The sequence below is a fragment of the Charadrius vociferus genome, unplaced genomic scaffold (genome assembly GCF_000708025.1).
Source record: "Charadrius vociferus isolate BGI_N301 unplaced genomic scaffold, ASM70802v2 scaffold82, whole genome shotgun sequence".
NCBI classification, from domain to species: Eukaryota; Metazoa; Chordata; class Aves; order Charadriiformes; family Charadriidae; genus Charadrius; species Charadrius vociferus.
Genome location: NW_009647401.1, coordinates 4,427,006 through 4,499,094, shown reverse-complemented (window position 1 = coordinate 4,499,094; position 72,089 = coordinate 4,427,006). Strand labels below are relative to the sequence as shown.

Sequence of the window (72,089 nt, the reverse complement as noted above, 5' to 3'; positions counted from 1 at the left end):
AGGTGGGAGTAGAAAGAAAAGGCCAGAAAAAATAGTGTCACTGCCAAGTACTTCTACGCTTTTCTGACATACCATGTCCACTTGATAGAAGTAGACAATAATTACTGTTATTTTACTTTCCCTGTATTCCACAATTCTTCCTTCCCCATAACATTGTGCAGGCAATACCAAATAAAATTGAGAGAACAAATTCATAACAGAAAGATATATGTTTTCAAAACAGTTATAGCTGACCTGTAATTTTGACTGCCAAGTTGAGTTTTGCGGGAAAGAGCGCGACAAGTTTCAGAAAACACTGGGGGTTTAGTTGATGAATAGTAATACCATCAATTCCACCAGTGCAGATAGTTAGTTATGCAGGTTGCCAGCCTGCTTTCTTAAACCAGTAGCAGCTGAAAGACTGGAAGAAACTTGTTCAAGATGGGGCACAGCCTCTTCATCTTTCCTGAAAGGTTTTTCTTTTTCCTTGAAATACCTGGTGCTGGACCCTGTCAGAGACAGGCTAGACCTGATGGATAGTTGGTCTAATCAGATCTGATAATGCTTTTCTTAAAACACATGGCACCTACCTAAGTTCTCCTGAGTAACTTTGGAAGAAAGACCGAAATGACTTCCACTTGTGAAAGCATCCAGAGAGCCTCGAAGCAGGAAAACCCCCGAGGTGGGACAAGCATTGAACAGTTGAGCCACAGTGGACTCCAATGAGCTGGCGAGGGAGCACACCTCGCCGTATTGCTGGCATGGGTTTTAAGCCACTGAACTGGCATTTCTCTCATCTCGTTGCTGGGCTTTGTCCCTCATTAGACATGGCTTTCTCAATGGACAATTGATGTGACGATTTCTGTGTTTTTAAGAGGAATAACAGAAAGAATCTTTTGCAGGGGAGATCACTTTATCTGAAGAAATGGCTGCAAGTAGGCAATTGGAGAGCAGCTGTTCCCACAACTACGGGTTTGGGACTGCTGATGGTGCTCCAACCATCTGCTTACATTCGTAAAAAACAAGGCAGTCTCCTTTTCTTTGGTCAGCCTTATTCCACTGAAGAAGCTGAAAATACATGACTGAACATGGCTTTTCCAAACCAGACATTAATGTTATATAGCAGTGTGCTGCTGTGAAAGGGAAGGTGTGTGATCAGCCATGGAAAGGTAAGCTGGACCATGAGAAAACCTTTGCATTGGGAAGTAATCTACACACTGAAAATACCTGAGGAACTTGGGATTAAGTACAAAGGTGGAAAAACAGGAAAGCAGCATATCAGCCATGATCATGTTACAGAGTCTGCGTGCTCTGTTATGCAGTTTGCTGTTTTTAACAAAGCAAATACCAACATATTTGTTTTGTTCCTGACTATTCTAATAAATCCCAGCAGTGTGACAAGTGCTCTGGCTTCTTCTATTCATTACGTTATCCTGAAATCCACAATGATAAAAGCTCTGAAAGCATTGCCTCTCCAGACAAAAAAGCATCATGGAGACTGATTGTCAATATACTACTGTGAAAGTCAAGAAAGAAAATTTAATGGCAAAAAAGTCCTCCAGTTACAGGGCTAGGAGTATAATGTGATGATTTATGATGACAAAATTCTTCTTGTAATACATCTCAATATTGAAATCAATGATTACCAGAGATAAAGAGGTTCACCCTCTTTTAATTCAGAAATATGCCAAAACAATGTCGTCCACTTCTTTGCACACCTCATCCTGTTAAACCCATTTAAAAGGAGCTATTGTCACAGGGTCCAGTGGCTGCTTTCTAAAGCCAGTTGGTTTGTTCTGTGGTGTTATTGTATCACCACAGAGATCGCTGCTATTGCATCACTACAGGTCACTATTACAGCGTCTTCATAGCTGAGACAAGATTCCTTTATTAACCCCAGCGGTCAGTTTGAGTGTCAGGTGTCTGTAGCTTTGCATACTTGAATGCAGGAGCTGCCAGCTCTGAGATCTACAGGTTCAAGAAAAGATACCAAGCTCAGCGCTACCAGTGGAGTTACAAGGAAGGTTGAAATTAGCCTTCAGCAAAGACAGCCAGCTGAAGTAAAGGGCCACGTGTTCTCCAGATGTTTTCTAGCATAAAACCACAGAGTAGAATCTGGTGGTGGTGGTTCAGCAAGAGGGGGGACAAGAGATGGCTACCAATTAAAGATACATGTGCTACCTACCTCTACGAAAGTGGTTGAATTACTAGATAGAAATTCAGTACCTCCTTCAGCAGTTCCTCTTAAAAAACCAGCATGTTTTCTTTATAGACCTACACCAATCTGTGTACATTGATCAGAATAGAAAATTTCAACGAGGATAAAAGAAGTCACAAAGAGCCTTGGCCAGAGAAGAATAGATATTTGATTTAGCAACAGGTAAGGGCAGAGAGATAAGGTTAGTCTGAGACGTGTGATTCATATCCTGCCATGCTGTGCCATGACCATGAATCACTTAGTGCCTTAGTTACCTGTGTGTAAGAACAAAATAACAGCACCTTTCCACTCAGTAGGAAAGCTGTGCCTCTCTCCCCGAAAGCTCTCTGCCTTAGGCTTGCTCAGTAGTAGATCACCACATCTCTTGGTGGAGAGTCCCATGAGGGGCTTCAGCTTGTTGGGAAACTGGAGGATTTCTTTTTAGGGTAATTTAATACGAATGGAATGAAAAGAAAGGAAAAATTCTGGTTGTTAAATACCAACCATTAAGATTCTACCTGCCTACTCTGACTGCTCTTTTCTATGGGATTTGTGAGAATAACCATGCTGGAACCCGGCAGTAAGTAAACATGCCAGGAGAAGGCTAAACTTGCTCATGCCATTAACGTCTCTGAGCAGACATCTGTGAACGTGGTGACGAGTGATGGTGTATTTCAGAGTGTGGGAACAAGTGACGTGTAAGAGTTAAACAAGGTATTTCTCTGGCAGAGCTACATCCAGAGTGCAGTGTGTTCAGCCCAGCCGCAGTGAGGTAGGAGCTCGCTTGTGAAACCACAGGTAAACCATCGGCTGGCAAGTGTCACCTGCCAAAGGGACTTTGCTGTTATTCGCTTCAATGGAAATGACTGAATCCTCCTGATTCTTCACTGAGAGGTGCACACCTAACCACTGAATTTACAAACTAGATTAGGACATTAAAAAACTTTCTTCTCAAGAAGAAACCATCATAAAACTGGAGGTTCCCATCACCTACATCACTGCCCAGGATGGGACAGGTTTCTGTCCTTTAAAGGAAGAATCTCAAGCAGCGTAGACACTTCTCACTTGGGGCAGTGATTCTATGTAGCACCGTGGACTTAGGTAACAAAATGGCTCACAGTGCACATGGAGCTGGGAACGACACGGCTGAATGCCAGAAAAAATGTGACAGGCCACCCATGTTCACTGCCCCTGCTTCAGTGGCAGCACTGGAGGCTGGCCTTCAAAATGAAGAGGGCATCACCAGCTGTGACCCAGGAGCCCAGCAAGACTCCAGGCTTTCTGCTTCCAGCTCTTTGAGGTGGGACCAGCATCGTGAAAAGGACCAGTGGCACAAAAGGGATCAGCAACACTTCTGTGGTGGGACCAGTGGCACAAATGGGATTTGCCTGAGCAGCACAAGGGTCCTGTAGCAGCGGTGCCCACCTGCCAGTGGGTTTCTCTTGCTCCATCCACACTGCCATGGACCTGGGAGCTGACTTTTTCCCTACGCGTGCCCCACTATCACGGCTGCCAGCAGCAAGGGGGGAGGCCGCTGCAATACATTATTTATGGTGAATTTGGGCACAGCATCTTGTGGGGAGATTGCTGCGTGATGAATGGACTGAGAAAGGCCAGGCAAACGGTATTATTATAACACTACATAAATATGTTTTTTTTCATTTAACATTAAAACACCTGATTTCCTTTAACATTGTAAACATGTCACTTTATTAGGTCTGGGAGAGCTGATGAATTTAAAGTCATTTTCAGCAAACAAGTGGCAGCCTTTCTGCTTTTTAGATGGAGGTGAGGGAAAGAAATCTTTGTCGTGAAAACTTATGGACGAATAGAGGGGACAGGAGAAAGCTGTCACTCGCTCTGAAGTTTCCTATAGAGACGGGAAGAGCCACCCAGGTGATATCAGTGGAAAACAGTTAAAAAATGGAGGAAATACAGTTTCTAATCTCCTTGAAACAATTGGCACAGTCTCTGTGTTTTGTAGCTAATAAATTTAGCTTTCAGGAGGAAATTAAAATAAGCTGCATTTACTAGTTTTTAAGAATGAAAATGAATGCATTAATTATGTGCAATGTTACCATCTGCTAAACAAGGCAATTTTGGCCAGGGCTTGGCAATTTATTCCTGGACATAGAGTTTAAAAACAAAGCTTTTCAACCATAAAATTACTGCCCTGTAAAAGGACAGATAAATGTCTAAACAAGCGCCTCATTACTGTCAGAGCAATGATTTGTTGTTTCATCTTACTGTTGTGTTTTTCAGGTTATTAGAGTGAAGGTTGAGTCAGCCTTTCCATTATAAATAAACTGCTTTTAAGGAACTGCAGTTTAACTGGAGAAGAAAACTCACTCTGAGCATTTAGGTAAAGTGAAAAAATAAAAACACTAACAAGTGCTTGGATACCCTTTGGGCTGATCAGTTCTTGACTTCTTGAAGGCCCAAACTAGGTGATATTTTTCCTCTGTGAATAGGTTCCTCCCAGCTAGGACCTCTGTTCCACTGAGAACCAACTTAGTCTAAGGGTATAAAAACAACTCAGAGATCATCAGTAAAGCACTGGGAGCTGCACTCCTTTATCCCTGGGGGCTGACCCCAGGGGCGATGCTGCCGGGGCCATTGCCCTCTTCCCAATGGGATGGTGGTAAGTGAGGGTACATACAGTGGGCAAAGCGAGGGGCCAAGTGATTGGAGTGGGCACCCACCTTGAGAAGGGACCTGAGCAGGTTCAGCTCTTTCCCCTCTCAACTGGCCGTGGGGGCCAGGTGGCTGTGCAGCCTCTGTTTTGGCCGCCAGGCACTTCAATGTTGAATATGAATATGTTCTTCATCAAGACTATTCAGGGCTCACGATAAAACTCTCATTTTAGCTCCCTGTGAGTAACAGGAGAAGTTGGGCTCTGCTAATTACCTTACCTCCATCAGCTGCTATGTGTCAGTGGCCTGTGGTGATTGCTGAGAAGAGGATTACATTTCATAAATCAGTGTGCATATGCTGTTTGAGCAGAGCAGCCCCCTGCACTTGGCTCCATTCTCTTCCCTCCCCCATTTTTTTTCCTCCTTGTTTTGTTTTGCTTTATGTATGAGTGATCATGAGGCATAGATGTCATTAAGGGTTTCTGGTAAATACCCCTCTGCATGGGCTGCAGCAGTGTAACACATGCTCCAGTCATGGTTTGTACCATAAAATCAAATGAAACTAAAAGCTTTCCATGTGAGAAAGATAGCATTTCAAACTGACGGACTCTTGTAAAGACAGCATTATAAGCTGCTCATGGGCTATGCTGGTGAGATACAGGCAGAAGCCTCCCATGGCACTGAACCTCCCCAGCACAGAGACATCCAGCCTTGCTTGGGCAGGAGAGGTGCTCCTGGACATGTTGGCAAGGGCACAGGGACAGCCTGTGAAGACTTTGCCCTCCCTGAACAGGGCTCCCAAATAAAGGGGATGGGATCAGGTACCATAGGGATACACTGAGCTACTCTAGCAGGTCCTACACCCTGTAGCTAAAACAGGAACAAAAAAAGGATTTAATTGCTGCTCTCTCGTTTCCTGCCAACAGGAAGGAGTTATGGACAGAGGGACGAAGCTGGCAGCTTGACAAACACCTCTGGTCGTGTCCAAAACCTTTCCTATGCAAAGCACCATCCCAGGGTGACAGGTCAGGACTGTCTGGAGGAGGTTGCAGAGAGAGAGCCATGCAGGACCAGAAGCAATCCTGCCACCAGAAGCAACAGCTTTTATGCTGAAGCAAGTTTCACAGAGCAATATGCATGCATTTGTCATCACTGGGACAGCACTCTGCATGGGTGAAAGAGAATATTCATGCATTGTTAAAAAACACACTCAGAAGTTATTCATTTCAGTTCCTGTTCACTGCTGCCCATTCCCACCAAATAAACTGTTTATTCCAGGAGAAAAATAATATATATATACACACAGATAACTAAATGAAAACCATCTTTTTAGCTCATTAGTGTGTTGCAATGGCAATGGATTAAATCAGCTGCAGCTGATTGTTACTAAGGTTTCACCATAACAGCTAACCATTTCCTGGAGAATTAATTTATTTAACTGTCTGCATGTGGCAGACATCGTGAGGCTGTGAATTGCCATGTCCTCATGGGTTGCTAAAGCAAACAGCCCAGTTGCCAAATGTCTGGGATGGCTCTTACACACTTGGGTGGCATTTTCACATGGCCTACTAGCTTCTCTGCTAAACATTCAGACCCTGATGCCCTGGAGGTGGTGCAGAGCATGAGGACTCTCTTGGGTACGTGGGCATTTTGATGAGACCTCAGACCTGTCTGGTGTTTTGGGGCAGGTGAGGTGCTCCTCTGCAAGCTGGCTGCGAAGAGACTGGGAGTGGGGCTGGAGATGGGATGGGGATGGAGCAAGTGGGCAGGAGGTAAAAAGGTACGGCCATGCCTGTCTCGGCCAGAGATCAGGAGTTAGACCTGCTGAGACCTAATCTGGCAGTTCTCCAGCAGCAGGTTTAAGATGTGCTGGGACACACAGGCTCTGGGTAATTTGGGCAGCAGAAGAAAACCCCATGCCTTTCTCTGCTCATCTACTTGCGGTTAGGTCCGTGTGTCTCCTCCTGCTAAGATTTGTACTCTTCTAGTGGGTTTTTACTGTTAATTAAAACCATGCAGAATTAGAGACTTGACATTGCGTCAGGGTTTTTGGAGATCCAACTCCCCTTCCACCCCATTTTGGGTGCAGGTGCCCAGGAGCTGGCAGCGGGGTGCTGCAGTGTGGCCTCTATGAGGAGTGGCTGGGGCTGCCCCATGCCACGCACAGACGGTTCCAGTCAGCTCCAGTGGAACCACAACAGGGCACAGCCCCGCAGCCAAGGTGGTGGTGCCTCTGGGAAAGCGTGTGCGAGAAAGGGCAGAACAAACCACACAGGCGGGGGAGGAAGGAACAAAAAGAGTGAGAAGCAGCAGAGGGAACACCAAGGCCAGATGAAGTGAGGAGGAGGAGGAGGTGGAGGAGCTCCCTGGCAGAGCAGATATCCCCACTGCAGCCTGTGGAGGACACTGACCTGGGGCAGGTGGACATTGCCTGAAGGAAATGTGGCCCATGGAGAGGAGCCCACACTGGAGCAGAGGAGGAACATGAGGAGAAAAGAGCAGCAGAGAGGAACTGCTGTGTACTTTCTGACTGTAGCTGCCATACTCCCCATCCTGCCTGAGCTGCTTTGGGGACATAAAGGAGTTGGGAGTGAAGGAGTGAAGCTGGGCATGGGAATGGGGGGAGGAAAGGTGCTCTTTTAATGTTTGCCTTTTTGTTTCCCACTACCCAATGCAGTGATTAAATATTTATTTCAATTGGCATTTTTGTCTGGGTGGAGTCTGTTTTCCCTGTGACAGTAATTGCTAAGCAATCTCCCTGTCTTCATCTCCACCCCTGAGCTTTCTCATTACCGTTCTTCCTATTTCCCCAGTCCCACTGAGGGGGAGGAGTGAGTGAGAGCTGGGTGGGAGTTTGGCTGCCAGCCAAGGTTAACCCAATATTCGCCCCCCCCTCCAAAAAAAAAAAACCAAACTGCAAAGAAGTCCTGCTGCTGAGTGCCAGGAGTTTACTCGGCTATTCCAGGAGGCTCACAGTACTAGACACGATCTCCTTACGCTAACCTGGCAAGCTGTACTCAATGCATCAGCCCTCAGCTCCACAAAGGGACACATCCATTCTGTGTGCTTCTTCCACAAACGCCTTGCGCTTATCTCTGTGCGCAAGACTTTGCTGCCAGTTTTCTGCTTCTCCTCCCACCCTGGGAGGACAACTCTGCTTGCCTTGCGTCCTGCTGCTCTGCAGAAGAGCATCTCCTGCCTGCCTGCTCTTACAAGAGCACCAGTTCCTCCCCTTCTTGCTGGCTGTAAGCAGTGGCAGAGGGAAGCGTTTGCAGCCCTGCCCACCAAAGGCAGAGTGGCGCATCGGACTGGAACGCTGCTTATGGCTGGTCCCATGTGTGCATCTCGTGCACCTTCATCCCCGGTATCCCCGGGGCTGCAGGGACTCGCTTGCCTTTGTGGCCGGTGTAGCATAAGACCGCTGGAGCACTCCTTCTTTTTCCTGCAAAAGCTGTAAGGAGCTGCTACACCTGAAAGGCTATTTGGGATCCTAGCAAATTCACAGACAGCAAAGGGCTGCAGCTGCAATGAGGTAACAGAAAGGTGTAAAACTAGAGAGAAACAAGGCAGCAAAGAGATCAGCCTGCAAAAACCCATGGACCAGAGTTGGTGGGACAGTTGGAGGGGATAGCTGTATGGGGTAGGAGTTGACAGCACAAAGGAGACGAATGGGGCTGTGCTGTAAAACAGGAGAGATACACACACACACACTGTCCAGGGAAAGTGCCCTTTCTGGTTGCTGTTTTTTTCCCATGTCTTGTCCGCCCCCCCTCACCCCGCAGCCAACTGACCAACTAACCACAGCCTCTCAATTGCTCAATCCTTTCCAGGAAGATTTCTTTTTCCAGACCCCTCACAACAGGCATAGTGGTTTTAGTGCTGGGTAAGGAGGGAGATTGGTTTTTGTTTTTGTTTTTGTTTTTGTTTTTCTTAATTTCTTCTTCCCTTCCCTTATCTTTCACTCTCTTTTTCTTTTTTTTTTTTTTTTTCTGATTTCAGAAACATTCCTCTTCACTAATGGACCAAACTAGGACCTTTTTGAGTCAGAAAGCTAGAAACCAAGATCCCAATCCAGAGAAGCTGAAAGTAGAGAACAGAGGCTTGATATGCCAGCTGAGAGCCGCAGTCGCCAGACTCCTGTAATGGCTCAGTCTTTTTTTCTGGCAGACCTGGTGGGCTCCTGATTCACTCTTTCTCTAAACAGGACTAGAAATGTTCCATTCATCGACATTGGGGTGTGCAGTCTCAAAGCACATTTTGGTTTCAATGAGTCAACAATTTCTAATATTTTCCAAATAGCTCCAGTTGTTTTTTTTCACGTAGAAAAAGTGTGTGCTTCCTGGTGAAGGGCACAGTAGGTTGTATAGTAGCCTAGGAAACAGGAATGACTTTCCATTTGCTGCTCCTCTGCAGCACTTCATTTTCCCAGACACTGAGAGCACAGCAAAAAAATCAAGTCTAATTAACCTCCATCCTCAGCCTGACTCGTTGATATGATACAGTTCATTTAGATCCTGTCCTTCACGCTCCTCTGCTCTCTTGCTTCATGTTTATTGAAGTGCATGCGTGAATTTCTAATAATCCATGTTTAGATGGATGTTTGATGAGTAATCCACCCAGCAAATTTGAGAAATGGTGCTTTATGCAACAGAGGATTTTCTTTGCTTGTCCACTTAAAAATCAATTTGTGAAGCTTTCTGGTGTTTTCTCCCTTTCTCCCTTTTCTTCCCAACCAGAGAAAAAAATAATCCTTCTTCATTTTTTATTAGTAGTTTCAAGTCAGACACTCAGTTCTTGGAAAATCAAGCCTTGAAATTGGTAAAGAAACTAACATGCAGAAACAAACTATTGACATGTTTTGACTTCCTCAGCATTCCTCCTACTGCCTGGGCTTTTGGCAATTGAAACATTTCCCCCAAATTTATAAACATTTGCAAAATGTTTCAGAATCTATTATTTGTTTGGAAAAAAAAAATGGATCAAATAAGTGAACACTAAAGGTGCATCCCCTAGAGATAATAATACATTGGCAAACAACAGAAGAGACGCTTAACAAGTAATTCCATTCTGAATTTCTGCTTGGTTTTCCTTGGGTATTCACTCTAGGTAATGAATACAGCTAATGAGAAAGAGGTATTTCTGCACCCAAATGAGGAACCCATGACTGCTCTCAACATAATGTTTTCACTTTAGTTCAATGCTGTGAAACTTCATGTGCAGCAATGAGAAATGAAGGTAAAGTCCCCAATATCTTGTTTTTATTCTGATGTTGAAAAGGGAAAAATTCTGAAATCTCCCATAGCTTTAATGGGGAGGAAAACAATTTTCTGAATATCTTTTATTTCACTCTCCTGAAGTGGTACTGAATATTGGCTTCCTTTCTCTGGAGTTACATGCAAACCCATCTGGGAGACACAATGTTAAAACTATTGTTAACTATGGGTCAGTCTGCTCAGTAAATGGGCCTGCTTTATATTTTGTCCACACTATTTTTGATACATCTTTCTTTTGTTCCTAGAACTGGAGTAGAAGGCATGTACCCACATGTGCATGTACCCACGTGTACATATACCCACAAACACTGCAGATTGCATTCCTATGTCCCCAGTAAACAAGGAGAAAGTCATTACAAATTCTTAGTACATTTGAAAAGATGTGCAATCTTAGAAGGTTTTAGCTTGCCAATATGTGCTTCCAGGATTGTGCAATATCCTGCGCAATGTCCAAATTGCCATAGTTATCTTTATGATGTTGCAAATGGGACATAAATTTTTGCCACATCAAATGATGGGCACTGGGACAGTGTAGCCATTGAAATTAAACATTGGAACAGCTTAGTAGAGAAAATGGTGTCTTTGTCATCATTTGGGAATCTCTACATAGAGAATAGTTATCTTTGCAACAGACAATGCTTTAATCTAACTGCTGGGGCAAAAAAACCTCTCTACTGTTTACAAGCTGTCTCTTGTGGTTACCAAGGCTCTGCCACTTGCTATGTTGTTCCCAAGATCATAATGCCACTGTCATGTGTGCTGATAGTCCTGCAGTCCCACTTTTGCCTTGCAGTCTGTGCAGACAGACTGTGAGGGTACTGCTTCCTTCAAACCAAGGTCAGCACCTCACTAAGACATGAAGCACTACTTCCAAAGACATTTACAAAGTTTCATGAGGCTCAGCTTCGATTGGAATGGTTCCTTCCCTTCAGTAGACCAGTTGGTCTCCTGAACAACCCATATCCCTAAGAAGGACATTAGCATAACTCCACTAAGTGAATTGGTAAGAGAATTTAAACGAATATACTATGTCTAGACCATCAAATTGGTTTGATCTGTATTTTGCCTCAAGGACAACCGCAGCAAAGGTGTTAGTTGTTGCTCAGGCTGCACCTGGAGCGAGGCACCTAGCATTCCTGGTGAGGAAAACTCCCTGCAGAGCAGAGGGAGGTTCTGCAAACAGTGTGCAGGTGAGCCAGTCTTTACCAGACCACACGGGCACAGTGTAGCTCCAGGCATGAACCACAAAGGCAGCGTGGACGTACTTAAAAAGAGTCCAAGGTCACACTCAGTTCCTGTAAGAGACATTGTGTACGGAGGGTTTCAACCACAAAGCAAGCGTCTTACACCACGGTATAGTGCAGAAAATGACATTTCCAAGTGTATTTATTGAGAAATAGTAAAGATGCACATAATTTTACAAGCTTTTAATTTTAATTTACATTTTCTTAAATTATGTAGGCCCTAATAAACTATAATCTGCTAATACATGACAGAGACCCTTGGCTTCAATTATATCTCCAAAATGCTGCTCTTGCTGGGATTTTGGCTCATGTCACTTCAGCTCCTCTTCAGAGATACTAAATACCATATTCATTTGGAGCATACGCTTGGTGTCAATCCTGTAACGCAGAGATGACTTTTGAACCGAAACCCTGGATCTGGATACAACCTCACAGCTACGATCTAGTCTTCCTATCGCGGGCCAAGTCCATATTCTCCATGAACTCTGCAATTCCAATTGGCAGCAGGATTTCATCTGCCCCAACATGAAGTGTTCTTGTATACAGAATTTTGATTTGGCCTCGTCTCCCTTGTCAGTGCTTGCACTGGAACATCCTCCACATCTGCTTTAGATGCAAACACTGCTGCTCACACCGGATTCGAATGAAAACAGATATGGGAGCTAGCTGCCACCTATATCTTTGTGCACAATCTCCGTAAGCATCTAAAAATAAGCCTCATTTTTACTTTTTCTTGTCCTCTTTTACTGATATGCTGAACTGCAGAGAGTTATATCTATTTAAGATACTATCTTGTGACTGCAATCACACCGTATTTGTATTCTGCAAGCTGACTACTCAAATTCCTAATGAATGTTCAAGTTCTGTACCGACTGAGAACTGCTAGAGTATCAGCAAAAGGCATTATATTCTATACTTCATTTGACCAAAATACTTGCAAACATTACATTGTGCTCAATCTTGGTTGTTGGGGAGAGGCTGAAGGGAAGGCAGTTTCTGATTAATATGCTGTTGAATTAAAATGCGTTCGATGTCAGAACGACCAGCCTTCAGTTTAATCTACTTAGGCCCATCTGGAACAGTCTGGCATGACTATGTCTCTGCCTTGGTAATTTTCTCCTCTGTATTGTTCATGCAGGAAAATGCATCAGAGTAGTTTCTCTCTACAAGGCAGGTGTGTGTACGATACACTTCCATTTAAAGATATATAACAATTTTAGTTTAGCAAGAGAGTATTTGTGCTCTGAAATTTTGGTTTAGAATTTCAGTATTGCGAAGGCTTTTAAGCTAAATCCTTGAATTGTCTTTGGATGGATTTTTTGTGGATTATTTATTTTTTACATTTAACTTCTGCTATGGTAGCACACAGAATCCAAGTTAAAACCAGAACTTTGTCATGCTCTGTAAAACTTCCCTCCTTTTGTCTCCATCTCCTCTCTAGAAGTCCAGTATATTAATTGAGCCATACCTGCCACAGAGAGCTAAGCACAACTCCAACGAAGGCACTGCAAACCTTTTATAAGAACCAACGGTTGTTGCTGGGCTATTTTTTGTTCTTACATCTGATTAGGAAAAGAACACTGAAAAAAAAGCTGAACAAATAACTTGAGAAACACTATTGCTTCATGCATTTAAATAACACTATGACTTGTCAAAAAAAAAAAAAAAGAAGAAAAATAAGCTAGTTCACCATACCAATTTTTTGTTTTATAAAGGCTTTTACGTTGAGATTCTCATGCAATGTTATGATGCTGGAACTTGAGGACGGCTTTGTTTGAACTTTTTTCCTATGCCAGTAGAAACAATTTTTTCCCACCTGAAAAACTACAAAAGCTGGTACTACGGCTTTTTATGAAAAAATGTACTTCCAAGCCAAATTTGACTAGACAGTTACTGTAAATATAAAGAAGGTACGCATCATTTTTACTTAGTCAACACACAAATCTATCACCCAAATAATGATTTTATATGTGGCAAGCCTCATGTGATGATGTCTGTAAACTGCCCAGTGATAACAAATTGCCATTAGTTTGTTGTGTGGTGACTTGTATATCCAATTCCAACACAGCAAAGAAATCCCATTTTTATGAATTTATAGAGGAGTTTTGCCTTGGACTTTTAGTGGCTCCAGGCTTTCACCTACCAACTAACTTTCATATAACCTACAAAGTTTAAATCAACTGGTACTACTACCTGGTAACTAGACACATGGTGGCTTCACAGCACACAGAGAGGGAAGATCTTCACCTCACTGTGCTTGTGTAGGCATCCTGGAGTTTGTGTTTAACATCTTCTGTTGCACACACCTCTTCACGCAGTCAGAGCACAGGCAACGTCTCCATGTACAGTGTTAAAAATCAAAAAGTAGTTTCCATCTTCTGCCATGAGAGACGGACTACTTGCTGTTGTTTCACAGTGCTCGAGCTCACGTGGAGCGCTAGGGACCCTGTGTGCAATATGGACTTTGCTCATTTTCCAAAGCTGAAGGGTAGCAAAAACTTGCAAGGTAATTATCACTGTATCGACTGCAATTTTTAATAGAAATGATGAAAATTAAGGTAATATTTTTTCTCACTATTTCTTCATACGGATCCCCTCCTTATCCTCTCCTCAGACGCCTGACATGCTACTGAAATTTCTGTTGCAAAAACATTCAGGGGTGCTCCTGTGTAATATTGTCGTGCAGTCAAAAATGGGTGAGGAAAATCATGTCAACCCAAAACAGAAGACACATAAACGTGGAACAGAATGGAAAAGCTACCAAAATGCTGTTATATTTACCAAAGTGAACTTTGCTCCTGAAATGGCCAATGTCATCATGCCAGCAATTTCAGCAGCTTGTGTTGATCCTGGATATACTAAATGTGGCATCATTTGTGCATCTGACCAGTAAGAAATTCTTTAGTAATTTTTCATTCCTAATGAACTTGTGTTCTATTCCCCATCTGGGCTTAACTCCACATTTTCACCTTCCAGTAATGCCACCTGCGCACTTTGTCTGCTGGGTGGGAACTTGTTCTTTTATACACAGCAGATGCACTCACTGTATGGCTTTCAGTGGACTAATTCATGAATATGGCTCTTAGTTCTCTTGTTGGAGAATCAAGAAATGATGCTGAAGGTGTTAAACCCTTTTTTTTAGCTTTCAAGGTAGCGGTCCCCAGTATCAACCTCCCAACATACTCTTACTTTCCTCAATCAGTGGAATTATTCAGAATCCAAATAAAAACACAAACTTTCCTTTATTATTTTTTCTTACTGCAACAAATGCTTAAATGCTTTGGTGCAGCCTTGCTCTTTGATTTCTTTGAATTTCAAATTTGGTCATGTCAAAAATTATCACAAAGGTTTTTTTGTTTATCTACATAGGTTTTAACCAAAATTACATTATAACACACGAACACAGTCTTCTCTTTAAGGCACAACACATCATTATGCACATTCTGTTTGCCAAACTTATAAAAGAGACAATATTATATAACCCTCTCCCTCCCCTGCCCCTCCCAAAGAAAGAAAAATTGCATCCACTTCCAAAATCAGCTGCTAATAAAGTCACAGTAAATTATTTTCATCAATAATTTACACAAATTACAGGTCTAGACAGGATTGTCATTATACAGTCTGAGTGCATTCCAATTCAGATTTTCTGGGTTAGGTAGGCTAAAGTCTGGTTCAAACCTCAGTGCTGAGAATATATCCCATTTTGAGGAATGTTGTTGAACACCACCTTGTCGGCTGGAAAACGCATGTTGGTGCTTTGCCAGTTCGAGTCCTTTGTTCACTCCTGTCAGGGCTCACTTGGTGTGTACCAGCAACCTCCACAGTTTTAATTCATTTAAAAACGTTGCATATATAAGACCATAGAGCTTCCTTACGTAGCACTAACTTTTTAACTCCATTCAGCAATCTGAATTCTTCAATTTGGAATTTTTAATTCCAAATATTTCTTCCCTTCTTAAGACAATTCATATGTGTAAAGCCAGAGGCATCGAATCACACATAAAAATTCAGTGTACTTGAAATATATATATATATAAAAAAAAAGGATCGCCAACTTTAGAACACAGTTACAAATACTCTAGTTCCAGTGCTTGATGGAGAGCCAAGAGGTCCGAATGACTGGATATCCTCCAGAAAGGCATGTTGTGCTGTGTTTGTTAGAGGGGGGAAATGGTCAGGAAAGGTGAACGCTGTGACACAGGGCGGTACATGACACGCGAGACTAGTCAGATTACCACCCCGTATTTTACACCACCGTGTTTCTGGATTGATTTTTGCTAGTAAAGTACTGACAAAAATCAGACCAAAATAGATCTGAGCTTAATAGTTCAACTGAAGGTAAAATACTTACATAGTCCTTTTTAACAGTTTCTTTGGAAACAGACGGTTATTTAGTAAGGGCTATTTGCCTACTGTTAGCATGCAAACTCGTACAAAGGAGCATTGATGGGAAATCCATTTTTGCTCCACTTACTACATTTTGCATGGGACCAAATGATCATTTCAAGGGCTGTAAAACTTTCATTAAAAGAGGCTTCACACACAACACTTTGAAACAGAGTTGAATTACATTTTTGGAAGAAGTGTGATATATATTTTTTTGCTGTTGGGGGGGGGGGGGGGGAAGAAATCTGGTTTGGGGAGAGAATAATGCAATTCTGGTTTAAAAAAGATAATCTATGTTGCAGAAAGCATCAGTGTCGGTGAGAGATGCAGATATATGCACTATTCTCCTTTCAGCAATTAATCAGAATAGGAAAAAAAAAATACTTTCATGTTCTGTTCAGATCTATTTGTAATGTACTGTATTGATTTCTCTCTCTGAATTCTGTATCTATTCATGCAATATAGCCAACGTTAAGAAAAAAGCATGCCAAACTGGGAAGTACACAATCCAACCACCTTTGTTTAGCACAAACTATAAAAGACCCATCACCAGTACTGTACCTATATTAAGGAACCATTTGGAATGAGCATTTCGGTTATTTTCATTTTGTTCCTGTTTCAGATACAACATTAAAAGGGCACTTTATTTTGCTACTCCTAGCACAACGATATTTATATCACAAATTTTTTCAGTTTCTGCACACTTCCAGGGTTATACTGGGAAGTATGGTGCAAATTACAAATGTCTGAACATTGAAAATTTATCTGGTGAAATTTAGACTTGAATTATTATCATAAGAAAATGGAATATTTCTAATGAAACAGTTCTTTTTTAGAAACAGAGATTTGGTGTGCAATCTCTATGTTGTGTTCGTGTTTCCTTTTGCAGATATGTCTTTATTGAAGCAAATTGTATGTTCATCATCTTTGCTCCAGTAAACTACAGATCTTCATTTATGTTAGTAAAAAATTTGCACAGTCCTTTAGATGTTTTTTCCACATTCTCTGTACCACTTGTCTTGAAACCTCCCTGATTTCACCATTTAAAGACAACCACCACCAAATCTTCATGTCATAGCACTTTCTCTCTCTTCTGTTTATCTTTAATTTGCTTGAAGCTAGTTAGACACTTCTGCTGCAATCATTTTTCATGTATTTTTAAAATAACTTTGCATTTTTTTTCTTTCCAAACTGAAGTGAAGCAAATGCTAGAATCCAAATGGTTCATTTGACTCTAAGTTTTGATCTCATCATGCTCTTATTGCCTTGCGTCTGTGGACTGAAATTATTTGTCATTCTGCCATTGTGCAACACTGACAGAAATGCAAACAGAAAGGCTTGCATTAGTAGCTACGTATCACACCAACATTTCAGGAGACAGGTTACCTTTTTTGCTGCCTGTTCTTCTTCTACACCATCCCCAATTACAACATATACTACTTTTCTGCCAAACCTTTGCATTATTCGTTCAAAGCAACTTTCTTTTCCTGGAAGATAAATGAGATAAGAGTTCAGAGTGAATTTACCTGATTAGCTGCATGTTCCTCATCTCGGCCATCTCCAATCACAACATAAGTTATGTTAGTGCCAAATCTGGACACTATACGCTCAAAACAGCTCTCTTTGCCTGAAAAACAATGCACTACTTATTCAAGCTATCAAGTGAGTTATGGTGAAGCCCTACAAAGGATTATTGCAGTGATAAGACATTGTTACTACTACTTTTTAAAAGTTCCCAGCCTTGGGATTTAGAGCCAAGACTGGTAAGAAACGATTAACTCCCTTAGTGATACTAAGCTGTTCCAGGTAAAACTAAATCTCTTAAGAGTTACAGGAAAGCCACTAAGACAAAGGAATTAGCCGCACTGCAAAAATTAATAGATCAGTGAATGAATAATTGCATTTAAGTACTTCCATATTACTGCAGTAATATTTTTTCAAGGAAAGCTGAAATTTTAATTCTAATGTATCTGCAACAATGAGTGACGTAGCAATGGAAAAAGTGTTCAAAGAACAATGGACAAGCAAAATAAAATTAGTGAAGCATTTGGCTCTTTTGGAGAAATGTGGAAGCAAGCAGGCTAAGCCAGTAACAACAATAAACAGGATGGAAAGGGACCAAGTAAAGTCATCTACCGATCTTCTCATTGTACTGCCGGTTCGGTTTTATCAACAAATGCTCATGCTATCGATCCTAGAACTGTCCTCATATGATGATTTCACTGTTTCCACAGGTGATCTCCATATTTAATGAATCCTTTCCATTAGGAAGTTTCTTTGACATGCGACCTACACGTGCCCTATTGCAAAGAAATCATCACCTATTGTCATACCTCCCATCAACGTAAAGATTATTTCTCTCTGCTCTGCAATTGTTTTTTACCTTGTTTGTTATTATGTCTATCCCCGCCCCAGGTTTTTCAATCTCCTCTCACAAGCTCATGATTTATAGATCTCCGATTCTTACTGCTCTCCTCTTGCTTTTTTTTTCAGCTGGCCCACAAAAAAGGGCTTATGATTAGGAAAAGCAGCACGTGTATTAACTGTTGAGTGAGGACCACATTTCAGTATGTGGCAAGCAACAGCTGCAAATATAGTCCTGTGCTCAGCACAGCACAGAGATCACTAAGACAAAAAGTACAGAGAGATTTTGTACCCCAGAATTTGCTGTGCTCCTGACAGGGGTGTAACAGCGGCCATACTGTTCCCAGAAGGAATTTCTGGTGCAGAATTACTTTGACAGAGCCTCCAGAGACTGTGCTCCGCTTCACCACCCTCTTCTGTGCTGTCGGCACTATTTCTTAATGCTCCTTCCTTTGGTCCGAGCGCAATCTCAGTGACTGAATCCAACATGTACAGGCTGTATGACAGATGACATCCATTCCAGAGGCTGCTCAGTACCATGTGGTATTCGGGATACTTCGTACCTTGTTTTAAGTTTTTCAAGTATTTGAGGTATTTCTGCCTAGAGGACAGCTACAGCTAATTAAAGGATGACTGAGGTAATATTTTTTCCTGACATTGTTAGAATATGCATTGTTTTTTCCCTTGTGACAATCATTTAGGAAACACATTGTAATGCTTTTGTCAATGAGGTGTCAGACTCCATGTTATATAAGGTGTCAGAGGTATAGAGATTAAGCATTCCTGAATTAATAATTGGTAAATCATGAACTCTGCCAAAATTATTAGTCATTGTAGGCTGTGTCACATTTCACATGAATGATAACTTTTCTTGGCTTACAAGAAAATTTTGGATGCAATTTCCAAAAACCTTGAATTTCCAAACTGTAATACACCAGAGGTACACAGTTATCAACAGAATAGGGAAGTGCCCTTGTGGCATCCATCAACGCAGCTTCTGTTGGTAACAGTTGTCATTACCATCACCGGTGTACTATGCTTCCAGAAAAAGCTCATGAAGCGGTGGCCGAGCTTACATAGGGCTGAAGGTCAGAGCAGAGACTGTCAACCAAAGTTCTGCTTCGATTTGCATTCTGCACCATACTTAGGAGGTTCTGAGGCTTTTAATCAGTACGGGGACCTTTATTCTTTCAGGCTCCATTGAAAATAATGGGAATTTGGAATTTATCAACATAAACACATCCAAACATACGCCGCAATGCCTATATCTTATAACTAACACTGTAAGTGTCAGGGAAGTGACTTGGAATCCATCCATTACTGGCAAAAAAATATTAGTGATGAAGTGCAGTCAGAATGGAGAGAGGAATAATTTTCTTACCTATTTTGGTTGCACTGTAAATATTTTCAATAGGAAAAGCTCCTCCTAAGCTGTATAGTAGAACTTTTGCAAGTGCTGGGATAAGCTGGGTTGTTGTTACCAACACGTTTACACAGTTACTCCTAAAATGAGAGACATAGTTTAAGTTTAAATAGTTTAAAACCATTACCCAAATGCTGATGAGGCGAACCAGCTGTGGAGAGCATATTCAGGATTCCTCAATATTTACTTTCACTCACACAGCAGTGTGCTCAGCACCATCACTTCCAGAAAAATGCACATAAAACTTTTGGCAAAATCCTTTAAAAAAATATGCAGGCCTGATTTGTAGGAAATATTCCACACTGGTTTATAAAAAACAGGTCCTTGAAGATGGGCCCACTAAAATACAGCCATGTAAGATCACCAAATACTTCTGAAAATAGGCATTTTAATTCTTTGAAAGCATCATTTGCAAGCTGGCAATTAATTGGCAGTAGCTACGAGCCAAATAAAAGAGTTAGAAGAATGCAAAACCATCATTTGTTACTCCTGCCTTGAGGGAAAATAAACAGACAATACACATTTCTGCACAATGACATCACTTTCTTCATGTCTCAAGAGTAAGAATATTTCTGAGAAGAGGGAGAGATAAGAATAATCACGTTAATAAGCTAGCATTGAATGCTGAGGATGAAAACTTGAATGAAGAAGTTGTGCTAGCAGCTACACAGCAGAAAAATCAGAGCTAAGCTGCTTTAGGCACTGACAGGCTGGACCATGAGTGTGACCGTTGTGTGAACATGGACCTGAGAGCAAATAGTTGTGATTTTTCCTCCTGGTTCTTCCACAAATTCCGAGCAAGGTCTTAGGCTTCTATTTCTGCCTTAATGTATCTCAATTTCCAGTCAGTAACATATAGGTAATGTTTAGCTGCCTCGTGGGTAGCTTCTGAAGATTTATAGCTGTACAGTTCTTTGAAGACAAGTCAAAAGACTATTATTTAACAGCCCTGAGTAACTGATAACGGTTTTCCAGACTCATCCACCTATGCTCAACTGGCCCTCGTTGCCAAATGTCTTTTTGAAGACTAGTAACTAGGAAAGAAACACAGAACTAAACGCAATGGCTTACTCAAATTTTTTAATTTTTTTCTCTTTAGGTGCTTAAGACACTGTTAAATAAACAACAATTAAGAGATAAAATATAGCAAAATTTGTTATGTTTAAAATAAGTTTTTCACATCTTTCCAAGTCTGTTCTTTCCACTTGACACTGTGTCTTTTCCCAGATATGTTCAGAAGGCAACATGGCTTAGCATTATTTGTTTTTATGGTTTAAAACCAGACTTTTTGAGGATTTCTGATGAGATACATATTGCATGGCTGAATAAGCAGCAGCAGTGTTCACAGTTTTATTATTTCAAAGGAACAATACATTTTATGTCTCATCACTGTGAACCCCGAGTTTTAACTCAGTTAAAACATATTTTTGCTCCTCTGAAAACTTAAGATATATGCTTAAGCATAATGATATGTCTGGAAGGACAGAAGGACATATTTTTTTTTGTGTTCTGGGATCTACAAAGTATTTAGGTAGCACTGTGAATAGGCACAAACATTGAAGTACAGAACAGAAAGACAAGGAGTTCAGAGGATGCTGCCCAGCAGATAATAAATTAAAGGCTGGCTCAGAATTCTATAATGCGCTTTCAGTGTACACAAGGACATTTATCACATTTTGAAAGACACTTCGTACTGTCTTTAATAAATGCTGGGATTGCTGAAAATGAAATAATTTTCCACGTAATTTTTCCTATGTCCTATTCAAGATTCATATTAGACCTCTTCTTCAAAGGCACAATTTATTGTAATGTAAAAAGTAAAAAATAGCCATTACAGTTCCAAACCGATAAATATTTTTACAGTACACTCAAATACGTACCTTGTGCTGATAATTGACAATGATTTAAGTGCATTTGTTAGCCAGGAGTCTGTCAGAGCTTCAATCTCTGCTCTTAATTGCAACCATGCATCTCTTTTAGCGGGACCCAGAAGTCCTTTTATGTAAAAAAACAAGAAAAGAAAAAAACCAAATTAAATAATATATGAACTGGAATGTATAGATTTTATGGTCATTGTTTCTATTTTAAATACCACTAGAACTTGACTAAACATCAAAGAGAAAATCCATTGTCTTCAAGGCTCAGTAAATTGGTCTCTGTTTTTATTTGCACTCCACTATAACAAGCAATGTCAGAGAGTATTGCAGATACTAATAATTAGTTTTCTGAGGTTTTTTTTTGTTTTTTTTGGTGTGTGTCTATTCAGGCTACTTTACTATGTTTCAAAGCATACCTTTCAGAAATACATATTTTTAAAACCGACTTCTCACAGGCATCTTACTCCCTCATTATCAGAGGCAGTGACAAGGAGATCCATGCCATTGGGATCATAGGCAGAGACACTCACAAAAGAAGAGTCTTTAGAATAAACTTGCCTTTGCAGTATCTGCATATGTTTAAAACTGCCCTGCTTCTGTTGCCTTTTAACAGCTGTTTTGAAATAAATAGATATGTATGTTATAAAAAGATTATTTAAAAAACTAAGAAGTAGAGGATGAATGCCCACTAAGGATGGAATATATTTCAGAAGCAGGATTTGTGGGAAAGAATATAAAAACCTTAATACAATGCACCACATATCTGCACTCTGCCTTTGCAATGATTGTTCCTCTTAGTGCGCTTCCCTATGCTATGCTCTTGGACTTAAGTTCTTACCAATGATGTCAAAGGTTTTATGAAATGCAACAGCTTTAGAATCTTTGACGCATTAGGAGATACAAGAAAACCCAGTAAACTTTTGGATAATACTGTTTCAAATATTCTTCATATATAAAAACTCTGGTCATGACACCAATGAAGGGCAAGGTAGAGCAAGCGAAAGCCAATCATTTACTATCACCCTTTGCTCCTATTGCCTCATCTTGCAGCAAGTAAAGACTCTAAACTTCTAAAAGAAAATATATATTTCAAGTTTACATATTTAGAAAATGGTAAAGGTAATGTCTAATTCACTGTCCATCTTAGCAGTACTGTTACCCATTTTTGAGACTGCAGGAAGTGAACATCAAATTGTCTGGTTTTGCTGGAGGTGAGCTTTACTTTGAGTTTCAAGTTCCTTTGAAATAAATTTCAGATGAGTTGAAAAAGCCCATGCTATAAAATGGGAGAGTGTTCAATTGGACTCCTTCCTGGTTGGCTTGGCCTCATCCTCAACTGTGGCTGTTGCAACGCTTGAAGACTTGCAAGTATTCCCTGTTCTCGCAGGATCTTGAGGGAGTCAGTTGACATATCCCCCTCCTCAGAAGAGGGCTCTCTGCCTCTGCAAGTCACACAGGACTCTCCAGAACAGATTCTTTTAGTTCTGCTGCTTGATTTCCTGCAAGCCTGCTGGCACGGACATAGTGAGTCCATGAACGAAAACAGTAACAGGAAAGCTCTCAGCCCAAATGAGACTTGAATTTCTTGCTAACACAATTAACTGTGTTAGCTACAGAGTCAACAAAAGGGACTAGTGGTACGGCAGTGCCAGGGTTCTCTTGCCTCCACTGGTGAAAACACACTAGTAGGTACCCAGCAGAGAATTCAGCAGACAGTGTGTTGTTACCAACTAGATCACGAAAATGTAGGATAGAATAGGCCAGCCACGACCAATTTGTGATGTGGAAACCATAAAAACTCTTTTCCAGAATAACAGTATATTTGAGATAGAATAAGTGGCTCAATCGATGAGTAAGGTACGTATAGCCGAGCTGGGTCTGAAGGAGAAAAATGGGCTTTGTGGCAGCTAAACGGGAGCCTGATCTGTTTCCCCACCTCTGGTTCTCCTGCACAACAGCACAATGTTGGCTCTGCCATTACAGTCCGTAGCTTTCAATAGCCCAAGGTCCAGTCACATCACTTTCCATTCAGTCTGTGGCTTCCAAGGCACATTCCCTCCGTGGGAGTTCATCATCATGCAGTTTAACCTGATCAGCTTTATAAATCGGTTTTGACAATTAAACTCACCTCCTATGTTGTTCTTGTAAGTATTATACAACTCTTTTACTCTTCTGTAACGGAAAGCCAGCTTCCTCATCCAGTCAACCCCTCCTCTTACACCTGTTGGCAGACAAAGGTTTGCACTACTTGCAGCTGCATGGAAGCCATCAGTTGCAAAACTGTAGGTACTGCAAACACCCAAAATACAGTAAAAATAAATACAATGTATTCCTGTAAATGCTCAATTATTTAATCTTTGAAGAAAAAAAAAAAGTAATAAATGCTCTATCTTACCTTAGGTCTTGTCCATTATCATCAGAGGAAACATCATCTATATGAACTTGATCACACTCCTGTTGAAAAAAAATAAATCAAATGATAAATGACCTTATAAGAGAGTATGCTGCCCATATGCTTAGTACAGATGTTGGGAGAAATGATTGGTGCAGACTACTAAGTGCACCAGAAGATGGCAGCGTATGTACACTTACAGCTTCCTATTGCCACCAATTTCTTTAAAATAATACAATCTTCAACTCCTTCTACACTGTATAAATTACTAGTCAAAATAGTCCTTTAGAAAAGTGCATGTAATTTTAGTGTGATTTTAAATTGTGATTGAAAAAACCCAGCAATTACAAGTCTCATTTATGGTTTCTCCAGCATACCAGTATTCCAAAATCACCTAAACCTTATTTCCCCACTTCCTCAAAGCTAATGATGATGAACCTCCACAGGCATGTAATTTCTGTTAAGTCTCCAGGAGTTTGGATGCTTATCAGATTCTTTTCTGGATTTATCCAAATGCCTTTGGCTGGAAAATCACAGATAATCAAGCAGTCCTGGAGAATTTCATTATTTCCTGGTTTAGGAAGGGATGGAAGTAACTCCAGGCAACTGAGGTACACTGGAAAACTGAACTCCTCTCCAAGCTGGTTTTATAATTTGATAGATATCAAATATTCTTTTCCACACAGTGGTTACAGCAGAAATATAGGAAAATGTGAGGGGAAACACAATTAAATAAATAACTCAAGCCATCATGCAACAGTAAATATGAACAGGCATTGTATTACTGTTTTCTGTAGTTGCTAGAATTAACTACTTAATCCAAAGACACAGCCGAAATTCAGTGTCCGGAGATTTTAATTTCCTGTATATAAGTAATTTTTTAATATTTAAAATAGCTGTTGCTAATATAATCCTAATATAATTTGCAAAAAAGTACTCCCCAACTAATGTTTTCAGATAGTTTAATCTCATCACTAAGACAAAATGAAGCTGAACTTTCAAAATGCACAGTTCTGTGCCTCAAATAGTCGTCTGAGTCACCTACTTCAAATAAAGTTGCTGACAAGCAGCACTTAATTCAGACTCTCTGTGACATGCAGGAGTAGACAGTTCTAAGTTTCCAGTCTCAGTCCTGTACCCGTGCTAAGTTGTCCAGATAAAGGATAAATCTGAACAGGGGAGTGATTTCCAAATGTGTATGCCACAAGTTCCTAGAGTGTGAATTTGGGGAATTACCATTTCTTCTTTCTGTTTTGTTTGCTTTCCACTGAAGGAAAACTTAACAGACTTTTACCCACATGAAGTAAGTTGCTAAAAAAAAATAGCAATTATGGCATAAAATAGATGCATATAATTTCATTTTCAAATACGTAATTTCATTGTATCACACAAGCTATCATAATTTAAAATTTTGCATCAAGACTAAAAGAATGAGTGGCCAAACTCTGCTCATCTGGCTTAATCCATTAAGATAGACATGAAAGACCTGCATTCAAGTAACAGAAATGAAGCATTCTTCTGCCCACTGGAGAATGATAATTTTTTGACTATGTCTGAGGAGATTATCTTGAGCTGTAGAATATTTTAAAGAAGCTGCTTGTGTATGTAAATAGTAGATGAAAATAAAAAGAAAAGGGGAAGTGGCAGCTGAAATAAAAGATTAATTACTTTATCCTTATTTATTATTCACACACCAGAAAAAAAATGCAACTATACTCCACCCAATGTAGGGCAGGACCTCAAAAATCAGACAAAAAGCCCCACTGGGACAAATTCTAACTCTATATTTTGCAATATCTGAGCAATATCTGGCTTCCTAATCACCTTCACAGATTTCCCTGGGACTGGTCAAAGCATAAGATAATATAAAAGTTTAAAACTCAGTCCTGTGGATTTGAAGGTGTACTAATTAAATGGAGGGCACACAGAAGCCCTGATGGTTAAGAAGGAGTGTCTGCTGCTGTTTGGGTTTGTTAAGCTTTTCAGCTACTTTGTTCCAGCCTTGAAAGTTCCAGATAACTGTTCTGCTGATAATTTCATTATTAAGTTAAATATGAGTGGGTGGCAAGGCCTCAGCTGTTTACTTTTATTCTTTTATCTCATAGTTTGTTCATTGACTCCAGGAACAGGAGATGAGGGGAACATGCCATTTTCTGATTACTTGCCCCTTGTACCTGCAAGAAGGTTGTTAAGTTTCCAGCCACATAAAAGGATCGAACCCAACAGCATTTTCCAGCTTCCTCCTTTCCCCCCTTCCTCTTCTTCTCTCGGATCTACGGCTCACCTCCTCACCATACTGGCAATACACATTTGCTGACCAAAACCAAATTGATGGGCCTACCACTTCTTGCTTTGTTTTAGTTTGTTTTCTCCTTTACTTATCTACTTCAACCAAAATGTCTATGTTTCACAAATTCACTTATGTGATGTGAAAAAAGCTTTCTGGAAAAAAAGGAAAAGCGGGCGGTTTGAGCAGAGTCAAGATAGTTCTCTACTTTTCCCAAAAGAATCAGGAAACTGGTGGCACAACACTAGACCTGAGTTTGCTTGTAAAAGAGACCAAACAGTTGCTGGGAGGAAGGAAAGAAAGCGAGCTCTCTGTCACTTTAAATGTTATGGTAAAATACTTTTCACATCAGCTACAGTACTGGCTACTCTCAAGTCACAGTGGCTCACTGTCAGCCCAAGAAACTAAGAAAGAGAAAATGTATTTCCTATTACTGAGAGTCCAGGAAAGGAATCTAAGTACAATAATTGGCTTTTGCTTGAAGCAATACTAATTTAAATTATATCTGAGTGCAGTCAATTCTCTGCAGCAATTTTTAGAGCCTGAAAATTTGAGAGTACAGAATCAACAAACCATCCATAAAAATTATCCTCCTGGAATAGACAGTAATTTCATTATCCAGTGAAAACACTGACTCACCACACTGAACACAAAAATGTTATTACTGAGGGGATGGATATTCAGCACTATGCTTTCTCAGGCTATATAGAACACAGCTTTTTACGTATATGCTTCAGTCTCTGTTAAAACTAGTTTGACCTGACTCCCAAATTCTGACACTTACCTAAATCCTATTTTTTTATTTTTCATTTTCACTTATAATGACAAAAAAAAAAAAAAGTTTGACAAAATCTTATTTAACATATGTCGGGATTATAATAAAAATGGAAATGTAATTTAGTTACTTTGAAATAAATACTCTTTTTTCTCCATCATCCAGGGAGTGGAGGGAGATAATGGAATTGGAAGATTCATGTCCAAGTTCCTGCCTGCATTTGTAGAAATTGGATTTTTGTGTGCATAGTATATCCTACCAGCATTTCGATAAGCTGTCTTAAAATTAATACTGAGACAGGGAGAAAACCTTCAATTTATTCCTTACCTGGTTGAGAACAGAAGGCATTAGTCTGGTTATTATTACAGAACTGAGTCCCATCTCTGATCATCGTTTAGGCACATGAACTTTCCAGAGCACCAGACTGCTATTTTCATGGCAAAACACCAACTGCCCTCCCAAGCGATACTTCTCAAGCTAACTAAAATTTATACACTGAGAATGAAATAGCTGGAGAACAGCCTAGCCTGAAATAAAAGTGCAGCTTGGCTGATTAGAACATGGGTCACTGGGTCAGCGGGGAATGTCTCAGCAGATCGGAATTTCTGCATCAGCAGTCATTGTAGTGAGACAGATTTGCATAGAGGAAGGAAAACTTTATTTTTATATATGATAGCTTTCAATAACTTGGTTATTATTACTAGACTCTGGTATGTGGTGTTTGCAACCAAGGAAGACAGGGGAAAAAGAGAGCTTGGCGGACATAGTGACTGCAGTCAATATTACAGGAATATAGGTTCATTAGTACATTACAGTTGTCATGTCCAGAGCCACAAGGTTTATTGTGGGATGAAGATGAAAGCAAGACAGAAGGTATGGGATCTGATGGCTCAGCAATAAAAAAGTGAGATGATGAAAGGATAATCTGTCTCCTGAATAAAGGCTTATCCCACTTCCTCCAGTAAGAACCAAAGGTCTTGTGTTTTGATGGCCATGACCATCAGCAGCTCAGCACTCACCTCCCCTCTCCTGGGGGAGGATGGAGGGAGGAAGACAGAGAAAGAGAGAGGGAGAGAGGTGAAAGAGAGACTCCAGGTCAGAATTGGTGAATTCTCAGAATTCATCACACAGTCATCATGCAGATGCACTGTAATATTCAGTAATGGCCATGTGCTCTGCAAACATATTTAAACAGACAGATTTATTCATCTGCATATTAAAGGATGCCTCTATGTACTTTGGCACAGGATGCCATGCAATTATATCTTATTTGCTAAGAAGACAGAAAATTGTTGGTCTTCTTGCATATGCCAGAATGTGTGCATACAGCTAATTTCAGAACAAGAAGTTTGGAATTTTGGTAATCTTATAAGAGAGTTGGTTTTGAAACAAAGATGCATTCTGGGCTAGAAAATACTTAACTGCATATAGAAATTGGTTTAATCAAATGAAATTGATTGAGTTATGAGATTCTCCAAGACAGATATTTTTTGATTTATCTAAAAATGAAAACTGTTTGGATGCTGTTGAAGCTCTGGAATAAGCTGGAGTATGAATTTTTGGACAGGGTATTAAAACCACCCTCTGAAGAATATACAAAATGTGAAGATCCACCTATGAGAGCTGAAACTGAGATCTACAAAGAAAATAAATAATGAGAGATAATAAAATAAATAATGAGAAAGGAATGAAGCTTCAATGGCTATAAGCAAGAATAAAGAGGTACGTGAAGAGGACAAAGCTCCATTTAGCTGAATTCTCCCACTTGAACTCAGCACAAAGTTGAAGAACACTCGGCATATGCTACCAAACGGCTTAAAGTTCATTGGGTGCCATGTGCAATCTGAACACGCAGGGGCAAAGGTCTGCTAAAAAGAAATTTAAGCAATGCTTTGAAAAATTGGAATCTATCCCCAGTATGGGGCACCAGAAGGAGTACATTCACTGAATGCACTTGCATTGTCAAGTGATGACTCACTAGGACTTCAATAAAACACCGACTGGTGAAGGCATGTCCAGGGCTTTACTTTCTTACGTTTCTGCTGTGGAAGGAGGAAGTGCAGCTCAGGTATACAGTAAAGTAGACTCCAGCTTCTTGACTTAAAAAGAGCTGAGAATAAATGAGATTTGCAAGGGAAGACAAAGATAACTGCAGCCTTGTACCTTCTGCTTTTCTTACTGCTTACAGTTCATGAAGAAACAAAAGAAGTGCACACTAGAAAAATCAATGTCCCAGTGAACGGAAAAATCTCATTTATCCTAATTTTTTCTATTCAGTCACCAGAGATCTTCCTCTGGCATTTTAAACAAAACCTCAGTCTTCCAACTGCCATTAGTGGCAAAACATCTGTGCATGGAGGGAACTCTGGGATCCACTCCGAGTAAGAAAACGACTGATTTAGACCAGGGGAAGATCTGAAAAGGCCATAGTTTAATCTGCGAACTGTTTTTCACTACTGTCTCTTGACACACATGGTCGTAAGACTGTCACTTCCCATGTTAACAGATCCAGACTCCCGGAGTGAAAGGAAAAGTCTGTGAAGCCCAGCTGATGAGCCTGCTTCCCAGACCACTGTCCCCACGGCAGTCCATCTGTGTGCTTCTGACAGGTCAGTGGTCCACAGCGGTCACTCCCTAGGAAGAGGCCTCTCCTTTTTCTGCCCAGATGCCAAATTGCACGCCCTGGACACATCGTGACAAAACATATGGTCACCTGGTTACCTTGGGAAGTGACATCACTGATGAGTACATCTATCATAGTCCCAGCTCTCTGACGCTGCAATCTTTGAGGTAAATGAAGACTATTCTACCTTTGAGGAAGAAAGGGAGGCCTGTGGCCAAAAGGCTACTCAGCTAGCCTGTGAAGTGAAGAACACAGTCTCTTGTGGTCAAATGATGGCACCTGCTGAAAGCAAATGTAGAGAACTTCAAGAGAAAGAATGGGAGGCATGTATGTCCCCTCCTGGAAATGACTGCAGACAGCTCTAAATTCATGGAAAGGGAAAAGATGGCCATACGACAAAGAGAGGAAAGGGTAGTTTGCAGATTCCCCCTCTCATCCAGTTTCATGGAAGGACTTCGGTGCCACGGGAAGTCACTGCCACCTGGCTAACCTCTCTCTGATTACAGTATGACAAACCCAAAGTCCAGATAGGCAGAAAACATCACACACAACAGACACTAATGCACAGCAAAACCACTATGTTAAAAACGCAGGTGTAACAGTGTTTATGTTCCTTTGATTCTTACCTCTAAATCATTAAAAAATAAATGTGTGTCAGCAAGATTAAAAATCATTTCTTCCATTCGCAGTCCAAGGGTCACTGCCATTGGTGGATCCTTAAAAAACAGAAAGCAAGGTTAGCTACTTAAATACCTTTGAATTAGATCAGAATTACTTTAAAAACTGCTGTACACAAAGTGTTTTGAAAAATTAACTCTGCAAGAAATTTCTCTAAAATCCATTCAGTATTAAGCTATTTTAATATAGCACCACAAGAAGAGACTGCGGAACCTATGTGAGCACATTTGGGGAGCTGGGGATGTTGAAACATCAAGTTTTTTGAAGTCAAGGCATTTGTAACCTGGCAAACTGACAGGGGAAAACCTGGTGGCCCATATGTAAACCTGCATGAAGAAGGCTGTAAACAGGGAAGGAACTTCTCACAAAACATATATGTAAGAAAACCAGTATTTATTATAATAAGAATACACAACATTTTTCATCCCTGAGGCTTTTATAAAAATATATAAGTATTGTGCCTGTCAGTTTGTGGGCAGAAAAGAGCTGAGTCATGGAGCAGTAACTAATTTTTCTGACCCAACGCACCGAGTCAGCAGCAGAGGTAGGAATGAAATTACTCCATGTGACACCCAGTCCACTGCACAATTCCTCTGATCTCTTGGCTTTTCTTCCCAACTTTTGGGTGCACAGAAGTACTCACCAAAGTCATGCTGCAGTGGACTAGGAAAAGTAGTCAACTCTACCAAATGATTACTTTGTAAGCAATTACCCGACACTATGATAGGAAGGTGTGATTTAAGAGGCCTTTTCAATTTCTACTGTCTCTGCTTTATAAAAATACAAAAAGTAGTCTGAACCTAGGCCTACTTCCCCAAATTGAGTTTCACTGTGGATAAATCATCACTGCCTTGCCCATGCTTAGGCCTATCTCACTTACTTCCCACACTTTCTGCTGCTCCTGTATGTATCCTCAAACTCTGTGCTTGGTCCTTCTCCATCTCAATATTTACCCTTCTTCCATGCAGGCACTCACTGATGAATTTCCAGGCTCTCCTTTACAATTTTATTGCAGGTGTTCATTCAACAAACTGCCTACAACTGTTCTTCTATGTGTTCTTCAGCATGCCTACAATCTATGGCACCATTCTTTAGGTGGTCCACAGGAATGGGAGAACATATGTAAGTTTGTTTGTTTGCTACAGATCATCCATTCATTTCTGATGAAACACAGGAATCCTGTCCCTGGCTGAGATTCATTCAAAATGTAGCCTCTGTTCGTAGGTCATCTTCCACACTATCAAATCACTCTACCTCAGCAAGATACCACAAATCTACTGATCTGCAGTAACAGTTTGTCTGATCGCATTTAGTGTACAGTAAATGTGAGATAATTAATTTAACTTTGCTAGGCTTGCTAGCAAAGAAATTAAACACATTTGCATTACCTTACATTTGTTTTGGAATAAGAATGCACATGGACAGTTCCTGATGCTTAGCTGACACCTGGTAACTTGTTTTATCATTTCCTTAATCATCTGCCTGAGCTTGTGGGGTTCAGTTAACATTTTATGCTTAATGTACTGCAATGGACTTCTAAAACAGCTGTGATCCTTTTCTCATTAAAATGAGAAAACAATCTATTTTTCATCATTTAAACTGTGATTGACGCTAGCAACTTTTCAGAAATCCTTTCTTGAATACCTTGAGATTAAACGTCTAAAAGTTTACCAGCATCTGGCAACAAAATCATACAAAACCTCAAATGATCATTTGTTAGTAGTAGGATCAAAGACTTCCCAATCAGGATCAGACATCAGCTACTCCAGGGCTTTGCAACGACAGAATAAAAGATGTCTTCTGCCCTCAAGCACTTAAAAACTAATGGTAAAATCTGAAACATAGACATATTTTGACCCTTGCTTATGAGAAAGTCAGACTTGAAGGGAATAATAGCATACAAGAAATTGTAATGATCCAAAGTTAGACCCAGTTCTCTGGCAGTGAGAGGAAATATGTTTATGTTGACCCTTGAACTGGTCTAGACCACTTTTCAGAAGTTAAAACCAAATGCAGTGCTTAGTAACATAACTTCAGCCCCTACTCCTTCTGCAGTCATGTTCACTGGATCTGAAAGTCACGTCGCTGAAGACAGCAGCAAGTGCAAAGGTCATTTTTCCAAGGGGATGATTAAGGAACACACGTTAACAGATTTGCAAAAACTTGTGTAAGATACTTAGAATACAAATCATTAAAATACTCTGGACTCATGAGATTCCTCATCAAGCCATAATGCCTTTATCAAGATGTCATCACATATAAACATGTGTTTCTCTCTCCTTTCTCTAGCATTTTTTTCTGTCCACAGTAAATTATAACTTTTTCTTCCTAGATACAATATAAAAAAGGGTATTTGCAATATGCTTCTCTACCTCAATCCTATGAACACTAAGGCATGTGCATAACTTTATGCACAGGTGGTAACTCATTATTATTTATGTGAGTTAAGTTATTCACTGGAGTGCTTCCAAGACTGGAATCTCAGACTTTTGATTCTCAGCCTCTTTCTTCCTCTTCCTGGGTAGAAGCAGACTTAAATGCGGAAATTTGCTATAACATATTCCATTATAATCCAATTTATTTTTACAGAAAATACCAACTATGTGTCACAATTTCCTGCCTTGCCTACTATAGTTGAAAGACATAAATGTGACAAAGCTTTTATGATTTTATTATTAGTAGTATTTTTGTAACCAGCTATGCCTCACTTTATTACTGTTAAAATGAGATTTCCTATGTTCCTGTTTTGACAAAGGAATGTGTAGGATATTGCTAGGTACTACATGTAAAATAAAATAAAGCAAAGAGAATTCATTTCAGCTTAGCATGAAATCAGTCTTAGATCCCCTCATAACAACTTCTGCTAAGAAGAATCACTGGAATTGAATTCTCAAGACATGAACAATTCTTCCTTTAATAAATTGGCAAAAACTTGCACTGCAACTGTTTAACAAGGATTAAACATCATGTTCCAGCTCTCGCCATGTTAAGTTCATTCCTTAACATACAAAAATAGATAGAGAAAGTGGATTTGCCAGGGTCTTGTGGTTTTATAATGTTTGCACAACGCGGAGGAACATCCCAATCATTGTTTTACTGTCTTTCAACTTGAAGCAGAAGTTGCAGACTGACTCAAGTGGCACAAAGAACAGTGTTGAAAAGAAAGCAAGAAACATGTGCAGCTGATACAGATTTGAGCACAGCAAACTGAGAAACTGAATAAAAAGCAGTCTGGACTTCTGCCAAAATGGTATTTTCTGCTACTCTGCACAAGCATACACAAAAGAGGAAACAATAATAACAAGAAAAAATCTGGAAGTTTTCCCCAGATAATTTGCAGAATAAAGAAGCACAACGCTTTGGCCCTGATTTTAGCCAGATATCGTCAGCGTGCAAACAGTCAAGACCAGCTACAGCACTTCTGTATACCACGATACAAATGACTTTAGTTACGTTAGTATGAAGGCACTAAACTAGAGCCAGACTGTCTGTCTGTGGACTTCTGTACTAGACTGGTCCATCCACTGGAATGCCTCTTGGGAGACCAGGTAAAAATGTCATGGGAGGACCAATATTTAAATGTTTTGACCAAGAGGAGAGTGACTGGAATAAAGTCCCAAAAGCTCAGTGTCCATCAGTGGAAGAAAACTATTTAATATTGTCTTGGAAGATCAGGTTTTAGCACAAGATGTTCAAAATAATTTCATTTCATGCAGAAATAATATAAACACACTAAACTTTCTTTGTAAAATCTGGAAATAAACAGATAAATAGACTGTCAGCTAGATTCATTGAGACAGGAATTCGTATATACAAAGCCTTAAAAATAAGCAAGAAAACAAGCAAAATATATTAATAATATTGTAAGAATAGATTTTCAATGGATGGCTGTCCAGAACAGACTTACAACAAAATCAGCCTCTGGAAAAATGGAAATCCTTAAGTTAAGTACCAATAGTTTTCGCTTATAGACACTTCCCTACATTATGTAGGAACCTCAGATTTAATTTCAGTCCTCAGTCTCTCATAGGGGACAATTGTTCCCAAGAGAGCTTCATGGGTGGCAATGGAAGAAGAGAATACATCTTTGTCTGGTGGCTGATGAAGGAAAACTCATGTACTCCATAGGGAGTTTCTGTTCTACGCTCTCTAGAAGGTATTAGGACACTGGACTCAGCAGTCTCAGACAATGAGGGAGTGAATGGAGAGGACAACTGGAGGTCATGATAGATACACTATTAATACAGGCGGACAAAAGCAATTTGTGAGTGAATTTGGGAATGTCATCATGGGTGTTAATGGTGACAAAAGTTTCTCTGTTTAATGGCTGTACGAACAGACAGTGAGCAATAAAAAACTTCTGAGCCCTTCCCACAGAAGTGTATGAGGTTAATGTGGCCTCCCCGACAACTTTCTGTCATTGGCAATGCCGTAAAAAATATCTAAATGTGATCATCACATGTGGATTTGTTTTGATTTTTGCACTTGGAAATCACATTCTCCCCTTCTATGGTCACAAGAGACCTTCATTCTTTTTTAACCAGTTGCACCTTGAGTCACAGCATTTATGGGGGCATCCTTGCCCTCTGGATTGACCTGGGAGAAATGAATGAAATATAAATGCTCAGAGGTAGATAAAACGCCAGCTTAATCAGTCTTAAATCAGCAAGAATAACTGGAATGCTATGGAACAAAGAATACACACTGTTCACAGGGAATAAGAATGTACCTCATAAACTTTTAACAGATGATGACATCTCCTAACACATGTCCTGTCACATCAACAAATCCTCACTTAAGAGCTCAGCATTGTAGAAAACTGTATCTGCCAACTGGTGCTCAGCTGCAAAAACCATCATCAGCCACACAAGTCATAACATAACAGCTCAAATGCCAATGCTCATAATTTGCTACTGCAGTAACTAATTAAAAATAGAAATGTATTAGTTTTATGAAGTACACAGCAGATGAGCAAACGAGCTGAACAACAAGAGGTACTGGGAGGCAGCATGGTTTCCCTGAAACCTAACAGGTGTAGAGTAGTTTTTATTCTCTTTTTATGTTAGCTCTGACCAGCCCAATAAAATAACCACTACACCAAAAGTCAGACAGAAACACCCACAGGTAGAAAACAGCAAGCCACAGAATATTCATCTGGTAAGTTTTATATTTTAAATATCAAAGGGATGCATTGACCAACCTCTGGTCAAATCTCTCGCATTTCGGTGGAGTTTCAAGCTATACTCTACTGGTGCCCAGATAAGAGGCAGAAATTTGCCCTGTGTTTTAAATGAGATGCTTACAGCTGCATCCAACAAGTTAAATCTTTCAGCAAATCACTAGTTTTGTTTTTAACATGGTTATTCTAACAGCCCTATATAATTCTGAAATCAAATAATTATCACACCATACAAAGTGCTGGACAAGTATACACCAAGGAGAGTGTTCATTCTCAGCTTCAGAAATCCTCAGGCATAATTCAGAAATCTGTTGTTCTCTTGACAAATATATGATCTGAAACTTGCCCACTGGATCCAGGCCTTCCCACGTGATCTCTGTCAACAAATGCCCCCATTGCCTATCACAAAATCACAGAATGGTCAGGGTTGGAAGGGACCTCTGGAGATCATCTAGTCCAACCCCCTTGCCAGGCCAGCGTCACCTACAGCAGGTGATGTTCGTTTGCTTTTCCTTTTTCTCTTCTACTCCAACCACTTATTAAACTGTAGAAATCTTTGGAAAGAGAAACTTTTGTCTCCTGGTAGCACTGCACCTGTCAAGTGTTCCTGTACTCATACGCTGGTCCCTCTGTCTGGCCATGAGAGCATGACGGCCACCTCCGCATGCTGCACCTCCCCTCACTGCAGTCCCTGCACAGCCTGAATTGCCGCAGAGCAGACGGATTAAAAGACTAATTTCTGAATGTTTTGTTTTCACCTGGTTACTGCAAGAAATAAGGTAAAGAGCTAGTGGAAAAGAGGAACAAAAGTTGACATGTCAAGGTGTAGACGGGAAAGAATTGAAGATGAATATCTCTATTCATACTAGCTCTAAACCCAGCATCCCACCTCCAGGAAGTATGAAGTGAGCACACTTGGTATAAGAAGATTCCTTCCCTTACAGCAATGTTCACATTAAAGACTCACTAATCTCATTTAGAATATTTAAATATGGGGGAAGGGGAAAACTATGTTTATCTTGTGAAATTTTTTTTGGTTGTTTGTTTTTTGGGAGTAACCTGATTATGCTATACAAAATGGGCTCCCAAAATACATATGGAAGGACATGGCATGCACAGCTGAGCACCTGTGTGACAATACACACCTTTATTTTTTAAAATCAGATAGCAAATCACCCCAATTTTTTAAATAGTTTAGTATCACCATTATTTTACATGACCCTGCTTTTTTTTCATTGTGAAATTACAATTTTATACCACCTTTCCAGGATAAACAACTCTCTCTACACATTTGAAAGACCTATGTGCTCACAAGACTTTGTCTGAGAACCTCACAATTCACGGACTATTTATTCTAATAGCAACTCAATTCTCACAACAATCCAGACTTCTGTCTGGATTAAGACCTTGTTTACAGATGAAAATCATATGCAGAAAAGATAAGGGCCACATCTGCTAAAGAGGTCACGCACCAGAGACTGACTGAGGTCCAGCTGTGCTATCTTTCCCTTCTCCCAAGGCTAACCTCTTAGGCACTTAGGCTCAGACACATCCCGTCTTAAATTTAGGCAACACTTCCATGGCATGCAAAAGTTAAAGCCTACTCATGATAAGCTCTCCCTGTATTCCCTTTCCTACTGCTCTAGCCTCCTTGCAGTCAACAATATATGGGTTTGAGTTTTGTTGGCAATTACTCATTACCTTTCCAATGAGTTCTCTATAAATATGGCAAAAGTAGTCACTGCAGGAAGGAAAAAGTCTACTACAGTCTCTGGAAAGGAACACATTTCCCTACTTGTATGGATGCCACCTATCAGTACAAAAGAAAAAGGATTTTACTTAAGGATTCCTTTTGCTTTATGGTTGTTCACGACATTTGTTTACTGATGCTGACCTCAGCAGTATAACTACATTCATTTCACTTGCCTTTGAGATACTCTTGGTTTATACGAGCCAACTTTATCTGCTGTCAGTACTAATGGCAGTTAATATGCCATTACTTTTTCTAAGGACTCTGTATGGAGAGTCAACTATAGCAGCAGATGAGCTCTTTAAGAAAACTGGTACTGGGATTTTTTCAAATATCCTTACTTATAACAAAGTGAGAAACCAAGAGGAATTACATTTCTGTTGCTGCCTCTAAGACAGTTTTCAAAGTCATTCATAGATGTCTTTGAGCTACAAAATGTGCTCTGATTTGTAAAACTTTGTATGAAATTTGACTTAGACTTTACTTATATATTATGTGAGATGGCATATGAGATGTAAACATCCCAAGGGAACAATCAAAAAAGGATGAAAGGAATGACTACATCATTGCAGCAATTCAGCAAGTTCTGTGGCAGTCTGTGGGCTACACTGAAAAAGTGATATAGATGTTCATGTTCAGCTAGGTTTCTCTCGTCTTTTGATAACTATAAGTCAGAAATGATTCTGACAAAGTCATTGTTATTACAGTGTCTGAAAAAAAGCAGAAGAGGAGTTTTTGGCAGAATACTGAAATGTGCACTGATTTGGCACTGTGAAGCTGCAAAACAAGCAAGACTGTTTTTTACAAGACATTAATAACTACCCTTATCTTAGCATTCCAAAAATTCAGATTTTTGTCTGGGCCTGTGAGTTTTCATATTAGCTTTCTCTTTTTAATAACCACAAACAGCTGTCTCAAAACATGGAGGGCTGGCCCATCAGTGGTTACAATCCGCAGGTCAGGCTTTGGACATTTCCAACGCACTGGCTGAGGAGGTGCGTGTGGAAAGCATTTCTCTAATGTGCCGTTTCTCACATCCTTTTCTTGAGCATCTCATCACGGCTGGAATAAAGAGGTAGGCAACTTATGCTAAACAAATCCTTTGTCTGACACAGTATGGACATAGTTATGTTCTTCAAATACCTTTACATTAATTACGTCCAAATGGCACAACACTAGAAAACCTACATCCACTTATTTACATACCAACATTTTCCCTGTCCATTTTCTTCCTTTCCATACATTTGCCCTAATTTTTTGATTTATCCAGGCCTTTAGCTCTACGCCTCCCAGCAGTCCACTCCTGCTTCTACACACTGGTCTTCCCAGCAGTCCCTTCTCCCCTTGCTCAAGCACCCCGGGCTCCCACTGCCACCCTGGTGGGGCTCGCTGCTGAGCAGCCAGGGGAGCTCCTGCTCCTGCTCCTGCAGGCTGCCACTGCCTCTCTCTGCCTCCCTCGCTCTTCCTCCTGCTCTCCTGCTCACTGCTCCGTGACCTGAACTCCTTTTGGATCTTGTCGGAGGGGAGAGGATGCGTACAACTGTCTGCTTGGGAGAGGGATTCACTCCCCGGCATTACTCACCCCAGAGCCAGCCAAGGGAACCAAAGATTCAACGGAAAAGCTGGGGAGTCAAAGAATAACATCTGCAGCTGGCGCTGAAGCAGGTCTGTCTCTTACTTGCTCATTCTGATTCATCAGTTTTCCTGTAAATTCACCCATTGCTCCAGTTTATTTCTTATTTCTTCCTCTGTGCATCCAAATAGTTATTTCCGTTTGCCCATTCTCTCTATTGTCTCCCTGCAACGTCTCTTCTCAGCAACTCATCCTTGTTCCTCTATAAATTCTTCCCTCATTTGCAGCATCTGCTTCAGCACTGCCTCATATATTGTGCTTAGGGTCTGTGCCTCATTTCTCTCCTTGACTTTTTCACATTAACCCTCTGAAAATGGGGTTTAATGTACACTTCCCCTCTACCTTGACCCAAGCCATGATGAACACAGAGGGTGAAAAACACATACGTGTGCAGGCCAGATAGCTCTGATACAGTGAATCGACGCAGAATTCATGGTTCACATACCTTGCCATACTTCTGTGCGTAGGATCCTGTGAGTAGCGAATGAAAAACTATGATCGTTTCATCCAAATCCCAAACAAATACACGCTGAAAAAAGAAGTGGGGACAGTATTGTTAAACAAATAACATCAAAGTCCCACCACCATCCCACCCAGCAGGCTAAAAGTCAACTCAGTCCTAAAGTTCAACTAATCACTTAATCAAGCACGTTTTCTCTGAAAAACAACAACAGTGTATCATGCATGGTAAAAAATCAGGAGAGTAACTTTTGAACTCTTCAAATATTTCTTATTTGTCCCCTAAAAAGCTTTTCAAAACAGCTACATAACAGATTTCAGAATCATCATGGAGGTCAAACATAATTGATAACTTAAGGATAAACAGCACTGTCAGATACTTCTCTGCAGGTCTTACTGATGCAAGGCTCTTCTTTGTTTCTCCTGCACAGCTAAAATTAAATCTTGGGTAAAACTGCTATATGCCACATACAATGTCATGAAGAATCTAAATAATGTTGTAGGATAAAATGGATAATTCTAACTTGAAAAAAAAAAAGAAAGAAACTCCTTATATTGATAAGGCATTTGAGTTCATTTTCATTGGTAAACGATAAGAGAAACAGGAAAAAAAATACAAAAAATTAAGAGTATTTTTACTGGAAAAATTAAATCCTTCGAAAAGCAAAAAAAATGTATGACAGTTTCTGTATAAAAGCAATGGCCTTTACATTGAGCGCCCAGTACTGCAGCCCCCTGTGCCACCACCCCAGGAGCAACTGTGTGTGGCCGGCCAAGTCCCAGCAACAGTCTTGTCTTCTGCTAAACCCAGAGCTGGTCAGTGATGGCAGCGCAGTGGGGCTGGCGGGGGCTGCTCGCTCCTGGTGCCCGTCCAGTGGCAGCCGGGGACACACCACACCACCGGGCAGCACGTTCCCCTGATGCCAGAGCTGGAGTGTTTCACACACACACAGGCACCCCGCTTCCTTCTCCTCCTCCTCCTTGTCACTGTAAGGCAGCACACTGCTAACACAGGAGTACTAAGACTATAATTACTCCGTTGCTAAGAAGTCACCTGTGTTTTAAATCATCACCCCATATATTAGGCAGATATATTTCTTCACTAAGCCACTGATCTTGCACATACTTAAGTACAGCCATAACTTCATTGATGTAAGCTGCCTCACTGAAATCCACTGACGTTACTTATAAGCACAAGGACAAACCTGTGCATAAATATTAGAAAGGCTACGGCCAGATGATCCTGCATATTTATACTGCATTCATAAATACATGTAATTAAGCTGAGCAATATATTTGAGATTTCCTATTCTGCCTAACTTTGTCATACAGAAGAGTAATGTCTCATTGTATGTGTATGTTAAAATAGCAACTAATATCTGTTATATCCAGCTAGTGAGACCGAGTCCATGATGTTTTCTAAAACGCTTTAAGCTATTTCCACAGCTGTAGTTTTCGGAATTTACTTTTCATCAGAAGAAACCTCCACATTATCATTCATCAATTACTGCAGGCATACCTCCAAGTCACTGTCCGGAGGGGGTGATGGATTATTCTTCCGCCCTCTACCCCGAGACTTTGACCCAGAACTCCTACATGTTCTCTCATCAAGATCTTTGATTGGTGTGGAAGGGCTCTGCACTGTGTCAAACTCCCCTGTAAAGTCAACCATTCATGGCAAAATTAGTGCTGGATTTTTAAATAAAAAAACTTTTTTTTTCTCATAGCTAGACACGTCTGTACGAAAACTCAGCCACAAGATACACCTAAAAAAGTTGCATAAAATGAGTGATAACATGGTTTGTCTTATGTAGATGGAATCTGCAGATGCCACATACCCTTTTGACTTTACCAAGGAAACATTATAAACCATAACAAAATAAGAGAAAGATTAAAATTACATGTATGCATGTGCATATATACAAATACACATAAGCACATGCAAAATATTGATATATCCAAGGAAGATGTATTTTAAAAGTCATACTAATGACTTCTCAAACCATGAAGTGCCTTTTGGTTAAAGTAGTTCATTTCCCATGTTTGGAGTTCAGCTAGACTTATTTCCAAGTCCTGCATTACTTTTACCAGAACACTCTTTGGCACTCATCCCCGCACCAGAAGAGCCAGTCAGCTTCCTTCTTCATCTCCTCCTCCCAGGTCACCTGCTCTTTAGTAGAGTTCACTTTTTTTTTTTTAACCTTACCTCTGCCCATAAATTTCCAGAGGAAAGTAATAATATTAAGTGCAATTTTCCAGTTACTACCAGAAAGAGAGTGAAGTCATACTTGTTGTATTCTGACCATCTTTCTCTAAGTATCAGCTATTTTCTGCTGCCAGAGAGAATATGTGCTGGAAGGACCTTTGATCTGGCATGGCATAGCTGCTTTTAACACTCAGGCCTATCCCTGACTTATCCATTTAATCTACTTTGCCTCTGCTGGTAACAAAAGGCTTTAGAGGTGACCAGTAGCTACATAAGGACGACAGAGTGAAGAAGGTATCTCCAGGAAGGGTGGCAGAGAACTTCCCTTTACGAAGTACTTTTGTGCCACAGCTCAGTAAACTTAGAAAATATCCTGTTCTTCATAACACAGTACCTTCAGTGTCCCTTTAAAACTGCTAGCAATAAATGCAGTTTGGCCAGGGTCCCGAGTGCTAAATGACATAAATCCTCCTCCATCACCTATCCGATTAATGATTCAATTTTTCTCCATTGAAGAACGAAAGGGTACAGCTTAGATCTGACATTTACTACAGAGTTTGATTCAAGAGAGTCCTTGTGTGGCAAGTAACTGTGTGTTTCTGGGCCCCTTTGGTAATATTTGTTAAAAGCGCTCATGATGGCACATCTGCAGAATAAATTAACACTTGGTACAAACATTTTGCAAGAATAATCTATGATGCATCTGATTTGGGGCTGGAATCTGAACATTACTCATTTTTACAAAGGAGCATCACTAAGGTCACCAAAGTCCGCCAGGTAACAGGGAAACTGGCCAGCAGATCAAGGAGAGTGATTTTTCTGCTCTGTTATGAACTTGCAAGACCACATCTGGAAAAATGTCTAGTTTTGGGTCCCCAAATACAAGAGAGATATTGACAAACTGGAATTAGCCCAGGTGAGGGTTACTAAGACAGTTAAGGGGCTGAGCACACAGGAGGAAAGGCCGAGTGACTCTTCACAGCAGTATACAGAGAAAGGACAAGAAGCAACAGACAGAAATCACAGCAAGGGATATTCCTGTTAGATAAAAGATAAAAATCCTATACTGTGAGAGTCGTCAGGTGCTGGAACAAGTCCCCAGAGTGGCTGTGCATTCTCCACCCTTGCAGGTACTCAAAACTCAACTGGACACAGCCCTTAGCAGCATGATCTAAGTTGGCTCATCCATGATAGGGTGGATGAAAAGACCCGCAGAGGTCCCTTCCAGTGCGAATGATTGAATGTTTTTGTGATCTGCCCTGAGTCATTCACCTCATTCTCCTGCCACAGCAAAGAAGAAAACAATTCTAGTCTAGCAGGATCTAAGAAGAAAATAGAGACTGCAGTCTCAATTAAGAGTCTGTGCACAATGTAACACAATAGTTAAATTCTTAATCTCTTCCATCATTTATTTATACCTTACAGTGAATGACAAACAGAAGATTATTAAAATAAATACACTAGGATGATATATTTATATATCTTGGCTGGAAAAATACTGTTGTATTTTTTGGAAGAATAAGATTTAAGCCCATAATGTCACATTCCTGAATGGGAGCTCTCGACATTGTGAGGAAAGAATTCAAGACTCAAAGCAAGGTGAGAAGAAGAAGAAAGTTAGTTCTCAAGCCTATTGGTTAGGACATTTACCTGGAGAAGGACATATCTAGGTTCCACTGCCTTCTCCGGGGCACACAGGTTTATTTGACTGAATGATTGATATATATATGAAGTATAAAGACATATTTTCATAATGCAGAATCCACATCCCTGTACCCCCGAATGGAAGGTGATGAATCCTCCATGAAACAGGAGGAAATCAAATGTCTCTCACTTCCTGGGAAAGTACTCAAATTATTCTGCTGTTGCCTGGAAGAAGATACTACTACTTTTTCTCAAACTAGGTGATGACCTCTTCAATGTCACAAAACCAATGTGCTTCTCTCCATGTGCAGAACAGAGCCAAATTTTCAGGCAGCAGCTAAGAAGAGATTTTCAGAACTGCAATTTGAGAATTTATTCCAGATACCATTTTGGATAGGTCTGTCCTGATTTGGATAAGGATAATATGCATTCTATAGTAGTTTCTCTTTCAGCTGAAACTCTTATTTGCCAAGAAATGACGGGAAAATGGAGCAGCAATAATAATATGTAATGAATAATGTTCCTATGCTGTTTTTACTTTGTCCCTTCAGAACGGAGAGACAGCTCTTGTTGACTAATCATTTCTATTCCCAGCACGGTGTTGATGTCAGTGAGGGCACTGCAGGCAGCAGAGCGATCAATAAGGTCATATTATCTTAGTTCTTTCCTCGTAAGAAGAACAGCAAAATATAATTTGGTAAATGTACAAATGTACAAAAAGATGCTTTATAGCCAGAATCCTCATGCAGCAAAAATCTACACTGGCTTCAAAAGAAGTTCTGAGTGTGCGAGAGTTCTGTATGAAAATATAATTTCCTTGATTTTTCTGACAGAGTAGAAAAATATCCCCAAACAAACCCCCAAAACTGAAAAGGCAAAAATTCAATAAGTGAAGATGAATGTTTATGTTCTTACCACAAAAGTCTTCATATTTATAATATTTCAACACTTTACAACAAAATCAAGACTCATTTCTATAGTAATGTATTAAAACATCTGTTCTCAATGACTGTGTTTATTCTAATCCAGAAAAAAAAAAAAAAGATAAAAAAAGCCCTGTTCAAAATCTCCTCTGAAAGTATCCAACAACTGAAGTAAATAACTTCAATTTTCATTTAGCATTAGCCATTACCAGTTGCTCCAGGCTTCTGCTTGGGTCAATGCTGTACATGATAGTATAATTATCTGTTAATCAGTACTGTAACTAATCACTGTACCTTGTAACTTCTGGGTATTTAAAGCCAACTTTATTTCATTACGTTAATCTCTAAATCAGAATGAGCAGCTGTCTCTTACTTGAACGCAAGGTATGCATCTATTTTAGAACTGCAGAAGTCAGTAGTGCATGTTTTTTTGAACAACTGTAGGCTTAATTGCTTGATTTGCTTTTTACCAACAGCAGGCTGTTGGTAAGAAGCAAAGGAGCAACTGCATTTTCTTATCCTCCATTTGCTTTAGAAATTAGGTCAATGCTGATAAAAGGAAAACTTACTAAAAATTCAGCCATGTAACATAAAAGAATGTGAGAAATTCTAGTACCAGAGTACTGTAAACCTTACCCTCATGAGAAGTTCCTATTGCAGCTCATATTAGACAGAAATTTTTATTGCAATGTTTTAAATTTTTTAGCTTTTCCAATATTCAACACATGTCTAATAAATATACTTCATAGCCTCTTCCCACCGGAACTATGAGCAGCATCAGAGATCCAATAAAGCAAGAAGAAAATGTTAAAACCAGAACATGGAATGACCACTTCATAACAGATGTTCATACACATATTCATACACTGGTTCCTGTCCATCCCGTGGAGACCTTGCAGCAGGTCCAGTTAGAGGACAGGGAGTTACAGCACCACCATTACAAATGGAGGTGGTCTTTCATATACAGAACATTGTTTCCCACCTCAAGTTTGATGTGAAAATCCCCTTCTCCCTGTTAATCATAGAATCATAGAACGGTTTAGGTTGGAAGGGACCTTGAAGATCATCGAGTTCCAACCCCCCTGCCATAGGCAGGGACACCTCCCACTAGACCAGGTTGCTCAAAGCCCCATCCAACCTGGTCTTAAACATCTCCAGGGATGGGGCTTCCACAACTTCCCTGGGCAACTTGTTCCAGTGCCTTACCACCCTCAAAGTGAAAAATTTCTTCCTAATATCTAATCTAACTATACTTTCCTTCAGTTTGAAGCCATTCCCCCTTGTCCTATCAACCATTGTGCCACTTAAGTGGGAGAAAAGAGGTATGGGCAGTCTGCACACAGACCTAATGCCATCTTCTGGAGAAGCTGCAAAGGGTAACTTTACTCTGGCTACCAAATTCGGAGAGACCAAGCTCTGCTGCTTCCTAGTAACTGAATTGGAGCTAATATCCTACGAGTGATTCACCTCACTTAGCTCTGGACATATGAAAGTGAGATGCCTAAACATGGAGCTTATACCCAGGCTCCCTACAGAACTTTATCCACCCTAGATTAAATGTACTCATGTACTCATTGAATATACTCAAATGTACTCATCCTCTGAGGCAGAATCCCTTAAGGATTCTCCTGACTTACCCCAATATGAGATGAAGTGCCCCTGGAGATACCTATTTATCTCAGAGATACTCAGTGGTAATGAGTGCATTTGAAAAATCGTAATGCAGAGCAGGCACAACACAAACACATAAGAGAAGTCCATGGGATGGGTAAGGAGCTGAGCCTCACACCAACGTGGAATGGACAAACTTCTGAGCCCCTTCATACTCTCCTTATGGATTGACTTTTGGTGCATATTCTTAGTGGAAAGAGCAGCCAGAAGATGGCTTCAACATTGCAAACCTCTTTATTTCCTGGCTTGTAATGTGTTATTGCTTGTTATGAGTAGCAGAAAGAGTAAAGTCTTTTTCACTTTTCATCTCATTTTCTTTACTTGGTCAGTAAATAAAGCTGTAACTGATATTAACTCCTGATCTGATGAGACTTTGGTATGAAAACAAGAAATCCTGTATGTGTGGAGAGTACTAGAAGCTTTGATTAGTTATTTGAATTAATAGCTAGCAGAGAAGGCAGAAGAGTGAAGTGCCTTGCTCTGTTGAATCTTAAGTTTTAGTTGGAGAAAGCCTTAAGGACCGAGCAATAAAGCCTGTTAGACAGCAAGCGAACACGGTGAGTGCTGAAGCTCTGTAGTATGATCTACTGTATCTGAGGTGATGTCCAAGACACTGCACCTCACTGATGCAAAGTTATTTTTACAGTGACACAGAAGGCATGTCATGTATTCTCAAAGTGGGTGTTGCACTCTCAGCAGAGGGTCGCATGATCAGTGCAACGCTTCACAGAAATAAGGAGTACGTGGGCAGATTTGTAAGTTCAGATGCACAACCTACTTAACAGGAAAACAAGTTCATATGCTTAAACAATCCACAAATAAGAAAAATCCGTACTGTTTCTTAGATGTGAAGCCTTCGATATTTTTTCAACCTGTTCAATCTATGTAAAATTCCTTTTCTTTGGCAATGCTATTCTATACTAAGGAAGTTTGTAATACATGATAAATTTATACAGCATTTCTAGGAAACACAGATGCACAAGGGAGAGACAATATGGGAAACACTGTCAGATTTTCTCAAATAAGAATATGGAGGAATAACAAAGGAAGAAACAAAAGCACACAGGACATGCACAACTATCAAAACATCCCTTGTAAGAACTCTTCACGCTCTTTTAAAAATACATCCCGTATGAATTGTGTCTTACGGATATCCTGCAACTGTTGAAATTTCACGTGATTTCAAGTTACCTTTTAGCTTTGACTTCCTAAATTTGCATTCTGAGATTAGTGAATAACTTCTTACACTTTCATCAAAAAACAAGGGAATGTGTATCTCCCCATATCCGTTCCATACCATGCCACACTCACACACTCACACACACACGCACCCACTTACTTTGAAAATCAGCCTGAGGAAAACAGTTGGCAAAGAAAAATACAATCTCGTGCAATTAAAATTCAAACTTTTAAAGTAAATTCAAGCAGCTTATATGAAGTATGAGGCCTTGCTTACACTTTTCTACAAGGTATTGCCCATCCTTTGTACAAAGTCATTATTATAATACATTAGTTTGTCTACTATACTTTTCGGTGAGATGTTGCAGTTGTTCAGAATTAGGAAGATTTACGCAATGAGTTGATTTTGTGATTACAGCACATTTCCCCCCTATTCAGAGCCTAATCCAAACCCCAGTTTGTTAGTCTTTTTATAACTGCTCACAGCCTGTGGGTAAGGCAGTTGCTACCCAGGCTCCGTGAGTGAAGCCAGTGTCCCTGGAAGAGGTCGCTCTAAGAGCGCGGAGCCAGGCAGATGGCACTTGATAACCTCTCCCATAGATGCTATGCACAGCCTTAGTAGACTTCTTAGGTTACGAATATATGACACGATACTGAGCTAGATCTTTAAGAACTTTGCATATAATAGAAACCATACAGGAAAGTGAGCGTGAAAAAGCAGGCTCTGTTCACCCCGTGAGGATACCATACTCGTCTGACTGTGGCTGTGAACTCCTAAACTAGCCCACCGAGATATTGATTTCTGCACTATACTATGCATAATTTCAAATACATAATTTTAACTTTACTTTAGTCCCATTTATATTAAATGGGGGAAAATAAATTGGTGAGATGTTCAGGAACTTAGAAATCTAGCATGAAAAAAACAAAAGAGAAAGAAATCCATATTAACAATTGGGTTTGCAGGACACAGAATGAAGCAGGTAAATGACTGTGAACTGGGTTATATGGACAATGAGAAAAAATGAAGTGCTGCTATTACCCTAGGAATACAGCTGCGTAACAAAATATCGTGCTGTAGTGAATGTGCACAAGGGGGCAGAGTTGGGCAGGCAAATTGAGTCTCCTCACGTCTCCTGAGAACTTTCTCTTTGCAACTTCAACTACTTAAATGCTATTTTTTTAAAGAGACTTGGGCTAATAATGGATTGCTCTATCCTTAGTTACCAAAACTAATGAATTGGCAAGCACGGCTCATCTACATTTGAATAAAGCCTACATACTCTTGCTAGCGTGATTGGGGCACAATTAAATGAACAACAGTATCTTGTTTTAAATTGTTTACAGCAATACTTCAGAACATGTAGGTGGATACAGGAATGTTCCACAGTCAGTAACAGGAGAGCTCATTGAATTTTTATTTCAAAATTTACTAAAGGTTTGTTTCCATACAGTTGTTTCCGGTACTAACAGATCCCTACCAGCCTGTTGTAACTTTTTTCGGGCCTTCTCCTTCCACAGACAACCATCTCAAGTCTCAACTCAAAGAGCTTTATTTAACTAACAAACAAACTAGACAGGTTTCCTAAACAAACAAACAAACAAACAGCTTATTTTGGCTGGTTTGCATGATAAAGTTTTCTGAGAGGCATGAGCTTAAAATGTCAATATTCAAAGAAAGTGGATATGGAAATTTTGTCTTTATACAAGTACAGAATAAAATACGAAAATTGTTTTCACCTGAATGTAGATCTGTACCTGGTTGACTAGTCAGGCCAGGTAGAGAGTCCTGCAACTGGTAGGTTGACGATGATGAAGTGCCATCAGCCGTGTTGTTTGAGGTCATATATGCACCATATGTGGATGCTGAGTAATACTGTGCATATTGGTTTTGGCCAAAAGCTGTGTATGAGGGATAATCCTAAAACAGCAAATGCAGTAGAGTACTTAATTAAGTAGAGTAACGAGTGATTTTTCCATTAAGTATTTCTAAGTGTGCAATCATATGACTTCTGCAAGAGTTTAGGGGGTTTAGTTTAGATTTTTTTTTAATTTAAGGACATTTAACATTTTTTAATTTAAAGATATTTTCTAAAAGACTACAGTTGCTGAAGTATTTAAGTGCCAAAAGATGCAACTAGGCTTCCACTGGGATTTTGATTGCTTTCCATAGAAAATAGCATTGAACCACAGTGAGTTTAATTCAACATAACAGATCTAAACTAAAATAACATGCTATCATTGGAGTGATATAAATCCTTTTGCAACTGACAAACAAAAATGTTAATATTCATACCTGTTGTGAACTACTGAAATTTGTAGAATTTGAAACAGAATTGTTTGCATAAATAGTGGACGATGGTGTAAAACTAGAACCTAAAATTAAAAAATACAGTTAACTGTGAGAAAACACTTGTGAATCAAAATAAAATTCTAAATAGAATATTCCATGTTAAGATATAGATGAATCAGAAGAACAAACAACTTTTATTTTCTGGTTAAACAATAAAAAATTGGAATGAAACTTTAAAAGAAATGAAATGCTACTTTAACGCATACAGGCATACATTCCTCTTCACACCATGCAAGGAAGGTATTGGCAGTAAGTCATTACACTGATCGAGAAAGCATTTTTCAATTTATTGCAGTGTCTCACCTCTCCTCAAATATTGTTTTTCTCTTTTGCCTTCATTTCTAAGTTCTAACACTTCACTGCATGTTCACTTACACAGCAAAAAGAGTATTTTAACGATCCAGGTGCTTTTAATCGATCTGTAATGAGGCATGTCCTTGTTTTCAATGTCAGATGATTTCATATTGTAATTTGTAATATTTAAAAGATTAGCCGTTGTATAAGAAGCTTAAAAATTATCCAAATAAAACAGGTTATCAGTGATCAAAGGGTAATAAGTGAACTAATAATTGAATAATAAATGAAAGAATAAATGAGAATTAAGGAGAAATTCTAACAAATTATGTTAATTCAAAGAGAAACAAGTATCAAATGATGTCATACTCAGAAACACGGAAACAATGAAAAGTGACTTGTGTAGTTTAACAAATACAACAAATGCTTCAGGTCCTGACTTGTGATTTCACCCCATAAAAAAATGAAGGTGCAAATAGGCACTGCATTGCATGACCAGATCTACATTAACAGGTAACCAAAATGAATACATATATGAATATTAGTGCTAGGAAACAATACTTGGCTTTAAATTTTAGAGGTGAAAGTAGCTGCGAATGATAAGCGTACTTGCTGGAGTTCACAAAAATTAATGGAAAATGTATCCTAATTATGAGGGAAGAGGGGGCTGTTGGCAGCGGTGGGACGGGATGAGCCCTGATGGTGGTGGCTACTCACCTGGCATCTGGTAAGAGTAGGGTGTTTGGCCTGGCTGTGGGGTGGAAAACCCTGGGCTGTAACTGAGGCACCCGCTCTGCAGCGGTGATTGGGTCTGCGAGAGCCCACTTTCCGTCTTGATGCCTGGCAACATTACACCCAAATCTGTATAAGAAATTAATTTTCAACCGATTCTTTAAAATATTTTCTTACAGTTGGAAAAACAAAAAAGAAAGCAAAAACCGGTCATATCGGCATTGCTCTAACTTCTACGTAAGGTGAAGTAATAAGAGGTCAAATACCGTAAGTGGGTAAGCTGTACGGCTGTCCTGTCTGTGAGTAGGCTGTATAGACCGCTGGTTGCTGCATTCCTGAATACTGGGTTTGTCCGGCATAGGCAGACATTGTTTGAGCTGCTGGTGTAGAAAGAATGTGTGGATAGGGCCTAAATATCAGGAAAAATAGCATTACTGTGGCAACAAATACTTTGTATGTTGATTCAAGCAATAAAGTAAAGAAAAAGGTTTAAAGATGTCCAAAGGCAGTTCATTATTCTGCCAACTGTTCCTCTTCTGGGATTTATTCCATCCCCCACTGAAATAAGCTGAAAACCACTCCGGCTCACATTCCCCAAGGCACGGTGAATATTTTGTGCTGTCCCATCACTACAATGTAATTCTCAAGCTACTGTGTCCAGCTGTAGGTGGACTGTGCCACCGCCATACGGCTTTATCTGGATTTGATCCCTTTGAGCCAAGATCAGCCTGCTTAAATCAGAAAAGCTTTTGTAATCCAGTGGAGGGAAACTTGGACTAGAAGAATAAAGGAAATACAGAGGTGAACGTTAAAGCTACTACATTATGTCCTCTGTGCATGGTTCTGCTTCAACAGACATCTAGCCTCTGGCTTCAGCGGGAGATGGATTGTGCCCGTTGAGAGCAGCATGAAAAATATTGACAGCAATACTTTGGTAACCAGATGGGCTTTAAATGTTTGGAAAATATGGGCTAGGGAAATAGAATGGAAATAAAAATGGTCTTTTATTTATGAATACAGGGGTTTTATAGAGAGATTGAATAAAATCAAGTTTAAAAATTTTGCCCTCCAGAGTTGCAAAAACATACAGAGAAACATTTGTCTTGGATTGTTTTGTAAGTCAAATAAGACTTTATGGACCAAGAGTTGAATAAACACACTCTGCAGAATTACACTAACTGAAACCTGGCCATTAAAAGCCATGACTAAATTTCAGCTTCTAATTTTTTTTATTTTTTCTTTCTAATTAGTTCAGTACAGTTGGCAGCCGTTACTATCAGAAAAGGATTACTCATTAATTTAGATGCCAATAAATTGTAACAGCAGATTAAAAATTCTATTAAACCTTGTAATGTATTTGGCCAAAACTATCTGATACAGTTTGCCAAAACCTGTTTTAAGTGGAATGAGGGCTGCTCTTATTTCAGGCACCTACTTTCTCTATCAATAAATTTTGGCTATCATGATATGAATGCAAATTTGTTACAGAAACTTGAAAAAGTCTAATCAGCTACAGGATCAACGTTTTCTCTGTATCAAAGTCACACAGGTAGTTGCATCAAATACATGGAAACAAATAGATGGCATATTGGAATCAAGCACCCTCGTGCACAACACTGATTGTAGCACAAGCAAACTAATATCCTGCCAACTGCAGCAGTTTCATATAATATCTTCAGTGCTTCTTCCTAAAGTTTCCACTCCTGGATTCATGTGATTGCCCAAGAGTCTGTTTTCCTCCAAACAAATGTGAAAGAAATTTTCTCTTCCTAAGAACACCCACTGGCTTAAAAATAAATAATAAAAAAAAAGAGATTAAAAGCTAATCCAATTTATTTAATTTTTAAATCTTATGATATTAGAGAAGGAGGAGGAAAGGGTGGTTCACAACTATGGAATGTTTGGAAGCGTTTGGCAATGCTGGTGCTGGGAGGGTCTGTGAAAGTGTTACCCCTCAGTATGCATCTTGCACATGCAATTGTGATTTCTAAAAACAAACTGCTTTCTTCAAAATATGTCTGTATGCATTGCCACCACTGTTAAGATGCTAATGTCTGAGAATGTGATAGTCCATTTTTTTCCTTCCGTTGTGTGCAGATATTCAAGGGTATTTCTTGTGCAGCAATACTGCACAGAGCAGGATCTTACTCCGCAGCCACATGAGGAAAAAAAAGTTGGAGAGAGCACTATAATGGAGTCAGTACTGAGGTTTAAGTATTTTCCTTTCTCTCTGTTTCTTCTGCTGATGAACCCTTGCTCGCAACAAACCACAGAACTGCCTACAGCCAAGGTCAATTCCCTATAAAAGACTAGAAGAGAGGCAGACACTAACTTGGAGGGATATATTTGCGGAGAGTACTGGTGCGCTGATCTTGGGCTGTAGCCACTACTTGTTATTACTGCAAAACAGAAAACAAGAGTACAGCAGTTAGAATTATCATGAGACTAATACAGCCAAACAGTCTGAATACTAATGAAACAACATTAGCCAAGAAGCTTATTGAAACAGACAGCTTTTCTGTAAAGTAGCTGTCACCTCAACTGCAACATCTTCATACAAAAATCAAGATCTCCCAAACAATTCACCAGTGTACAGAACTCTTTCAGTTGGTGTGGGGGTGTCATGCTTTTTCAGCTTGACTAATATGTTTGTGAGTATGTTGCAGAGGTACAAATTTCATACATTATCTGTGATCCACACACCATAGATTATTCAAATTTGCAAGTTTTATTAAAATTGGTAGTTAAAAAGAATCTTATGATTTAATGTATGGTATAAACATGGGATTGCAATAACATGCAAATACTTTTAAAGTATCATATTAACAAGTTTCATTTTAATACTGGGTAGGAAAAATAGGTTTTACATGGGTGTGGTTAATTTTAGCAGCTTAGGTGATGGAAGATACCAGATTGACTACTAGACAACAAATACCATTCCTTATCAACAGGCCAATTAGAACATTGCCACTAACAACAATAGTTTTATTTCCAAAGTAAGCATAAACAGTCCTGTCCAGTAGCCATCAAAATTGTGTATGTCTGTACTATTCACAGCTGCATTGTTCCAAGCAAGCTGACAGAACAATAGTCATATCCCATTAACATTTCATTCAGAAGCGGTGCTCACATTGGATTAATTCCAAGTGTTTGGCAGTTTCTCTTTTCCTTCAGCCATCTGTCTTGACTAAGACAGATGTATTCCAAATATATGTACTCTAAAGTGTTGAACCAATCCCTTCAGAGCAAATCCATACTGGGCAAACATACAGAGTGTCTTTATTAGGCCATCTGCTGTTCATTCACTTTTCAAAAGATTAAAGTAGTACACAACGAAGCTCTGGAATGTCTTTAGTCTAATCAATCATAGTTGTACTTCAAAGTGTACCCTCTTCCTGAGTTGTTCGTAATGGTAGGAGAAATGAACTTTCAGAATTATATAAGTGACAAATAGGTTTAGGTTCCTAACTATTTTATGAAACATGATATATTTCTACAACCAGGCCTAATTAATGTCTTTGAGATCTATTGCTTTGAACATATGCAGAACTTCATATTTTTAAAGCTAGTTTAAACACATTTAGAACATGTAAGACTTAAAAGGAAAATACAGTAGAAGAAAAACAATTAGCTGCTTTTTTAAATGTGCAGTTGAGTATGGCCTGAAAATAAAGAAGAACTGGATAATAATTTTTGGAACATGTGCCACCAGATTTCATAAAAGAGTTGCTGACTGAAAAGATATCAAGGCTTTGTTTGTGATGGAAATCTGCTGAGTTTGATTTTCTATGGATATTCTTTTGTTGTTGTTGTTGAGAACGCTTTTCCGTGGCTTAAGCTCAACCCACAGAGTGATCCACTAGGTGTGCGTACAGCTATTCCCAGAGTTAGATGAACCTATAGCTGTATATATCAACATAATCAGTCCATAGAACTCTACAGGATGCTCTCAGTTGCTTAAGGCTTGAAGAGTAATTAGTGTTCCCTGTTGTACCCCTATGACCTTTCTAAAGACAAGCAATAGCTAACAGAGTGACCTTGGTGATTCTCAGGGCAAGGAACTTTTGTGATCCATTATCAGCTTATTGGATCTTTTTTGCCTGTACTGCTCCACTTTTTATCTGACTATTTGCTGGATGACAGCTGACTTGATTAATCAGTTTGGTTAGAGCACATTTACCATTCCACCACACCTGATGTAAACTACAAAAAATGAACGACTGTTCATTTGAATCGCTTGAGCTATCAAAACTTAATGCTTTTCAGCAAAAACTGTCCTGCCTGCTTTTTTATTCTTTCTCCATATACCTTATTTCATAAATTCAGACAAGAAAATAAAATACCTTTTTTTTTTTTCCCCTGACGATACTACCGGTTGTAGGGAAGACAGAAAAAAAGAGGCAAGTGGCCCCAAAGTAAATTGTGCACCTTTCAAACTAAAAAGCCTGTTCCTTTCGCTCTTTCTCTGACAGCTCGTCCCATTGATTTGCGCACTACATTTTAGACTGTGAGATGTTTGAGAAGCACAGGGTATAAGACCTACCATAAGAGAACATTATGACTGAGTAGACCCTGTGGACTACGCCTGTATCTCATAGATCAGATTGGTAATTCTAAGGGTTATCAAACTTAAAAAACTTTCACTGCTGGATAGCCTCCTAACCCTGCTTCTGAGGACTGTCAGCAATGGAGCCAGGTTGTTACAGTTGTTCTAACTGTGTCACTTTATATAGTTATTTATATGAATGGGGTTAAACACAGTTTTATGTTGCTTATATTAAAAATCAAAACTGTTCCTTCTCTGAAAAAAACAAATATTTCTAAGACTTCACTACTTGAATTTACCAGAGGACTGCTCTTAAGGGCAGGTATAAGAGCCTCGATTTCTCAAGTCTTACTATGGCGCTGAGGGGGTATTCCAGTCCCCACTAACGCTGACTCACAGAGGCGACAAGAATCTGACAGCCAGCTCTTACCAGTTACCCTATCAGCTCAACTGGCCAAGGTGGCCAGAGAATTTAAATGACCATAAACTGTCCTGAGAGCACATGTTGGGTTCATTATATTAACACAGGCTGGAATTTTGTGTTTCTTCATTACACATCTGGAAAATTCTGCGCAAAGAGTTTAGGTTAAAAGGATCTAATTTAAATAACAAATCACAATGTCTACACACAAGGGGACCAAATGTAGGTTATACAGCAGTGGTGTTTCCTAACTTCGCGTTTATAGCCTTCAGAAATTGTTTCCTGTATCATTTTTGTGTGTAACAAATACTAAGTAAAAAGGATGATGAGAACTTCAAATGTCTCTCTCTCCGCCCCATTAAAATGATAAACAGTTCTCAAATTAATCCGGCATTGTAAGCAATATAAACACAAGAATGCATGCGCTCACAGTACGGCAGTTGCAGCAAATTCAGAGAGAATGAAAATACTCAAGGCTGTTCTGCAGCTCTCCACATCCCCTGAACACCCACCCCAATGGGGGTCTGCCGTGGGACCACAAAGCTTCAAATCGAGTATAGCGATATTAATTACCAACTGCCATTCTTAGAAGAAGAAGGAGGAGGAAGAGTGGTGCGCAACATGACTCGACACCTGTAAAACCCTTGCTAAGAGGCACAGTTTCTCCCAGGGGCAGCTCTGCAGGATGGAGGAACCCGAGTCCTGCGCGTGAGCTGCAACACGGGAGCTGCAGCCCTGAGCAGGAGCTTGCCCAATGGCCCGGGCAAGGCCACTGTGGCAACTGTCCCTCTAAATTCAAGACATCTATGTGCTTTATTTTTCAACTTTTCAGTCAAAGATTGGGGTTCATCACAGTTCCCTGTGAATGGTAGTCTGTCTCTCCTTTCCTACACCTCACACAGTCTGTCTGACCATCGCTTTCTGTGTTACCGCTGGTCATTAGGGACAGAGCTGGCTACCTTACATGCTACTGGGCTTGTTCAGCCTTCTGTTCAGCTCCAGGACATGTCATGGGTTTTGATTGCCCTTGAAGCATGGAAATAGATTTTAATGGGCAGAATATTTGAAGGAGAGGATTTCTGTATGAAAGACTCTCAAATGGGTCTCAGCAACAGGAGTTCTCTTTTCACCCATGTCCCATTTCATAAAATATTTAATAACATACCTAAATCCTTCCCCACTCAACCAAGGATGCTTGTGCCCTTCTGACCTATGCTTGTGTAAGACAGAGTAGGTGATACCTTGCTAGCGGCCTATATGTCTAAGCATCCTCAAGAAATGAGCTCACAGGTGCTCTGAAAGCTGCAAGAAAGTACGAGCATTATCACCTTGTCACAGCTGGGAATAACACATGCATGTAACTGATTATTAGGAAACAAACAAACTGTTCAGTGTTGGGCTTTGTTATGCATTATTTTCAGTTGCAGCTGGTTTGTCTGAAATGACATCTTTCTACTGGTCAGTATTTATTGTCTTTGGCAACCCACTAAACTTCCTAAATAACCAGTTAGGTTAAAAAGTCAGAGAAATACTTTTTTGGGGTGAGTTTTTATTGTGCTTTAGCACTTCTTCAACAAAACTGAGCCAACCAAATTGTCCAATTTGAAAGTACCAGTAAAAGGCAAATGTGAAAGTAATGGATTTACTCTTTATGAAAGGCTCAGTGTGTTATCAAGGCAGCTCTGCGTCTCGCCCTGATGATGAAGAGTGCACGTCACCCAGACAGGCAGACTATTGATTTCCCACTGTGAACGACCACTCTCATTTAATACTTGAGTTTGTGGCCTAAACTGAGAATTTGGTTCATATTTCTTTTGAGTTTGCAGGTGGCTAACAGACAAAAATTATTGCGTAAGGCTCAAATTCCTGCCTTTTTTTGGAGACACCATTGTTTCCAAATCTCCCAAGTGTAGAGATCGCAACACTTCTTTTGAAGTCAGTGGTAGTTAACGGCTGAGTGGCACCTGGGGAAATCAAGCTGTTACTTAGCGATCTAATCCTGAACTGGAGGCTGCAATTTTTGGCACCCCTTCATGAAAATGTTGCCTTAGCCATCTTTTATACATGGAATCCAACACAGATATCCTACATACATGGCAGAACCTGATAAAATTTCACCAACAATGACAAAATCATATATATGGTTGGCCATTTTATAATCTGTAATCATTACAAATATAATTTTTGGACAGAGCAACAACAGAGTGAAAAAGAAAAGCTAATCTTTAGTCAAGGCTATTTATTTTTTTATGGAACTTGTTAGACTTTAAGTTGATGGAGTTCCTTTCAGTATAATCATAATGAGGACAATGTTTTCATTTTTTTCTAATTAGAAATGGTATATGCTTGCTTTACATCTCACAAAAGACCTTTTCTTCAGGCACTAAATTTGTTACAAATACTTTTCTGAATAACCAACTTTGGAGTATATCTGCATTTACTGATGCCTAAAAAACAATTCCAGAAACATAAACTCAAATTGTAAAATATTTTCATTACACTGATACATTGTGTTTTCCAGAATATTTTAAATAGGGCTTAACTATCTAAGCCTACCAAAACAAAAGCTGTATCAATATGGAGTGGCAATTCTTGGTTTCAGTGACACTTCAGTCAGGACATCACTGAACTGGTATATTCAGATGCAAAATTTATTCTTCCACCTCTCCTTGTTAATATTATTATTAGCAGGACTCATCTTAATGATTAGAAGCCAGATTATCTATACTTTTCCACAGTTCATCACCTTTTAATAATTTACAGTAATCTAATTCAAAATTGCTGTTTGTCTGAATTTTTTAAGAAGAAGTAACTGAAACTTATGATTATTTAAAGTAAAATATGGACTTTTCATGGAAAGAAAGTATTTTATGGCAATCTGGTCACTGTTTAAACTAACACACTGCTCATAGGAATAAAAAGATTAGCACTGAAATATCACCCTTAAGATTTTAAATTTTACAAATCAGAATGGCTGTTACATCCAGCCACAAAAAATACAATCCATTTTTTCTTCCTAATGTCGTACAAGACTAATGCAGAGAAAAATCTACAGTACAATAATAACATTATCACTATAAGACGTTTGCATACACTGACCATCTTCGACATCATTAAAGCTTCTTTAAGATCATGGCTCATGAAAATTGTAGATTTTAAATTACAAAAATGAAAAAGCTATCATTATGGTTATTATTATTTGGTATTAAAATGTTACTTTATTGTAGTCTTTTAAAGATTGCGTCCATGCAGCGAACGGTTCATTAGTGAAGGTTATTAACTTCTATATTAATGTGCATCTAACAATACGTGATCTTATTATGGCTTTACCTGACCCAGTAAAAGTGTCAAGCGATCCATCTCCAGTTGTTGTTGTTGTTTCACTGCTGTTCATGGGTTCTGTTTTGACTGCAAGAAGAGACACTACATAGAAGAATAAGTAGACATGAGATTTTACTTCTAAATTTATACTGGAGTCTTCATGCCAGTCTCACTAGCGGTAGTCCAGCTAGAACAAGCATGCGATGCAACAGCTTCTACCTTTGCTCTATCACCGTGTTGAGACAATACACACTTGCTCCATCTGCAATCACCATGCATCTACAGAGCTTTTTATCTGTGCATTCGTCTATCTATTGGTTTTAGCAACTGCAATATCTTCTGGGGAGATTTCAACCTAAATCTAATTGATTCTAACAACTCCCTAAGAGTAGCAAAGAGGAAGGAAACATTAGCTGTCAAGGGATGTAGCACATAACAAAAATAGTTTTGCCTGACAAGTGGAACAATAATAATAAAATGGTTTCATGCTCATATAGAAGCAAATTACTTTCACAGTGCCAGCATTCTGCCTTTCCCCTTCCCCTTTTATGGAGTCTGGGGGGGGGGGCATTTTGAGCTAGGTCACCAGCAAGCAATTTTCCATAACTGAAGAGAGAAGTTTAAAAGAAAAAAAAAAGCAAAAGAACTAGATTAGCACACAAACGACAGCCAGGACAAGTCAGCTTCTAACTCAGAGGTTACCAAACATTTGGGTCCACTCTGTATTCAAATTGTATCTTATGGATCATCATGCACTCTCACCATCCAAGCTATAACTGAAAGCACCACAGAGGCGGTGTAGATTTTATAGTTTAATGTTACCTGAACAGACCATCTGGCATGGGCTTTTGTAAAGGAGTTTGGGAATCACCCTTCTAATTGGTGTGGTAAGAAACAGTGGTATAGAATACACTGCAGCTTTTATTAGATGTTTGACTGACAAATCATAGAATCATAGAATGGTTTAGGTTGGAAAGGACCTTGAAGATCATCGAGTTCCAACCCTCCTGCCATAGACAGGGACACCTCCCACTAGACCAGGTTGCCCAAGGCCACATCTAGCCTGGCCTTGAACACCTCCAGGGATGGGGCCTCAACAACCTCTCTGGGCAACCTGTTCCAGTGCCTCACCCCCCTCAAAGTGAAAAACTTCTTCCTAATGTTTAATCTAAACCTGCCCTCTTCCAGTTTATAGCCATTCCCCCTCGTCCTGTCACTACATGCCCTAGTAAAAAGTCCTTCCCCAGCTCTCCTGTAGGCCCCCTTTAGGTACTGGAAGGCCGCACTAAGATCTCCCCGGAGCCTTCTCTTCTCCAGGCTAAACAGTCCCAACTCTTTCAGCCACTCCTCATCGGAGAGGTGTTCCAGCCCTTGGATCATCCTTATGGCTCTGATGTGGAATGTGGAACCCATCAACATATTATCACAATTGTTTTGTGGATGTCAGTTAGGGGTGTGTGTGAGCATTCATCACATACATATCAGCAACCACAGGACTGGTCACTGCCCAGTGGGGCAGCAAAGTGGCAATGAGAATCTGCATGGGTCACTACCGTGGTTGTTTGCCAGGTATGGAAATTCCAAGGACACAGTCTGGGATTTGTGGAGAAGCCTTTGCTGTGTCTGTTGGGCTGGCAGAGTCCGGTCCCCCTTCCCCCTCCTCCCCCAGCAGGTCTAACATATGCCAAGCAAAGGCATTTTCTGCCAATTGGTTACCTGATGCCTCAGAGGGACATCAGCTAAGCTGACCAAAGCTCTCGTCTGTCAACATCACTTCATCCACGTTTGACTATACGGGCAATAGTAAGGGGAGAGGAAAACTTTAATGTTCTGATCTGGCAATGCATTTACAAACTATGGTTCAGATTCAATCACCTAACTTATGCATATAAATTAGGTGCATACTAATCTCCCTTTATGTCCAGTTGATAAAGAGAGGTGCTTCCAGAGGGTAAGTCAGTCCAAATACAGCCTGAGCTGCCTTTGAGTTCACCATCCCACTTACAGTCTGTAGATCAAAAGGTGGTGGATGAGTTAAATAAAGGATTTGGTTTTCTCATGGGAAACATCACCTACAGAGCCATACTGCTGTTCCTCCCTGTGTCTGTGAGCACAACGAGGATCTCACCGGGAGCTGCACAGCTATCAGTACAGCCGCCCATGAAGGGCCCTGTGTGATTCACCTCTCCTATGATATCACACCCCATTTCCAGTCACACTGCTTAAGGGATCTTACTTTGGTAAGTCATATGGGATGCTGCAGATGTCTACAATTGCACAAGTGACCTATGCTGAATTCAAAGGGATGCCTGTGAACATTTAAGAAATTGGGATGTGTTTGTCTCTGTGACAGGGAGAGTCACCTGCGGTGTCAGCAGTGCCCCAGTGCTAAGGAAACTAAGCAGCACTTTCTTACACAAGCTAAACAGTTGTATCTTTCCATTTACTGTGTGAGATTAAAAAATATTTGAATGTGTACCTTTTAAATGTAGACTTCACTTCCTTATTGTTTCTCTTTAATAAAACTGCCACACCCATACATTCTCCCTGCAAGCAGCAGGATATTAATTCAATACAAAATCATCAGGGAAGAATTTTAGCCACATTTTTTCTAGCTGTTGTGCACTCTTTGTCATTTTGCAGGCTACTATCCTCTGATTTAAAAAAAAAAAAAAAAGCTGTGACAAGAATTACACAAAATGAACAAAGTCATTCATAAGAGTAATCAACCATTCCTATTTCTCTATTTAGATGAGATGCGATTTTATTTTCATTAAAATATACATCAAGAAAAAGTGTAAGGGTCATTTGTCACAAGACAATTGCCTCCACTGAACCTCAGGCCTCTGTCACGTGGAATATGTATTCTTGCCTGAAGCATGAAAAGTAACTAAATTACTTTGTTTTCTGATTACTACATACAGATATCTGCATGTACTTCATTAGGAGAATGAAAAATCATACTAAGTTGCGAAGATTTGTATTTTCCCCTCTGGAGATCTTTGGTCATAGTTTACTTTATAAGGTACGTGTCTCTTTTCTCTGTAGAGTATGGACATATACCTAGGTGGAAAAACCTACTTTTTAGTACCTTTATTTGTTTCCATTCAAGAAGGTATCCCACCACTGCCCATACCTAGCTACAAACCTATATTTGGTATTGCATTCAGTATGTCCCTAACTGTTTTATTTAACAAAAACTTCAGTAGTGAATTGAAATGTTTACTTCAGAGCCGTGCCTAGTTCTGGTTAATGCCAGCTGCAGTGTACTTCCATCAGCACCAACAGTCACCATCTTTTTCTCTCCCTATCAAGCCGAAAAGGATCTAAACCAAAAGAAACTCCCTCATGTACTTAACTTGAGGAAAAACATCATATTGGCACTGTGTTTTGTTGAAAAATACGTGTAGAAAGTATTTTTATATGTGATTGATTTTAAACAGTTCTACTTTGTTACATTCAGATTTTATCACAGTAAGGAATTCATCAAGGTCTTTCCTCAGTGTAGCTGAGTATTACCTTTCATTCTTTATGTTGCATGTCATTAAGCCAAGAGGGGAAAAAGCACAAAGCTAACTAAAAAAAAAAGAATTCTAACATCAGCTCAAAAACCGAGGAACATTTAAAGCTGAAATAAAAATAAAAGCTGACACCAATTAAAAACACAGAATCATCCTGGTGTTTCCCACATGTGAGATAAAGCATGGTTCTGATACCACCATGGCAACTGCTCTAGACATAATGCAAAGACTAAGAGTTCGAACTAGCATTTTGGATGAATGCTTTAAAGGCTATACATTTAATATTCTATTTTTTAAAGTGTGGATTAGTTTTAATTTTTTGTTTACATATTGAAAGAGTGAAAATAAAATGAAAAACAATCTCAAGCTGGAAATACATTTGAGTGCTGCTAACAGGGAAGACTGTGTGTTAACACAGTAGAGCTACCACGATGGTTAGGGCCTGGGCATATGATGTACAAGGATGGACAGAAGAAGCTGGGTTTGTTCTATCCTAGGAAGAGAAGGCTGAGGGGAGCGCGGATTGCTGCCTGCAGCTATCTAATGGGAAGGTGCAAAGATGATGAAGAACAAAGGCACACTCTTCTCAAAAGGTGCCCTGTGAAACAACACGAGGCAACAGACACAAGCTAGAGCAAGGGAAAAATCCAATTAGATGTAAGAGGGAAATTCTTTGCCGTGAGAGCAGTCAGGCTGTGGGCCAGGTGCCCAGAGAGGCTGTGGCACCTCCACCTTGGAGACATTCAACACTCAACTAGACGCTGCCTTGAGCAACATGATCTAACAGCAAAGTTGGCCCTGCTCTGAGCAGGGGTTGGCACAGCTGACCTCCAGGGATCCCTTCCAAATTTAATTCTATGAACTTAGAATACAGCTCCCAACAGGCAACAGCTTCTACAATGTAAGTTCTTTACCTGATGAAAGGACTTAGCAGACCAACATGACTACTACTCTGCCAATTCCTTTTTTTCCTAAAGAACCTCTCTATGATAAGGACTGAAAATGAACCCAGTGTTTTAGGGGCAAGAGATGCTACTACTGTGCATGAAGCAGGACAAGTAAGTGCAATAGTTATTAGAGCAAACAAGTCTGACTAAAAGCTCACGTGAAACAATAAGCCACACAGCTTGTCATAGGAATGATTTTTCTATTTCTTTTAGCAAGCTTTAAGGGTTTTCCTCAGAATATACTCAACTTGAAGCACAGATCTAAACGTTTTACTGCCTATGGAAAATCAGATTGACAGGACTTTGACATTACATTTCCTCACTGCTGATAATTCGTATTTAAATTATTACCTTCCACATTTATCTGAACATGCTGAAGAGTTAACTGAGGTGATAGACTAAGTTAGTTCAGTCCTTCCTTAACTGATAATTCGTATTTAAATTATTACCTCTATTTAAATTCTTGTAACTCAGCCGGACCATTCACATCAAATCAGTTATTGTAGTGCAAAGCATCTTTTGAGCTTGAGTCTTAGCTTTTTTGGGGGGTTAATTCTCTCTGGATACGTGGTTTACAAATAGCAAGCTAATTCTGAGGGTTTTTTAAAAAGAAAAGTTTTTGAGATCCTCCTAACTTTAGTTCAAACCTGCACAACTTAAGCATCTGTGTAATGGCTTGTAGAGAGTCATGGTGATGCATGTTCACACCTATGATTAGTCCCATAAGTACTGCAAGAGTGTCACATGTATAATTATTATTAATTGTTATAACTCATAAAAATTAATACTACATGACAGGAAACTCATAAATGAAAACAATAGCTTGGAAAATTTGGCCAAATATTCTTAAAGTGGCAAGTTACATGTAGTGGTACTCTAGACATAAGCTTTAATTAATAATGAAAGCAGTAGTAGAAGTAGCAACAATAATGCCAACTTTGATTTGTACTCAGGTAATCATGCAATGTTGTACCTAAAAATAAACGAAAAACAAATGGGCATTAGGTGGAAAATCCATTGGTCTGACTTCCAGCAAAGCTGACTACTGGCAGTTCCCAGCAATGCTGATCACCACAGGGCTCTCCCACTCTCTCAGAGCATGTAGACAGTTCAGCTAATTGTAGGTGGGTTAAATTCTCCTTGCTCATCAAATGACTTTCAAAGTTTGGTATGACAACTATTTATTGCAATTTCCTACCAGTTTGCTGGCTGTAGAAAAGGCCTCTGAGAAGGGGAGGAAAAAAGAAGGGGGGAGGGGGAACCCCATGAAAATGTTCAAACCGCATAACAAAAGAACAGAGCAAACCAAGAAGGGTGTTACACAGCAGTCACGGAGACACACCACCACACACATGCACTGTACCAGGGTCTCTCATACTTGTTGCAGAAGAGGGAGTACTGCAACTCAGCAACCAGTCTGCAGTATTTAACACAGTCATGTTGTCTCCTGAGAACAGGAATAGTACAATGGTTCATTCTCCCAACGTCTGTTCAGTGTATGCGAATAGTGTTCAAGGCAAGTAAGTGTTTTGGCACTTTGAGCCAAGTCTTTTAACTGCATTGTATTGTTTTTATGAGTATCATTTTAACTGGTTTATTTGTGCAAGTATAATATAGACGCATCTAGTTATTAGTGTTCTTTAATAATATGCCTGAAGTTTTCCATTCTCTTTATGCCGGAATAAGGATCCTGTTTTAAAATATAAATAGATTGACGACTCAGACCTTCTCTGCAGAGCTCTGTTACCCTCACAGGCACATACACTTTTCATTGACATTGACAGATTTTTTTAAAAATAGGGATAAGTGAATAAAATGCTTTACACTGTGGCCAGAAAGAACCAAAAAAATTTTCTTGGTGCCAACTGTTAAAATAGACAACAAAGTATAAACTCCAATAAAGAGGGCTGAAACTCTAGCTTGACTTGTATCCATGGTGTCACTCTCATGGACACTAACAGGAACAGGACTCCATCTCAGAATGTGGTACCCTGCCCCCCACTGCTGCAATTCAGCTACGGCAGAACCTATTATCTGAAAGCATTGCAACATCTGTGTTGTAGCTGCATGGTAGTGCTGGCCCTACAGTAAAAGATGCAGCAGTAATAACCAGTAAGTTTTGAGGACAAACTAAAAATCTCTTTACAAAAAGCTTTCATTACCTGCCAAGAAATGGAATTAGCACGTTCATCAGGTAAAAAAATTACCTAAGCGTAATTGTTACGCAATTCTTTTGACAGAGCTTTGAAATTAACTTAAATGGGTGTAGCTCAGGGTACAAGAGTACTCAGCAATGAAGCATGATGAAGAAAATGCAATCTATTTAGAGCTGCCAACAGGTATAACCAAACCTTTAACACTTTGTTCAAATCAACCATTCCAAGATTTTCCTTGTTCCACCTTGGCACAGTTCTGCCTCTTACTTCAGTTGGTGCAAATCAAAGAAGTGCTGTTGGAATCAGTAGGTTTGCACTGGTGTGACTGTCATTTTTTCATAATTCTTGCTGGATTTATAAATGGGTTTATGCTCATCCTTGAGATTAAGTTAAAAAATGCATATAACTAAAAACTAGCCAAAACTTTCTGTGTTCCAGCAGTGTCTTATACTTACCTCCTGTTCCATTTGTTGTAACTGATGTACTACTGAGATTAGGTTTATCCAGTTTGGAACTACCTGGTGCATCACTACTTCCAACAAGATTATGAGGACTTGCTAGATCTTGCATTTCCATAGACCTGTTAAAAAAGATGACAGTATTTAAATGGATTGTGATATGATCTATAACAATCTACTTTTTCTATAACAACGTTTTTTCACACGGAAAGTTTGTAACGCAGCCAGATTAACAGATCAATACAGGTTCCTTCAAGATCTTTGTTTTTTACCAAACTTAGGAAAGCAGCTACTAATTTGATGTGAGCAACAATGCCAGTATTTTTCACTTTTCCTTTAGGTACTATGAAGTAAATGACACAGGCTTAGGAAACTGCTCAAAGAGCCTGTAAAAGATGTTCATGAAGGAGTCAAATACATGGATGGACAGATGGAGGGATAAAGGGATAAATGCATGTATGCAGGTGTTTCTTACTCAGAAAACAGAGAAATTAAGAGAAAAGTCAGTCAGTACACAAAAAGTCAGCATAGGAACTTCTGCCTCCCATTATCTGTATTCCAACCACCAGAAGTCACTGCATCTGCACTAAATCATAGGAACAGACCACACCGGTGAATGAACAGAACTTTCACAGGCATCTGGAAGATTCTTCACTCTTACAAATGCGTATATTCTTACTAGTTCACTTGATATTTTTTTTTTCTTCTGAGTAATTTCTAGGAAATTTGCAAAATTTCAAGTGAATTTAGCCCGCAATGGATTTCAGCATCACAGTTGTACTGGGGGACTGTGGGTGGCTTTCAATCAGTGACAACAGATCTGCCTTTCTTAGGCAAAGCAGACAAAGCAGACAAGGAGCGTTTCTTGTTAGACCGGTAATTGCAATCCAATTTGCAGTGTGTGCTCGCCTATTCCTTGCTTCATTTATAAATTAATTACACAGATTTTTTCCCCAAAGAAACATTTTTGCTATGTATAAGCAAAGTTGCCAGCCCATCTGCAACCGGAGAACCATTTACCATATGTATCCTACAAAGGCCAACAGAAAGATTGTCTTACAGAGCTGCGAAAACCCAGTTACATTGTAGAAGACTGAAATGGCTAGGAAAGAGATGAACAGTCGGGATAGTTCAGTAAGAATAACTGCTCCTGCATATTCATATTCCGACCAGGAAAATCAGTGCCAAATCATTAAGGTACTACCCAGCGTCTTAAGTATTAATTGCAAGTTTCACTTTGAAATTGCCTATCTTTTGTGCTCCACACATCTTCCTCTGAATTAAAAAACAACCCAAACGAAACCCCACTATCTTTCCATCAAATACGGGTCTGCTGTCTGGATCTCTTTTTTTATTCTCCAAGGTAAGGAAAATTAAAAAACCCTACAGAACAAAAATGTCTCCCATGTTGTGCTCCTAATTCAGTTGCTCTCTGGATGCTTTAGCTTGCCTCTCATTGCATTCCATCCAACACAAGACACGGATTGAGAGCTGTCACATTTTGAGTATCTTCCAGGAAATGTAGGACATACTACATCTCAACTGGGAAAATACACCCAAAGGCACATGAAGCAAAGAATCCCATTTACTCCAGTAAATGCTCAAATAGAGCCTGAGATGCACCGATACTCTGCTGGCAGGGCAGCCTCCCCAGCAGCAGCCTGGATGTGCAGGGGAAAGCTGATATTGCAGGGGGCCACGCATCAGCAGGTAAGAATTTTACAGCCGTATTCAAGGAAATGCAAAGGCATAAACTGAGATTTGAACTGCCTTGACCCGGATTTCTTCATCTAATTGTATATACGTTGCTACACATCTGTCAGCAGTGCATTATACTTGCTGTCTACTGGAAATGCGATCAGTCTTAGATGAAATACAATGAACTGAAGTGGTTTACTAGTCCGTTGGTCTTTGTTTAGTAGTTTCTGTACAAGGATAGCAGCTAAAGGTTAAAAAAAGTCTATGAGTTTCCATCTTGTATGTATTTAAGGGAGCAGGAGAATGCTACACAAAATAAACAATGTGTTTCATTGCATACACAGTGTAATGCTCCCCACGTGTTCACTGAGCAGTTTAAGTGTCATGATTTCCTCTTCAAGTATGATCAGTCCAGAGATATCTAATAGGCAGTTCTAGCCTAGACAGTTCACATGTGCCTTTTTCCTTGTTTAGCACAAATATGACAATAATTTCTTTTCAGACCGGCATGTATCATGGCCACAGATGTAAATGCTTCAGCAATTTTTTATAAGAAAAATCATTGATTTACCTAGCTACTGTATTTAAGATGTATCCATCTTAAGCACTTTTCACACTCGAATCATGAAATGATTTTCCTTTGTCTAGCAAAGAATATAAATGGTCTGACTTTGTAAAAGGAATAGGTTTTGTTCCATACCAGTATGTAATGCAGTGCTTTCATGCAGAACTGAATTATATTCGCCTTGTATCTGTTTTCTACAGTGAAAGGCATCCTGGTGCACAGACATGGCAAGTTAGTTAATTAATACTTTTTTAAAAGTAGTACATTTACAAATAGACATTTTCTCTTGGTAAGTAAAAGACATCTTGCACTTATTGGTAGTCTATTAAGGATAAAAAGGATATCCAATCCAATAAAAAGTTTCACAAAAACCATGTGTATACATTATACTTATCCTGGGTGCTCTATGCTGTGTGAACAAGTAAAGGGATTATTTTAATATATCCCTGTGTGATATATTTATTCAAGTGCACATGTTACCTTCTGTGTAACAGATGTCATTCAATTCACCTTTCTGGATGCATTTAGTTTACCTTTAGCCTAAAAATTTCTCGGAAAGATGTAAGAGACCTACTAAAATCTTACAGTTTCAGTGAATGGAGGAATTCAGGAAAAATGCTTAATAAAATGGATGAAATGATTCCAACATCTTGAATTAATTTTGTCAAACTAAATGTTTATCAGAGTCCTGCTTTCACTGACTTAATCAGAAGCAGGTTCGGGTTCAGTATGTGTTTTCCCGCACTAAAAAAAGTAAAAAAGAGTGATCTCCGAAGGACCAATTAATACTTCTAAGTTTATGCAGTTATTTATTAAAGGCCATTTTCTAGTAAATGCAGTGTGTTTCAATTTAGACAGAATAAAGCCTATTGTTAAAGCTGCTTAAAAAAACTACATAATATAACTTTATTTTCTGTTTTTTCTTTCTCTGCCAGGCTCGTAACTGTTTCAGCTTTAGGCTTCCCCCTCTTGCATTGTCTCAGACTTTAGAGTAATTAAGTAAAATGCTAAATTGTATCAAAAGATACATTTTGAGAGGAAAAGGAGTACTTGGTAAGATGTTTTAATTTTCTCTTGACTGTTTTTTTGAAGAACATTAGCACGATTCCAAGCTCCTGAGTGAAAACCTGGAATCTGGCAAGATGGATTTGTCTTTTATTCTGTTTTGGCTACACATTAAGTCTTTGAAAGTTGGTATTTGCACATGCTTAGTGGATCATTTTAGAGGCTTACTGGAAAAGTCCCTAAAACATCCCATTTGCACAGAACAGCCTCCCAGATCCTCGTGGCCTTTAACTCCAACCTGGATGTGGACAACCCCAACAAATCAAAGCTGGTTTGTATCAAAAAGATGGCTGTGCATGAATCCTGAGCCTTCCACATTTTGTTCCCTGGCTTTAAGTGACATCTTTTCAAGGGTTAACCTATGTTCAGAAGCGTGTTAAGGAACAGCATCCAAAGAGAGACATTCTCCCCACCGACCCCGGCCTCCATCTTTACAAGGGTAGCTGAAAACATCTTGTGATACATCCCAGACCACCGCAGCGCACAGCCCAGCAGCATAACCCAACCTTGCATAGGAAGGTTTAAGTATGGCTAATTACGGTTGCCCAATTTGACAACTGCATCACTGTATTTCTGTACAGCTTTCGTTTGTATGATTTTAAAGGTAAAAAGTTCAAGCCTTGCTTCTAGGGTTGTGTTTTTAAAATTCCTGTAGTTTTTTTCTCTCATTACAATCACATATCCATTTGTGCACTGCTTTTCTTCAGCAGAATTAAAATCTATTTCCAGAAAATCTGGGTTGTTGTAACTGTTATTCATTTGCATTCCAAATTAAACTACTATAAACGTGGACTAAGAGCTGGGTTCTTCCACAAATCAAAACTCCATTCACGAATTCTACAAGTAGATCATATTTAGATAATTTTCTTCTTTCAAGAGATCATGTTTTAAAATGTAAACTATTTGCTACACAATCTACTTTTACTATATTTCAAAGATTTTACTAACAAATTTGAAAGTATGAAATAATTTACCAAAGATTTATAAAAGAATAAATATCCTCATGTGAAAACAAAGTACTTCAAATCCTTGTATAATCAGACCATTTTAAAAATACTAATTCCTTACTGTGCAGAATTTGCAGGAAATCCAAAATAAAAGAGAATTGAAAGATGGACTAGCTAAAGGCTATTTAATATTGAACCATTTTAGTTAAGTTTATAAATTAATCAGAACAAACATTTTTAAAAGGATTTAAAAAGGCTATTCTTTTTAAAATTCTTTGATAGGAAATTTTCTGCATAATTTTCTTTAGCAGAATCATTATTAAACTTCAGTGTGTCAAAAATCCACATTATTTGTGTTTTTTTGTTTAGTTTCCCCCCTGTTTTTCTTAGACCCCTCCTGTTGTAACCCCAGTTCTAGCATATCCCAAACTTTTTCACAGAAACCTGGAGCCTTGTCCAATTAAGATGTCAGCTACCTTGGATCTTCTGAAACTAAACAAACAGGGAATTTCCCTTTATTTAAAATTAACTTTTAGAGCAATATGAAAGTTGGGCAACAGACTTGTTCAGACTCAGCTAAATCTGTTTCCTACTGCTGTCAGCTCAGCTCTCTGATCAACTACATGGTTTTGAAGACAAGTGGGGTGGATTTTTTTCCATTTCCCACAGAAATTTTTTTTAGCCAGATCTTTCAGCCATGTCCTGAACATGACTGGTGGGCCCACCTCTCTTCCACATGCAGTCAGAACTAGCTTATACAAGCCTTTCACTCCAACAAAAAAATTAGTATGGATGCAAATGCACAAATGTCATTAGTCCAATGAAATTGGACTACATAAAATCTGCAACAAAATTTAAAACAATAAAAAACAATAGATACATCATATTTATAGAGGCATTTTTTTCCAGCTTTTTTTTTAAGAAAACTGCATTTTACACAATACATTCACAGTTAGGCCAGGGATTTTTCATTTTTACTTGCACATACACAAACTGTAAATAATGCAAATAAAAAGAGACTACATCAACCCTTTAACAGTCCTCAAAGACCACAGTGGGCAGTAAGAAAGAAGGTGGAGAGAGAGGGATTCTGAATGATGGACAGGTTTCCAGGGAATATACACATGCATACAAATACATGTACACTAACACACATCTATATGCAAACTTTTAATAATTCTTTGGTGCTAAATATCCACAAATACATGTGTATAAATGTATAACTTATAACAAAAAACTTTCCAAGATCTTTCCACCAAAGATTTCCGCAAATAGTGTAAAACAACACACAGCCTAAGAACACTCCTCACATGAGTACCATTTCCAATCATTACACTAACACTAAAATGCAGGTTAATAACGTTTTCTTTTCCAGGTGCTTTTATGCTGTGTACAGCAGTCTTTGACATTTTTTTTCCACTGCAAAAGGTAATGAAGAAACAGTGAAACTGATGAGAGAGATTTTCGTCATTGAGATGATGGCCTCTATTGTTTTCCCAGGCTCATCCACCCCTTCTGCGTATCTTCTCAAGCTTAATAGATGGCCAAAAGAGCAGATCTTTTGCTATTCTAGGCACAATCTTGCAAAAGCATGCCCCTCCATCATGCGAGTCCTGGGAACTTGCCAGAGAGTTAAAAACAAATAATACTGCTGGACACTAGCAAGACCTCCTTTCCACTCTCCTTGAGGCCTCATTTCTTAACTTGTAAAGTGATCTGATACAGTGCTAAGAAGCAGTAAAAAATGTCATGTTATAGGGATACCACCAGCTAATGCTCTTCAGAGTTTTATTTTATTACTTTTTTTTTTTTAACAATCCAGAAAACAAGTGCTAAACTTTTTGCAACCATTTGGCGATGGAATGTGGATTCTAGCTGTATAATTTCTATTTCTCATGGTTTTGTAAGTAGGGTGTCAACTTTCATATTAAAAAAAAGTAAGAGAAAGAAGCAAAACTAATGCCTCACTGATATTCAAAAAAAATACTTCTCCTCTGATGTCAGATAAAGGGTGTCAAAGGGAGGGAACCTTAATGAAACAAAGAATTAAAACATTAGAGTTTTTGACCATGATAAAAAATACCACAGGTAATAATTAATACAAATGTCATGAGGTTCAGCCTTGTTGAACTGTAAGTGTACAGTAAGGACTGTAGTAGACTCCTTTGGAACAAGTATTATAAGCTTGAATATCATCAGGCAGCTTCCCAGTGCGGGAGTTCAAGCTCACAGGGAAATCACCTCTACCCAGGGACTGCAATAAGCGCAATGAGGATCCTTCAAGTAAAAT

At 39.5% G+C, this 72,089-nt stretch overlaps 1 protein-coding gene across 4 annotated transcripts; it reads right to left on the bottom strand.

Annotated features, from left to right (window-relative positions):
* Positions 1–15,393: 15,393 nt before the first annotated feature.
* On the bottom strand, positions 15,394–65,642 carry EYA4 (EYA transcriptional coactivator and phosphatase 4). Of its 4 annotated transcripts, none has more exons than XM_009880174.1 (17): positions 65,522–65,642; positions 58,452–58,529; positions 52,487–52,553; positions 51,586–51,588; positions 50,421–50,563; positions 50,140–50,283; positions 49,072–49,151; positions 48,516–48,696; positions 40,672–40,808; positions 39,139–39,222; positions 30,080–30,169; positions 23,772–23,830; positions 23,505–23,665; positions 21,380–21,494; positions 19,458–19,579; positions 17,099–17,199; positions 15,394–15,474 (listed from the first exon to the last, which is right to left on the bottom strand). In XM_009880174.1, the coding sequence occupies exons 1-17, from the start codon at positions 65,640–65,642 to the stop codon at positions 15,394–15,396; spliced, it is 1,767 nt and encodes a 588-aa protein (XP_009878476.1). The 4 variants fall into 4 exon arrangements, with proteins under 4 accessions (XP_009878476.1, XP_009878477.1, XP_009878479.1 ...); XM_009880175.1 differs by having other exon boundaries at positions 50,140–50,262; XM_009880177.1 differs by lacking the exon at positions 30,080–30,169 and having other exon boundaries at positions 50,140–50,262.
* Positions 65,643–72,089: the final 6,447 nt, after the last annotated feature.

Bases quoted from the DNA above. Each gene is read 5' to 3' on its own strand.
- EYA4 (XM_009880174.1), bottom strand. From the start codon at position 65,642: ATGGAAATGCAAGATCTAGCAAGTCCTCATAATCTTGTTGGAAGTAGT. The intron at 52,554-58,451 runs GTAAAGCCATAA...TCTGTTTTGCAG, and splicing joins TGACACTTTTACTGGGTCAG to TAATAACAAGTAGTGGCTAC. The intron at 48,697-49,071 runs GTATGAATATTA...TTGCTGTTTTAG, and splicing joins ATTTCAGTAGTTCACAACAG to GATTATCCCTCATACACAGC.